Below are 72089 nucleotides of genomic sequence, written 5' to 3'. Positions count from 1 at the left end.
CAATGAAATATTTTATTGCTAGTTATATTTTGTGTTTATAACTACTCTACCTCCTGCTACTATCTCTGTCTAGAGTCCAGTGTACATTTTAATAGCAAAACGGTATACAACTACCTAAAGAATCAGGTAAATCTAAACTATAAAGGAAACTGAATTCTCCTCATGTGACATTTTCTCTGTTTTGAAATGAGGGCCAAAAAATAAGATCATTAAACTCTCTTTGTCTTTGTATTTACACCTGCTCTGTGGAACTAGCAATTGCAAATGATGTTCAGATAACGGAAAGTTGATCGATGTAATTGATAAATCTGATTTTCACCACTTTTACAGTTATAAACCTCATCTTAACATCCCGATAAATAAATTAAATCTCCATCTTTTCATCTTTCAACTGCATACTGACTAAATATTTGATCATATGCTCGTCCATGCAAGATAAAAGTGGAATTTTTGAACCACCTCCCAACTAAATGGCACACAAAACCCTTCAGATAAGTTTGGTCATAAACTTCCAATTCTTTTAAGTGTTAATGTGCAGCATGTAGACATGTATTGGAATGTGGATTACCATTTTTTCATGCACTTAAAATGTACTTGTTTGACATTTTGGGATGCATTTATTTTTATATTCTTAAGTGTTTATCTGGGGTCTCAACCACGCTCTCACAACAGGAGCACACCTTGATCTTACATGTGTGGTTTGAAAAATATACAGACCACATTTCACACAAATTGTTTGCTCTCATACTGAAGTAAAAACAACACAGACTTGTGAAGATACCAATCCAGACAGCCAACGTTTCCGCAGAAAGACTTATAGTACAAACAGGACAGCGTTGAAAAACCACCCTCAATTTCCCGAAAGTGGATCTAAACAGGTTTTACACATTTGAACAAACAAATGTGAGGTTTTGAGTCCGTAGTCTGTGGAACATTTGTGGCTTCCAAAGGTTGAACCCACCAAAGCTATTATATTTAAAAACCTGTAGAAAAGTTCAGCACAAACACGATCATCAAGTATGCTGACAATAGCCTGGTCACTGACAACAATGAGACTGCCTACAGGGAGGAGATAAAACAACTTGAAGACTGGTGCAGAACCAACAACCTATGTCTCAACATCAGCAAAACCAAAGAGCTGATCGTTGACTTCAGGAGACAAGGAAAAGTCCGCTCCCCCATCTACATTGCTCTACATGAGCACTCAACACCTCCGGTCTCATCAAGAAGGCACAACAGCGGCTGTACTTCCTGAGAAGGCTGAAGAAAATACGCCTGTATCCAAGAATCCTCACCAACTTCTACAGATGTATGGTGGAGAGCATACTGACCAGCTGCATCACAGTCTGGTACGGCAACTGCACCACATCCGACCGTAAGGCCCGGCAGCGGGTGGTCAAAACTGCCCAACACATCATCGGCAGCGCCTAACCATCCATCCTTGAAATCTACAACACCAGGAGTCTGAAAAAAGCCACCAAAATTATGTCTGACCCAACTCACCCCAGTCATAACTTGTTTGTCCCCCTACCATCTGGTAGAATATTTCGGACGCTTCAGTCGCACACAAGACTCCAAATTAGCTTCTTCCCCAGAGCTGTCAAGCTGGTGACACCCCCACTCCCTCCCATCATACTATGATCTCTCCTCAATTCTTCCTGTACCCACGATGACTGTACTCCTACACCACTACATACACGACAACTGAATGTAAGGCAAAATTGCACTTAAAACTGTACTAGTTGTACTATTTATGAATCGCCATATTATTTTTGCACTGTTCGCCGTATTACCATCGCACTGTTTTTGAGCTGTTTGTATACTTTTCTCTGTTTGTGTATTTGAACAGTTTTTTACAATTTTGCACTGGCACCATACTGTTGTTTACACTGTTATTGTTGTTGTATTTTTGTCTATTGTCTTGTCTGCCGTACTATTTATATACAACACCTGAGAGACTAATGAGAAACACTTTTCACAATACTATGCACCCGTGTAAGTATAATGACAATTAAAGTTGATTTGAATTTCCACTGTACTGTAAAATGTGAATGTACTTGTGTCTTATGTATTCTGTAATGTCTACATGTTCTGCACACCTGTACTGTGAGCACATATTGTGACATGTGTTTTTGTGTCTTCCCATCTTTTGTATATTGTCCAATGTAATTATGTTAGTAATGTTAATGCTCCTTTAGCACCTGTATGATTTTTGTGTTGAGCAGGTTCCAAATGTGCCAAGGCAAATGTGCCTATGTCCCTCTGCCAGACATCCAGGTGCTAACAGTCAACATCCATCTTAAGGGAGAATTATTAATGGATCTGCATTGTCCCGGGAAAGATCCTTATCCAAAAGATAAAATCATCTCCCTCTCTTGCTTTCATGCAAAGACCTCTAGGTCATACTCTGGCTGAACACAGAGAAGGGCCTCTTTTTTGCTACATTTCTATGACAGGCAACAGGCTGTTTGGTCCAGGCACCCAAAGATTTTTAGAAATACTTAACATCACTTAATTGTAAGTGAACAAATAGGCCTTGCCCCCACAATTTTTACACCTTGGAAATTGGCACAGGGAAAGTTCAGGTGGTACTGATCCAGTCTGGACCAGACTTGAGGCAGAGGGGAAGCAGAAAAGGAAACAAAAGACTCTGACTTGAACAGATATAGGACTCTCTTCCTCCCACGGGCCTCTATGCATGATGGACAGAGCAGGAGAAGCTGCTTTCTGTAAGACCACAGGAGAGAGGAAAGGCCTTAGTGCCAGAACTGAGGCCCTGTGCTGGAACTTCGATTTCCTGGGGTCAGAACAAAGGAACGGGGCTTCAGAGTCATGTAATAATTGCCGTATTATTTTGCACTGTTCGCACTGGTTTTGTCCTGTTTGTAGACTTTTCTCTGTGTATCTGCACAGTGTTTGACAATTGTGCACTGGTACCACACTGTTGTTTACACTGTTATTGTTATTGTATTTCTGTCTATTGTTTTGTCTGCTGTTCAATATATACAGTATACATACTGCACCTGAGAGACTAATGAGGAATACTTTTCATTATAATACACACCTGTGTAAGTATAATGACAAAGTTGAATTGAATTGACAAGTGAGAAGGGAACTGTCTCCAGGTAATCTGGGTCTACTGTCAGTTGGTGCCCATGACAACCAGTGCAGAGAGACTTGTGGATGGAGAAGAGGTTGGCTGCCACTCCAATGATAGCTCGAACCACAGACCAGCAGCCAGAGTGACTACAACAGTCTTATACTGAATTAACAAGGATATTTAATAATTCAATCAAGCTATATAGGAAATAAGTAAATGTAATATTAGTGTAAACCACCCAGTGTGTCGTTTACATGATTGTCTTTCTGGATGGAGATGTCCTGGGAGAGTTCATATTTGAACACTGTCAGCTGCATGTGCACCTTGAATCCAAGGTATAAGTATGAGACACAGCTTGCTGATGTGAAGATGTAGCAGAGATGCTTAATATACAGTATACTGTATGATCCCTTGTAGCGATACTGTGTGCACACCATGATTGGATTGAAATAGGCTTCTGAAAGTAAAAACTGTGCCAAGCACTATATCTTGTTATTATGTTTCTTTAGATAAATGGATAAAAAGATCCAGTTTTCAAGGAGCCTCTTTGTCTTTAACAAAATAATTAGAATTATACATCATTATATTACAATTAGAATGTTTATGAACAACTGAGAATGTAAATGGACGCACTCCATCCATGGTCTTTCAACTCTGAGCTGTATCTCAAGTGAGATGCAGAAACGTCACAAATCAATGGTCTTCAAGAAAAGAAAATCACAAATTGCATATTTACCCTCACACCCTTTTTCCAGTTAACTCGTAAGGAACTCTGAGTCACTCCTGTTTAACTGGAAAAAGGAACAAGTTCATTTGAACTCTGAGTCGCACCTCCAGTGAGATACAGAAATGTTCCAAATCAGTGGTCTTCAGAAAAACAATATTTCACAAATTGCAAGGTTACGCTCACACCCTTTTTCCAGGTAACCAGAAAGAAAAAATGTTTGTGATTGACATCCAACTTAATAGATAAAATCAAAATCACTCATGCGTGAATTTCTTAATGTCTTTGGGGCTGAATAATAGCTTTTTTTTAAATCCTACAAAGCACTGATTCACTCAGAGTTACAGCAGCTGCACCTGATACTCTCTGAAGTGTAGTAGCCGAATTTGCCACTGATCCAGGCACATTACAATAACTGTCTGTTTGGTACAGTCTTCCACTGAGGGAAAATAGACATTGTTTAAAAATAGAACATAATGGATAAATATTTCTAATGAAAATAATAACAAAAATATACATGCTGTTTGTAATTTTATATGGCCAGTGTTGTTCCAGAACCATCTCAATAACTGAGATTAACACACTCTGTCCTATGTATCAAACTGCTGCTGTAAAATCATTCTTGTTTGATTCCCAATGCAACCCTGTTCCATTTTGCTCTTTCATCTATCAAATAAAAAAGCAATACCTGTAGGTCTGGGGATTGAAATTGCAATCACTGTTGTTCCTTGGGGAATAAATTCCCACCCAGATGTGGAGTTTCCAGTTTTTAATCAAGTTCTTAATTGTCAGGGTAGTTTCATGAAGTAATATGAAGGAAGTACCTTAGTCAAAGGTACAAGTTCAGAGCCCTGATCAGTCCTCTGACTATTGTCTAGTTCCTACTGCAGGTGTGCTCAATAGGTATTACCTGTAACAGTTAATGGCAAGAAACAAAATACTTATAATTGTGAAAATTACTTCAGATTTCATACAGGTTACCACAGATACAGTTTGTGCCGTCAGCTGTTTCTCCAAAACTGCATCAGACAAGCTTCCTCCTCTTGTCATTCTGTTTGGGGAAAGGAAAGTGAGGATTATTTGAAATATTATGTTTCTTTAGATACTGTAAATGGATAACAAGATCCAGTTTTGAAGGGGTGTAACAAAATAATTAGAATTAGATGTATATATCATAATTAGAGTATTATGAAAACATTGAGAATATAAATGGACCCACTTCATCCATGGTCTTTCAATTCTGAGCTGTATCTCAAGTGAGACGCAGAAATGTCACAAATTAATGTTTTCTTCAAGAAAAAACAAATTGCAGATTTAATCTCAGATCTCTTTTCCAGTCAACCGGGAATGAACTAGTCCATTTTAACTCTGAGTTGTACGTCCAGTGAGATGCAGAAATGATCCAAATCAATGTTCTTCAGAAAAACAATATTTCACAAATTGCAAGTTTATGCTCACACCCTTTTTCCAGGTAACCAGGAAAGAAAAAATGTGTCTGAGACTGACATTCAACTTAATAGATAAAAACAAAATCACTAACGCATGAATTTCTAACTGTCTTGTATAACAATATGATGGTGGCACTGAACCAGGCACATTTGGATAACCGTCTGGGATGGGTACAGTCAAGCTGTTGAAGCTCACCAGGTGAAACTTTGAGCTTTGTATTTCCAATTTTCAGCATTGAATTTAACTTTGCTCACTTCTTTCCTGTCCATGCACACCGATGCAGCTCCCAGCTCAAAGGACTTTATTCTATGCTATATTCATGCTGTGACCTAAGTTGACATGGAAAAAGGCTCAGTAGCTGAAAACCCCTGTTTTCTGTTTTATGGAATTAAACTTTCTTTTTTACACTGCAGACATAATTTGATGTACAGTAGCTTCCCACCTGAATTTAAGCTCCAATGGTGTTTTACTGTTGCCATTCAAGCATTTGCACATAACTGTGATATACAAATCAACTGGTTTTAAGTCCAAAGCCCATGTTAATATTGTTTTCCATCGTGTGAGACCCAAAGTTGCCACATTTATTCAACTCTTATGTTATTGCACGGTGATAGCCTTTTTATTACAAATTTTAAATGCTGAACTTCATGCTCTTGTCCACTTTCGCTCTGTAGGTCAGTAAACACCAGTAAATATTACAATTAACAATCACACCCTCCACATTCTTCTTAACCCAAGCAAGCACATCAAGATCCTAGAGGTTCAACAACATGAACGTCTGGGATACTGTATGTTGCAAACTGTATGCTTTTTTGAACAGAAACTCTCAGGCGGACTGTGCAGCCCCTTCTTCCCTCTTGCATATGCATTCATGGTGCTCCTGTACTTACAAGTCAAACATCAAATTGTAACATTAACATTGCTTAGCCAGGATATTACAATGAAATATTTTATTGCAAGTTATATTTTGTGTTTATAACTACTCTACCTCCTGCTACTATCTCTGTTTAGAGTCCAGTGTACATTTTAATAGCAAAACGGTATACAATTACCTAAAGAATCAGCTCTAAACTATAAAGGAAACTGAATTCTCCTCATGTGACATTTTCTCTGTTTTGAAATGAGGGCCAAAAAATAAGATCATTAAACTCTCTTTGTCTTTGTAATTACACCTGCTCTGTGGAACTAGCAATTGCAAATGATGTTCAGATAATGGAAAGTTGATCGATGTAATTGATAAATCTGATTTTCACCACTTTTACAGTTATAAACCTCATCTTAACATCCCGATAAATAAATTAAATCTCCATCTTTTCATCTTTCAACTGCATACTGACTAAATATTTGATCATATGCTCGTCCATGCAAGATAAAAGTGGAATTTTTGAACCACCTCCCAACTAAATGGCACACAAAACCCTTCAGATAAGTTTGGTCATAAACTTCCAATTCTTTTAAGTGTTAATGTGCAGCATGTAGACATGTATGGGAATGTGGATTACCATTTTTTCATGCACTTAAAATGTACTTGTTTGACATTTTGGGATGCATTTATTTTTATATTCTTAAGTGTTTATCTGGGGTCTCAACCACGCTCTCACAACAGGAGCACACCTTGTTCTTACATGTGTGGTTTGAAAAATATACAGACCACATTTCACACAAATTGTTTGCTCTCATACTGAAGTAAAAACAACACAGACTTGTGAAGATACCAATCCAGACAGCCAACGTTTCCGCAGAAAGACTTATAGTACAAACAGGACAGCGTTGAAAAACCACCCTCAATTTCCCGAAAGTGGATCTAAACAGGTTTTACACATTTGAACAAACAAATGTGAGGTTTTGTGTCCGTAGTCTGTGGAACATTTGTGGCTTCCAAAGGTTGAACCCACCAAAGCTATTATATTTAAAAACCTGTAGAAAAGTTCAGCACAAACACGATCATCAAGTATGCTGACAATAGCCTGATCACTGACAACAATGAGACTGCCTACAGGGAGGAGATAAAACAACTTGAAGACTGGTGCAGAACCAACAACCTATGTCTCAACATCAGCAAAACCAAAGAGCTGATCGTTGACTTCAGGAGACAAGGAAAAGTCCGCTCCCCCATCTACATTGCTCTACATGAGCACTCAACACCTCCAGTCTCATCAAGAAGGTACTTCCTGAGAAGGCTGAAGAAAATACGCCTGCATCCAAGAATCCTCACCAACTTCTACAGATGTATGGTGGAGAGCAAACTGACCAGCTGCATCACAGTCTGGTACGGCAACTGCACCACATCCGACCGTAAGGCCCGGCAGCGGGTGGTCAAAACTGCCCAACACATCATCGGCAGTGCCTTACCATCCATCCTTGAAATCTACAACACCAGGAGTCTGAAAAAAGCCACCAAAATTATGTCTGAACCCACTCACCCCAGTCATAACTTGTTTGTCCCCCTACCATCTGGTAGAATATTTCGGACGCTTCAGTCACACACAAGACTCCAAATTAGCTTCTTCCCCAGAGCTGTCAAGCTGGTGACACCCCCACTCCCTCCCATCATACTATGATCTCTCCTCAATTCTTCCTGTACCCACGATGACTGTACTCCTACACCACTACATACACGACAACTGAATGTAAGGCAAAATTGCACTTAAAACTGTACTAGTTGTACTATTTATGAATCACCATATTATTTTTGCACTGTTCGCCGTATTACCATCGCACTGTTTTTGAGCTGTTTGTATACTTTTCTCTGTTTGTGTATTTGAACAGTTTTTTACAATTTTGCACTGGCACTTCATCCATGGTCTTTCAACTCTGAGCTGTATCTCAAGTGAGATGCAGAAACGTCACAAATCAATGGTCTTCAAGAAAAGAAAATCACAAATTGCATATTTACCCTCACACCCTTTTTCCAGTTAACTCGTAAGGAACTCTGAGTCACTCCTGTTTAACTGGAAAAAGGAACAAGTTCATTTGAACTCTGAGTCGCACCTCCAGTGAGATACAGAAATGTTCCAACTCAGTGGTCTTCAGAAAAACAATATTTCACAAATTGCAAGGTTACGCTCACACCCTTTTTCTAGGTAACCAGGAAAGAAAAAATGCGTCTGTGTTTGACATCCAACTTAATAGATAAAATCAAAATCACAAAAGCATGACTTTCTTAATGTATTAGTGGCTGAATAAAAAAAATGTTTATTAAAATTTAAGCTTTTGTTTTTTTTAAATCCTACAAAGCACTGATTCACTCAGAGTTAGCTGCACCTGATACTGTCTGAAGTGAACTAGCTGAATGTGCCACTGATGCAAACACATTACAATAACTGTCTGTTAGATACAGTCCACCTTAGTCCACTACTTGAGGCTCATCAGGTGAACGTTTGAGCTTCTCATTTCTGTTTTTCAGCACTGAATTAACCTTTATTTGTATAGAACCTGCGTCAATACCATACCCTTGATTATTCAAGCTTGAGTACTTAAATCACTCTACTATGGGTTTAAAGTTACAGAGCTGGTGAACAAAAAGGAAATATCAATGCAATGAAAGATAATGCAGAATTTCTTGCAGTATTATCAACATCTAACAATAACTTTTTCAGATTGAAATTTAAGTCTTGGCACGTTCAGAGATTTATTTCAAAAAACACAGTTAAACTAAAACTGAAACTATGCAATCTGTGTGGTTTATGAATTTTGTTCTGTTACCACACTCTGTGAAGACATCCAGATTGTAAAATGTAATCAGATGTCTGGATGTTAAAAACAGAACCAATTGTATTTCTGTTGTCCTGAGAGCATTCTTGACAACTCCACTCCAGAGTGAGTGTTCCAGTGTATCCATACCCTGTGAATGCTTTCCCCAGTCTCTCCCCTACACAGCAAGTCTGTTTTTGGAGTACAAACCACCTCATACATTTGTAAGCAGTGTTTGAAACTCCTCTCTGGTGCCTGAGATGCTGGAGGTGTGATTCAAACCTGAGAGGTATTCTGACCCCTTTATATTTCCTCTAATACCAGGCCTCCTCGGTCCCTAACAGCCCCATATTAACACCTCAGCTCTCAGACACCTTCGGACTACAATAGACCCACTTTAACTTGCGCTTGGACATGTCCAGGTAAATCTCCTGCCCTGGCAAACTTCAACCAAGGACTTCCATCTGAATATTATTTTCACATACATTCATGCATATATAGTCCTTACTTACATCATTAGTTGCATCATTATAGACCTTATCCAATGCATAAATATTAGGTACTATCCTGTACTACATGCACTTAACACACAAAAGCATTTAGTACAAAAAAGTTCAAATGTAATAAAAAATAAAAAGTGAAACATTAATCTAAGCAGATGTGAGAAAAATAAGAATCTCTGTAATCTTTTACTTGAGCCCAGATCGTAAGAATGCGAACAAGCTTGTTTTCATGAACAAAAGGTGGGAATTACTAAATCTTGTACAAACAAAACTCACATGGAAGGAAACTGTATTCAGTGAGACATTCCACGTTTTTCCCAGGTGAAGCTGGTACCATTGAATAATAAGCTTTATTCATTTTTATTTAGGTGTATATTAACATTAAACATTTTAAAAACCTAAAGGTAATTCTATTGAATTAATGTACAGATGCAGCCATTCAAAGTGCGCAGCACAGACATGTACCGGAGGTAATTGGCTACGGCCTCCCACATCGTGACGTGCGTTGACGCAAAATACCGTGGTACATGATTGGTTGACCGACAGGGGCACTCGTGGTGCGTTGGTCAGTTGTAGAAAGATTTAAATGTCTTTACTGTGGCCGTTTTAGTATTGAATATTTATATGGAATTTTACCACTGAAGGGAAATCTTAGTAGCTGAGCATAAAAAGAATAGGAGCATACTGTAACGAGTGTGAAGGCCATAAACGATATTAATTTTGGAACATAAACATACAGTATATGGTTGGTCTCGGTACTTTAAAAAAAACAGTATTCCACACAACAGTACACAACAGTATTCCAGTTCTCCCCAAACATTTTAAGCATCGAAGTCTTTAACTAACGTGATACCGGAGTCAACAAGCATACTTTTAGAATTTGATTAAAAGGGAATATAGTATGGAATTAAATTTCTAAAGAAATTAATAACGATATAATTATATTCATGTACCGCAAGACAAGAATTGTACACGCTGTACGATATCTGTTGATAATGTTTTGTAGGGCTTTTTCAACACATCTCATGTGACCTTGTTGGTGGTGCTGTGGGTAAGGTTCCGGACTCCCATGTCACACGCTGGGTGTTCGAATCCTGCTGGAGTCATGACTGCTTCTTTTAACAAACATTTCTTTGAAAAAATAAAACGTTTCCCTGGTTCGGAGATTAAATAAAACTTCACTTGCACCAAACAAATTTATATTTCTAAATATCACAATATGATCGAATTTGTCATTTTAATAACAATGAATAGTCACCTATGCGTTACAATATAAAAATTTATATTGATTTAAATCACGTTTTGATTTAAATCACAAACGCGTGTTTAAATATATGTATGTTTTTTTATTCACAATCAGACAAATGCAACATAAATTGATATCTTTGTCTTCTAAGTATCTTAATAAACTTTCAGCATAGTTTTCTCCCCGTTTAGATTGGGTCCTATCCGAACCCAAAAGTATTACAATATGTATCTTTATAGCAGGTGGAGTACAGCTTTTTAGTATAGATTACACTTTTCTAAAATGTATTTAAAAAATAAAAACGATTACAATCTAATCTTTCCACATTTGATCCCAAGATCCCAAGAAAAATAAATCTAAAAGGGGAGAAAGCTATGCTGAAAGTTTATTAAGATACTTAGAAGACAAAGATATCAATTTATGTTGCATTTGTCTGATTGTGAATCAAAAAACACATATATTTAAACACGTGTTTGCAATTTAAATCAAAACGCGATTTAAATCAATATAAATGTTTATATTGTAACGCATAGGTGACTATTCATTGTTATTAAAATGACTTAAATTAGATCATGTTGTGATATTTAGAAATATAAATTTGTTTGGTGCAAGTGAAGTTTTATTTAATCTCTGAGCCAGGGAAAAGTTTTATTTTTTCAAAGAAATGTTTGTTAAAAAAAAGTCACAGCTCTAGCTGGATTTGAACACCCAACTTGTGATGTGTGAGTCAGGAAGCTAACCCACAGCACCACTGGCAAAGTCACATGAGGAGCATTGAAAAAGCCCTACAGAAACATTATCAACAGACATCGTACAGCGTGTACTATTCTTGTGTTGCAGTACATGAATATAATTATATCGTTATTAATTTCTTTAGATACGCGATTCCATATTATATTGCCTTTTAATCAAATTCTAAAAGTATGCTTGTTGACTCCGGTATCACGTTGGTTAAAGACTTCGATGCTTAAAATGTGTAGGGAGAAATGGAATACTGGTGTGTATTTTTTCTTTAAAGTACCGAGACAAGCCATATCCTGTATGTTTATGTTCCAAAATTAATATCGTTTATGGCCTTCACACGATTTACAGTATGCTCCTATTCTTTTTATGGTCAGCTACTAAGATTTCCCTTCAGTGGTAGAATTCCATATAAATATTCAATACTAAAACGGGCACATTAAAGTCATTTAAATCTTTCTACAACCGATCAACGGACCACGAGTGCCCCTGTCGGTCAACCAATCACGTACCGCGGTATTTTGCATCATCGCGCGTCACAATGCGCGAGGCCGTAGCCAATTACCTCTGGTACGTGTCTGTGCCGCGCACTTTGAATGGCTGCATCTGTAATAAATATAGCACTGAGCACTTACCATTTCAGTGAGAGGGGTGAGCCTGTTTAGTTGAGCAAAGCAGACTTCATTGGTTGAGCCTTGATACAATTCACAAATTTGACAACAGAGTCTAACAGATTTTAAATCCTCAGGCATTTTCTTGACGGGCAAGGCCTAGCGGTGGATGCTGCAGTGCGTCCACTTCATATCTGGAGCAACCTCTCTAATTCGTGCAACTACACAGCTGTGTCTGCCTGTTATCGCTCTAGCACCATCTGTACAAACGCCGACACATTTTTTCCAGTCGATGCCATTCTCTTTGAGAAATTCATTCAGAAGCTGAAATATGTGCTCTCCTGCAGTTCCTGTTGGTACAAGAAACAAAACGTCCTCATGGGACATGCCATCAAACTCGTATCTAACATAAAACGAGCAATTGGCCAACTAAACGACATCTACAGACTCATCTAATTGCAGTGAATAGCATCTGCTCATCTTAACGCACTCTATCAGCATACTTTATGCCATATCAATAATTCTACGAGTGACTGTGTCATTCAAAAGTGGCAGCAGGTCGAGTTGTTTAGCAGCTTGTTCTCTACATATAATACATGTCAGCTCTTTTACCAACGGTAAACAAAGTTCTTCACAAATAGTGTGGGGCATATCTGCTTTAGCAATCCTCAAGCTTGCATTTTCCCCCATTTCCATTTCAGGAGTCCATCTCAGAAGTTAAAATAAGTTTTTATTTCATGCGCATGGGAGCGAAACACAAAGACGTTTGGTGTATTTTTTTTCAAATTAATCTAGAACAGTCCTTAAATATTTTTCTATCTATCATGCTTTTCTGTGCTCGCAAGATTGCCAGTGTTCCAAAACCATGCACATTCTCCTACCTCCCTATTTGCTGAAGATAACTTATTTTAAATACAATTGGTCACTTACATTCATAGCACGCATTACTATACAATGTTATAGAATTCCATAGTAGCTCTTGTGTCCACTCAAGTATTAGCGTGTGCTGTATCATAGTATGTAGGCTGCATATTTGACACATAAATTAATTTTATTAAAATGCAAAATATGAAAACCCGTCTCAGGTTTTCAGTGCACACAACAAATTTCCACGGTCATCTGGCATAGCAACTGGGGGTGCTCCGTGTACCAGCAGTGGTACGCGTACCACAGTTTGAGAACCAAGGTTCTAGAGAATACAAAGGTGTTTCAAGGTTGTTTGAGAACTGCAGTATGTGGTTTTCCAGGTTTGCAGGTGTGGTCAGAGGTGAGCTCTGTCACTCCTTTGTTTCCTCTTCTGCAACACCACACACTTCAACACACCAGCTCTTATTGTGTGGAAACTGAGAGGCGCCTGGGTCAATAGTGTGTCGTTCAATCAGTGTTGATTGGCAGCTGCCCCAATATATGTGCTTAAAGACTTTGATAGAGGGAGGAAACTATGGGAGCACATTGCTCACATAAAGGAAAAAAAATCATATAATGTAGCATTTTGTAAATTCCAAAATAATTATCTTCTAACTGTGAGATAGTAAAGTATCTCATTATTACAAGATAGTCAATTATCTCATAATTATAACATACCAATGATAATTTGAGTGTATGGATAGCCTATTACATTGTACACTGACAGCACCTAGAAGCTACCGAGAGCTCACCTGGAAGGTAAAGGATAGTGTTTTTTACAGTGTCAAATTTTGCAGAAACTGCATGGAGTTACTTTCAACTAGGGTTTAGTCAGAATGAAATGTTACAATTTTGATTATGACTACAGTGGAGACAGTGATGACCTGTTCTGTCTCCCTCTTGTGGTCAATATTCATAACTGCAGTTTTTGTTGTGATTCTATTTGATGATCAACATATCTGAATGAACAACATCCAGATCCCCAGTGACTCACATGACATTTAGATACCAATTCTTCTGCTTTAACAGAAGCAGAAGCAGTCTTTAGATCTTTAGTGGATTGTATTATATTTGAAATAATAATAATGAATAAATATCACAATATAGAAAAAAAGGAAATTTAGTTATGAAAACAATGATAGATTTTAATATGATATGATATGTTAATAGACTGTATTTGTAATTTTCTGTTTCATAGCCTATTAAGTTTAATACTTACATAAATGTACACATTTTTCCTATGTCTTCATAACTCAATATTTATAAATGATTAAGAAACTCAAAAATGTCATAGCCTTTTAGGTTTAATAACATAAGAGTATCTACACATTCCTTCTGTGTGTTTAGTACACAATACATACAGTATATAAATAATGTACAAACCCATCTCTGTTGAGTTCAATTGTTGCAGCTCAGTACCTGTTCTCAGTCTCAGACCTCTGCGGATCCTGCTGAGCTCCTGTAGAGATTTTTGTACAGATGTGTATCACTGTGAAAGGGTAGCTATATCTCTACTGACAGTAATAATCTCCTGCATCTTCAGCTTTGGTTCCAGTGATTGTCAGTGGAAAGGCTGTTCCAGACCCACTGTCAGCGAATCGATCAGGAACCCCAGACTGATGGGTTGTTCCATGATAAACCAGGAGCTGTGGAGCCTGACCAGGTTTCTGCAGGTACCAGCTCAGATAGCTGGATAAAGGGCTGAAACATCTGATGAAAGCTGTTGACATCAATGCCTGCCCAACAGCAGCAGTCGTTGCCACTATGGACTACGGAGAGCATCAGGAGATGTATAGAGCAGTCCAAAAAGGGAGGTAAAAAAAAATATATATCTGCACACAAAAAAGACAGCATATCTGTTTGCTTGTAATTGTCCATTTGGGATGAAGAAGTAAGAACAGCAACAATATGTTTCTCTGTGGAGACTTTTCAAACTCTCCACAGAATGGCCAAGCCAGAATGTTGCACTGGGTGAGTATCTGTTCAATGTTTACATTAGAAATTTCATTAATACAGCTAACTACAGATGTAGCCATTCAGAATGTGTTAGAGGGGCTGCTCTTTACCGTGGCATGTGATTCACTGGCCCAAGATGATCGACAGGTGGCACTTGTGGTGTGTTAGATGTTAGTGAAAATGATTGCTTCTTTTAATCTCTCAAAAGTGCATGTTTAAATCTGCTTAATATGGAATATTAATAAGGAATTTTACTTTAACTAAAGGGGCATTTTTGTAGCTGAGCATAAAAATAACAAGAGCATAACATCTCTGAATATCATGTACATATAAACAAAATTATATAATATACTGTAGTATATGGTATATACTGTATTTGACCGATAGTGGTAGCTTAAAGAAATTTACAACAGTATTGCACTTTCTTCATCAACATTTTATGCATCAAACTCTTTAATTCGGTCACTTACTGTGGTTGTTTTGAAAAGGTTCTGACATGCTCATTCTGACTACAATATATTAAGTTTATATACAAAAAAATATATTTTTTATATAAAAACTGTCATGTGCATCCCATTTGAATTGTCACACACAAATCAACAACAACAACAAAAAAAAACATCAGTTGTCACCAGCCTCCTGGGAGTGGTCATGTGACCATTTGCTGCATCACTTCCTGTTACCAAGGTGCTGTGCAGAAGGCCTGTCATAAAAAGCTATAATGTTTTAACCTGTTCTATGAATACTTGCTGTCGTTATTTCAATAAAAAATGTACTTTTTAGAATCTGCTTAATATAAAATGGAATCACACATCAAAAGACATTAATAACAATATTAATTTAGGATCTAAATACAATATATTTATATAGCTGGTAGTATTACTGTATTCCACATTCTTTGTAAAACTCTGCATCGACTTATTGACTTGTGATTACTTTGGAAACATTCTGACCTGTCTGCTTCAGCTGTCTTTCCAAGTGGTGTGTTGGACCAATGGGTTTGGAGAGCTCCTCTTCCCCCTAGAAGTCTGTGTTTGATTCTTGCTTAGGGTACAAGTTTTTCTTTTAACAAACAAACAAACAAACTCCCTTTTTAAAAAGAAAATCCTAAATATTGTGTACACTATACTGACTCACAAAGAGTCATTTGTTCAATGTTAAATGATATTAATAAAAACATGAATGAGCAAAGGTAAAAAGTGTCAAAAGTGGGAGAATAAAACAGTTCAACTGGTTTAATTCAGTTCAATTCAAAATACTTTTATTCTTCCATTGGGGCAATTTAAAACAAGCCTTTACAACAAGCATTAAAATGAAATTATATGTATTATAATTATAATTGAGAATAACAAAGTGGTATTAAAAAGACCACTGAAACTGAACTATAATAACATATCTGATCATTATTAACAATAATAATTTATTATTAATAATAAAGAATAATTTCAAAGTTCTTGTATTTTTTTCAGGGTTATTTGTTTTCTCCAGTTTTCATAACCTACGCTTTCTTATTTCAACGCTTATTTATGAGACACAATGCTACAGATGTAAAACGGGGTGGAGCAGTGGCTCTGTGGCTAAGGATCGGCACCTGTGGCTAGAAAGTTGCTGGTTTGTGTCCTGCAGCTGGCAGAGGAATCCTACTCCATTGGGCCCCTGAGCAAGGCCCTTAACCCCAACTGCTCCAGGGGCGCTGTACAATGGCAGACCCTGTGCTCTGACCCCAGGCTCTCTCCCTATCTGTGTGTGTTGGTGTGTCTCATGGAGAGCAAGCTTGGGTATGTAAAAAGACAATTCCTAATGCAAGAAATTGTAAAAGGTTAATAAAGTGATATTATTATTATTATTATTAACTTTGCAAACAAATGACATAGAGCCTTCAAACCACAGGCATTTTAAAGATCATGGTTTTTGAAAATGTTCACAACTTTTACAATATCAGGTACCTTGTTGCATTTTTATAAACCTTTATTTGAATAAAGCGGACCCCAGGTGTAGCGAGTTCATAACGCAAAAATTACTATTCAAAAGCTACTGCATGTATGCAAAACACCTGACCATATAAAGCAGAATAACACAATCTCTGTTTGTGTTTAATTTGAGAAACTTTCTGTATTTTGTTTTTACTCAGATAACAATAAACTACATATGAAATTCTTTTGACGGAAGAAGGATGTTCTGTGCTCAATAGCTACATTTTTTTGCATTAGTGGAAGTGTTCTGAAGTCTCTCAAAAATGTAAAAAATGTAACATACTGTAATACTGTACAGCAGGATGGGCAACTGATGCTTTTATTTTTTTAAAGAAAATCAAAAATAAAATACAATGACATGTCCCTTTCTAACTCAGACATTGCATGACTTTAAGAGCTATAAAAAACACTTTTTATGTGACAGGTGATTTTTCTTCTTCTTCAGCCTAGAATCTTTGTGTATGATGTAAGTTTTTTTTTCTAATTTTTAAACACTTTAATTTTGTAAACACAACACGCATTTCGCATGGGAAAAATCCCGTTCTCCTGTCTTCTTGTGGTGTGAAGCAAATCAGCAGGTCACTGAGAAAATAGCGCACCGCCCACTGAGCTCCGTCAGAGAAGAGGCGGCACTGAAAGAGAGAGGAGGCACGGAGCTCAGCAAGACAGAATGGGCCATCTGCAGGCTTGAGCACTTACAGCACCGAGCGCATCTGCCTAAAATTATTCAAGCAATGTAAATAATTTCTTTTAACTTCAACATTTTTAATTGGCATTTTTCACCAGTTATTTTTTTTTAGACTGTCGTTAAACAAATCAGGTGCTTATTGTACTTCCTCGTGACATTACACATGGCAAAATTATACATTTTAATCAATTTTAAGATTTTTAATACATTTTATAAAAGTTTCATTTTTACAAATACCACAAGTGATTCTTGATTGTATTTCTGAATGTTATGTCACAATATTTAATAGACATCTAAATAAGAAAGGCAGGTGTTCGTATAACGTATTAGTAATCAACTTTTAAAATGAACAATATTACTGTGATAAATTGTTGCCCTTAAAAATAATTTACAGGACTTTGTTCAAATTACATTTAATCTGACTCTCAGAAAATAAGTAAAATTCCAAATTTAACAATAAAGAAAAATGAGGGTAAAATATAATAGGTTAAAATATAATTTGAAATATTTTTCTAACTAAACAATCATTAATAACAATGTTGACCAATTTTACTGTTTATAAAATATAATTGCATTACCTAAAGAATAGGCTGGCACACTGGTTAGCATGCTTTTTGTATCTTTTTTCAGAAATAACCCAGGAGCACCAGATGTCTCAGTGGTTTTCAAAATTAATTTATGCAAATCATGGGTTTCCTCAGGTGATCTGATTTCCTCTCATAGTCCAGACATACTGGCTGTCACGGATGTCCAAAGGGACTAACCGTTGGGAGCAGGAGAGCGGAAAAAGACCCATATGCGTAGCGGCAAGACGGGAAAAAGGCCCGGGCTCATTAGTGCAAAGAGTTCAGGAATGCCGTATAGAAACCTATGCCCTCAGGGAGCGGACGTGGGGCGCCCTGGTGCTAGGCGGGTCTCAGGACATCCGAACGTCAATGCTGAGCGAGGACAGAGTGCAAGACCTGGAAATATATAGCCCAAGGGAAAGAGAGGGACAGGAAGGACAGCAGACCGGAAACTAGGGACAGGACAGAGAAGGAGCGCCCTCTGGCTGTGTGATACTGTGTATTTACATTTTCAGAAGATTTTTAATAAAGTTCAATATAAAATATTAATTCTCAAATTACAGGCAAAGAGAATGTGTGTTTTTATTGAGAATTATTCAATAAATAGAAAAAGGAGATAAGATATGAGTTAAACTAAAGGTGATTTAATTATTAGAGTACCACAGAGATCTGTACTAGGACCACTGCTCTACTTAATTTATACCAATGATCTCTTCATACCAAATAAGTTGGATTAGCAAACACTGGAATCATCAAACAAAATGATAAAACATTAGATAGAAATAAATGGACAAACACCTGGCAGATTATGTTTGTTTGTTGTTATGTTTGGCAGATACTGTCAGAGAATGATTGAGCCAGATGGACAACAGACAAGAGAAAGAAAGGGACAAAATAAAAGATGAGCAAGAGAGTGAGGAGCAGGATTAAACATGTCAGACAAGGAAATGAGAGGGGAAGCTTTTCTTACAAGATCAAGTATCTTATATTTCTCATCACAGTTTTATTACTGGGCAAGGTGAGACACACTGAGATGAGGAGGACTTTAGAAAGATGTGTCTGAATGTGATGCCCTGTCTTGAACTAAATCCCACTTGCTCCCAATCAAAATCATGATCCCACCTGCAATATTGATCCACATCATCTAAAAGGGAAACTGCAGTCCCAAATTCTTAGACTGGGTTTTAAATATCTGTAACAAAATAAACTGATAGTATCTCAAAATGTCTAATTTAAAATTAATTACACAATCATGAACTCTGTGGAAGTACTGCATGGTTGCCATGTTGTCGAAGGCAGATGAGAATCAGCTGGTCTCACCAAGGGCAAGAGCAAGATTTTGTGCAAATTGCGCCATAAACCCTGCCCTTCCTGCTCACTAGTTGCTGCAAGTGAACAAGAAATGAAAATAAAAATGAGTGTGTTTTAGTTGGTTGTCAGGTTTCTTTTTTTGCAAAACTTAAAAGAAACTAAATCATGTTGTCTTGTATGTATCGGTTTCATGAAATTATTTAGAATTAACATAGTAGCAAAATTGACTTGGCCTAGAGCATGCCTCAATCTGAATCACAGACAATGATGGCAATATGGCACTACACATACATTGACACTTCATCTGTTTTGTGATGTAAATTGGAGATTATAATGATACATGTTATCTTGTACATGGTAGTTTCCTTATGATTTGAAATGCACTCATCATTGCAGATTCATTATAATCCAAAAATGTAAAAAGAGCAACGCAGTTCCCCTTTAATATACAGATCTAGCCATTCAAAATGCGCCAAGTACGCTGCGTCAAAACACAGTGGGCATGGCGCATCATTCCGCATGCAAACTGAAATATGATAATTGTATCTGGAAGCACCTTGTAAAACTGCCAGGTGGAGCTAAAAAAGCTTAAAATCTCATGTATAGCATTTGAGCTGGCGCCAGAAAATGCCCAATTGCGAATCTCAGTCACTGCTGAGGGACAATCTTTTTCGAGTTAAGAATTTAAGTTGTATACTCTTTAGATTTTTAATAATTTTAAACTGTGTATTACAGCATGTTAATCATTAACAAAAAGTTTGTATATTTTATGAAAGCAAGATTGCTCAGTTGGACAAAAGTACACAACCTTCCACCTTCATCGTAAATATTTTAATATTTAATTATTTAACTTGGTAATTTACATGGGTTCTAGTTTTAACGTGTTTGTTCTAAAATTATTAAGTTTATATTCTGTACTTCATAAAAGTTATAACGTTTTATCCTTTTCTAAGAATTAGTAGTAAGAACACCACTTGATGTTACTGTAAAAAAAAGTTGTACTGATTTAATTCCACTTGGTAGTAGTATTAATATGGAGTCGTGTAACTAAGTAGCTAAAATATTGTGAAAACATATTTTGGGCATTTTGACATTTGTTTTTTTTTAAGCTTAATGGAAATCTTTCAGTTAAACAAGGGAGGGGGGAATGATTTTTTTTTACAACTGCAGTAGAACAGTGGAGAACAGCCTATCATCATGACGGGCAAACGATTTTTTTTATTTTTAAAAATTAAATAAAAAATAAGATAAAATGACGTGTTCCTGCCTAACTCAAACATTGTGTGACTTTAAAAAGTTGTAAGAAATGGTTTAGATAGTTAAAAACCACTTTTTAAGTAAATGTTTGATGTTTGTTTATTAAAAAATATATCTATTATTGTCCTTATAGAGGTAATAGGCAATGGACTGTCATGTAGTGTGCTGCACCCAGGTGGTTCAAAGCTCAATCAGAGAATTACTTTTTTTCTTACATAGCCAAATATATAAAAATAGTCCACTGTTATAGCTTGTTGTTGGCTGTGGCGTGTGTGTATCTGGATGAATTATTATAAGTGATAGTTTTGTGATTTAGGTTTTCTTCAAGCAATTCTTTAAGTCTTTAAGGAGGAGGAAAGAGGGCTGTTCTGTCACCGTGCTGCAACGAGCTTGTACCATCTGTATGCCTGCCGTTTGTTACAATATGAATAATGAAGGACCATGGACAAGCTGTAAACTGAAGAGTTAGAGAAAACACGTTGAATCTTGTTTTCAGCTTGGAATTTAACCTTTACAGCGATACTTTTGGCTATATTTTTTACATAGCCGGACTAGTAAAAACGGATTGGATTAATAACTGGAGTAAGATATTTCATATGTACTTTGAAACCATCCGGCTTTGGAACAGTGGGCGGTGATACCCAGCTGGGAGGGGGGGGGGGTATTTTGATTTCCTGCGTGAACCGTATTCGCTACAATACTATAATGAGTCCCTGAGGTATACCGTTCAAATTTCGGAATTATAAAAAATAAACCTTTGTTGCGTTTGCACGAGAGACAAAACTACCTTTTGAGAAGTCGTGTACTGCTTGCAAATTTTGTCTGTACTGTAGCTTTATTCAACTGAGCAGAAAGTCACCTTGCTCTTACAAGCGTCTCTGTTAAGCAGAATTTGTGTTAACACATCACACCCTTTGAAGGAGTTTTAAACAACTTCGTCTGTCAGTGAAAAAAATGATCGCGGGCACTTTTCCTCCCCTTGGTGCAAGGTGACAATGTGGGAAACTGGTTTTTTATTTTACTGGGAGTGTGAACATTGAGTGAGCACTGGGGCGTACAGTGAGACTAACACAGTGAGATTACTGAGATGGATAATTTTAGTAAATATGTTGACAAATATCTGAATTTTTGCTAGATCAAATTGTATCCAGCTGTGAATCATCAACGTGACCTTGCCCTTTGTAGTGGTTTGACGGGTTTACTGAGACAATTATTAATTGTAACAGTAATCACGAGGTTGTTCATTGTAGCTTTTAGAAAATCAATCGTCAGAACAACTAACAACGCACACACACGGGTTCAATACACGAGATACATTTATTAATATAAATTGTGCACCAAACATATACTAGTCTGCCTGGATACAACCGGCAGACCTTACTGTGAGGGTTATCAATATACAGGGTATATAATCTCGAAGAGATGCAAACACAAAGAGATACACAACAGAGAATATATATCAATATATATCGTTCGGTTACCAAATCGCTAATCAGTGTTAATACCCACTGTTACTCTAAACTCGGAAGTAAATACATTACTCATGAATTAAATTGATAACAACTTGTGTTGAGGTACAATTGAATTCTCGAGACGCAATGTAGAACATGGGGTTTACTTATCCACTGTGTATGGATTTGGAATCTCCCGGCACGAACACCAAACCAGCTGACAGGCTCTGTTGCAGCCTCTGTTGCAGCGGTTGTCCAATGGGCTTTGTGTCGGCGTCCTCTGGCTACCGGCCAACCAGTCAAGGTGCAGCTCGGAGTAGGACGGGCGGAGGAATTTGACTGCGGCGCGCAGGGCAGTCGTTGCTCCGAGGGGATCTACCAGCAGTCCGGCTGGCTAGTAGAAAGTCTCTATGCACAGAGTGTGACCGCGAGTCCTCACAAGTCACTCTTTTGCCTGGGAAGAAGCTGGTTCGTTCCCGGTCCAGCGCTGCTTCTGAATAAGCTATTCAGGTTGTCGACGAGTGTCAAACTGTAGGCTGCCGTTGATCAAGCGGAGCATTCACGTTGGTAGAATTCTGAGTACGTAAGGGATCCTCGGCCTCGCGCTTAGAACAAAGTCCAAGTCCTTTTGCAGACAACAGCAGTTGTCACCTGATTGTCTCTGAGGATGCGAGAAAATGGCCAAGGAGAGCCCCGATCTGAGCTTGCGCTCCCTTTTTGACCAAGACCCAGATGTGTGCTGATTGGTTGAGAGTTTGGCGGGCATTGGAGACCCACGTGGTATTACCACGCCCTGCCAGTCCCTGATTGGTTGGTCAAGATGAGATATAAGTCACTTACTCTTGACACTTAGGAATGCAGTCCAGATGTCCATTCGGCACTCCCTAGACTGATAGGCGCCAATGGATGACCATTGATCATGATAGCCAGGCTTAGCTAAGTGCATCCCCGTCTGGGAGCTTGTTCCTTATCAGAAGAAAACATCTTAAATCAGCCTGCATGAATACTTTCTCTGTGGCTGCACCACAGAGATGGAGGGTGAGATGGGGCCTCCTTTAGGACAGCATACCAACGCTTAATTCTGTCTTATTAACAAGCATTGCACCTTCTTAAATTGTGGGAAAGAGGTTTAGTGGGCAGTGTAGTGAACATAGAGTGTTTTAATACACTGTACAGTATAACAGTATAAAGCAAGTATGTACAGTATATATTTAATGTTTGTAATCACTATTCTTACATTTTGTATACAGTTTGCTTCTGTGTTACCTGGTATGTTAGCTGGTGGGCAGACGCTCGAGGTGAAAATTCATCCACAAGGTGTGTGCCTTTAAAGCAAAGAAGACCGCACCAAACTTTTTTGGCTCTGTATGTTGCTCAAGACATTTCTCTTTGACACATGAATGGCACAACTACAGGGGAAGATGTAGCTAAAATGCTTATTATTCATTTTGAGGAAAGAGGAAATGACACCAATGAAATATTTTCTGTGACGACCTCTGCTATGGTATTAAAACATTACCTTTTATTGCTAATATAACTCAAAGTATTATGAATATAAGAAATTGCTACAATGTTAATAAATTAAACACATAGAAAATAATTTGTAATGTGAAGTCATTTTGAGGGTTTGAGACATATAGAACGGAACCCTGACTTTAAACCACTTAAATGAGGAATGGTTATTCAGGAGCTTAAGTTTATACTCTCGGCTAATATAAATGCATTGTAGCATTTGAAATCCATTAACATCACTGTAAATGAACAATTATCCAATTCAGGGTCACTGTTACCCAGAGCCTATTCCAGGAAGCACTGGACACAAGGCAGCACTGAAACCTGGAAAGGATACCAGTCTATCAAAGGGCACACACTCACACCAGTGCCAGCTTTCCCAGAAGTCTATTAACCTGCCACTACATTTGTGGACTGTGGGAGAAAACTGGAACACCACATAAACACGGAGAGAACATACAAACTCCACACAGACAGCACCCCAGAATCAAAAGAGATTCAAAGATGAGAGATAAACAAATTGATAAATATTGCAAACCTAACTCACTTCCATAGCTACATTCTTTCAGATGTATATAAAATATTAGAAAAAAGGAGGAATATAAGAGATAAGGGTAAGATTCAAATGGAAAGGGAGGCTGGCACTCCCATAGCAACTGAGGAATCTCAAATCTGCATAAATCCAATAATTCACGTTACTGGAGAGAATCACTAAAAAACTGGTTAAAGCTAAACAGACCTAGTGTTCTAATCTGCAAGGACTCTATGAATTTTAAAGAAAAGTACCTTTAGAATTACAAATCAACAACATATACTGTACAGTATATATTTTAAAAAATGGGAAAGGTTGTGTTTTCAGCCTCTCAGTAACCATATGTTTACAAAGAGCCCAAAGACAAGAACTTGTATAACATTAGACAAAAAATCATTTTTGTTTTGTATTTTCTAGGCGTTACGTTTTAAGCATGTGAAAATCGGAATGCTGTGTGTCTTAACATATCTAAATAAAACAATAATAATACATCTCCAAAATAAATCACCAGTGTTCACTTACTTCAGTGTGGTTAATTTACAGTTGGGATTCCTCAGAGCTGCAGACAGCAGTTTCACTCCTGAATCCACCAGGTAATTGACGCTCAGATCCAGCTCTCTCAGACTGGAGTGTTGAGACTGAAGAGCAGAGGCCAGATCTTCGCAACATCTCTCTGTTAGTTCACAGCTCCTCATCCCGCAGACAAAAAGACAGGAGCACAGCTGAATATCTGCACAGCTCATCTACATCTTTCTTCACTCCAACACCCAGCTCAGCAGTACTATACAACATCATGTCATTATCCATCTCAGAGTGTCCATGGATGAGGACGATGAAGATAACAGCTGCTTCAAATTTTGGGTTCCAGAAGGAAGAAGAAAGATGAGAAGAAACTGTCAGGAAGGGAGACAGTGGGAAACAGGGAGACACACGGAGCTACAATGGTTGGAATAGGGAAATAGAATGAGTGAGACTTTGACTTTTAATCATAATAGAAATTGCTTCACATTTTATGGTGTCTTGTTAAAGTTATAGCTTTGGTTGTTATTCTTCACATGGTTGAATTAATACAAAATGTAAATTAACAACACTGGAGAAAGAGAACTGGAGATTTTGATTGTTATTTGTAGATGTGTTGAGGAAAACAACATTATCTTTTGAAGAAAATAAACAATTTAAACAAAAACAAGCAAGGTTATAACTATACCAACACATAATCAAAATGTGAAGCAATAAACAATCTTAATCAAACTTTGGCAGAGGAATCGACCATGTGACTGTATCCACTTTGTACAAGTCAGGAAACTGAACTTCAGTACAAAACAGCAGGTCAAGAGAGAGCGAGTCCATACGAACCAGAATTCTGCCTCAGACTTTGTCTGCCACAGGGGAAATCTTTAGACTTGGGTTCCATCTGTACATTTCACATCAATACCATTAATATTAATACAGTTGGACTCCATTGTCAATAGAGTACTGTACATTAGTTCTGTTAAAATTAATATTATAATGTGTGAGAGAGAGTCAATTATGTTTGAGAAAACAAATCAACTTTATTATATAAAAAAAACACAGGGAGACAGAGGTGCACATTTGTATTCTATTTGGGAGGGGAAAGACAAAGAAAAGAACCCCCCCCCCACCGACAAACTAACTGACTAAAAAAACAACTAGATAGGCTAGAACCGGAAAGGTGGTCATGTCTAACAATGAGGCTGTACCAAAACAAAGTCTTCTGTGTCCTACTCATATCTACACTAACTAACCAAACCAAAAGCATAAAAGAAAAGCACACATCATGTTTTTCCCCCATCCCTATAACACACGACTCAACTAACCTCATTCACCATCTCTGATCTCTCAGTATTCCCCCTTTTGCAGTCTCATTTTCCCCTTTTAAATGCTTCTTCCTCATTTGCTTAACATATTAATTGGCAGCACCCAGAGAAAAAGGAGAAAACAATTAGGGAAAAAAAGAACTCTCCAACTGAGGACCATAACAACCATTGATATAGATTCCAGGTTAGTTAGAAAACTAACCATGTTTCTCCGTGATACTGTGACATCACGGTGGTAGTGACCCCCCATGAACAGGCGTGTCCACCACTCCAGACACACCCCTCACAGCCTGCTGGAGAATGTTTTCACATTTCTTGCAAGTACTCTCCATTGGGAGTGGTGATGTACTCGGCTCCTCATCATGGTACCAGAGTATGGGGCACACATCCTCAGAGACCTCTGGGTCCCTGGCTCACAGACTCTCAGACCCGGAGTCTCCAGCTCACTCACTCTACTGTCCTCTCTATCTGATCTCCTCCAAGATCATAATGTACAGATGCAGCCATTCAAAATGGGTGGGGTATTTCGCGGCATACCCCGGTGGACGTGTCGCGGTATCACGCAGTATCACGGGGTTAATCGCGTCATTTGACGTCATGCCGGAAAGTATCCGGCATCACCTTGAAAAACCGCCAGGGGGAGCTTAACCTCTCATGTACAGCATTTGAGCTTGAAAGGAACTTGAATGACTTTGGACAAGCTGTATACTCAAAGTATAATTTCTTTAGCACATTTGTACAAGCACTTGGAATCTGTCCAAGCCCTACTTTGTCAGGCATTTTCTTTTACTTCAACGGGCATAAAAACTCCCTTGCTTTTAACAGGGCGTTTCATAATTTCTAACTACGAAAATGATTTAAAATGAGACACTTATCATTCAACTAGAGCTCAAAATATCACAAGGATCCTCAAGAGCACAACAAAGACTGTATTAAAAGATACTTGTATGAGATACATGAGAATCCAGGCTTTTTTATCAATGCTTTCTTTTCCGTATACCAGATATTATGGAACCACTTCAGAAGGGTGTCAGCCAGTCAGATTCCAGGAATCGGTACTTTAAAGGAAAAATACACACCGGTATTCCATTTCTCCCTAAACATTTTAAGCATCGAAGTATTTAACTAACATGTGAAATAGCGTGTGAAAAAGTGGTAGTTTTAAGCTTTTCTGCTAATATAATATGGAAACGCGTATCTAAAGAAATTAATAACGATATGATTATATTCGTGTACTGCAACAGGGCTGTGTAGGGCTGTTTCGCCTCTTTCTTCATGCGACTTCCCTTGTAGCCTACTGGTCTACGTGCCCAATTACGAACTCACGGGTTGTGTGTTCAAAACCAGCTGGTGCTGGACTTTTCTTTTAACAAACATTTCTTCGAAAAAATAGAATAGCAATATTATGGACAATCAATTGACTTTTATATTTCAAAATATCACAACATGATCGATTCTAAGTCATTTTTGATAACAATGGATAGTCACCTTCTTCCCTTCTGACAACGGTCCCTGCTTCTGCTTCCTGCTTCTATTGTGTGTGTGTGTAATAGAGTAAATTTTTATAGAGAAATGGAGGCTGGACAGTATGCATTACAATATAAACATTTATATTGATTTAAATCGTGTTTTGATTTCAATCGCAAACGCGTGTTTAATTATATGTGTTTTTTTAATCATAATCAGACTAATGCAACATAAATTGATACAGTATCTTTGTCTTCTAAGTATCTAAATAAACTTTCAGCATAGCTTTCTACCCGTTTAGATTTATTTTTCTTGGGATTTTGGGATCAAACGTGGAAGGATTAGATTGTAATCGTTTTTATTTTTCAAATACGTTTTAGAAAAGTGTAATCTATACCTGTCCAGACTGTACGCCTTCCTAAACCCCGCCCTGACCACTTTCACTCCTCTCCTGCTCTTCCCCGTGCACCCCAGCCGGGTGCTCTTCGGCCTCTGCCCGGGACGAATGTATATTTTGATATTTACACCCAGCGCGGCACCGAGGGAGCGTCTGCATTTATAACTTAGTTTTTAAAGTTAGTCAAGCAATATGAAGCATCTCCTTTTACTTTTAAGTCCCTTAAATACATTGAGCACAGCTTTCTCACCACTTAGATTACTTTTTGATACCATCCTTACACAAAGCAGAAACGTCTTGTATTTTCCGATGACATACAGTACAAGTGGAAAGATTACAGATTTTAATCGTCTTTAATTTTGTTACGTTATACGTTTTAGGAACATTTCATCTAAACAAACACCACAAAACTATTCTCGATTGTATTTCTGAATGTTATGTTACACCTACAGTAGTTCACTGCTTTAAATACATCGAATTAAGAAAGTTAGGTGTAGCACTTTAGATCTTTTTTTCTGAACCAGGGAAAATCTGATCATGTTTCTCTATAACAATAATAAAAAACTTTATTTTACATATCACCTTTAAAAGTGGCATCTCAAAGCAATACAGTAGATGGAAAAACAGTTAAAAGAGACCAAAGTAAATACCAGACAAACGCAAATGCGTTTTTAATAAAATGCTTTTATTCATTCAGCAGAGAGTGAGAGGGACATCCAGCAGAGAGAGACACACACACCGGTTTCCATTGACAAAAGTAATTGTTTTTTTTCAATTCCTCTTGTCTAACAGGAATGTTTTGTTTGTGGACAGACTGTTAGACTAGAGGAAAAGAGCGCCTCCTTCTACGAAGCATTTCGTTGATCCGATCACGAATTCTTTTCCAGTCACACGAAGTAAGGGTTGAGAATCTCCGATTCACCATGCTACTAATGGTTTCCCGGAGATTGCAAGGCAAGGCACTTTTGCCTCTGGACCCATCGAAATTTACAGACGTGGTCCACCCCCAGTAAATTTCAAAAGTCACAAGATTTCGAAACACGAGAGCGGCATAGCGGTCGGCTCTTGCGTAGGTGTAACATACTATATAATTATATCTTATTAATTTCTTTAGATACGCGATTCTTTTAATACAGTCTTTGCTGTGCTCTTGAGGGTCCTTGTGATATTTCGAGCTCTGGTTGAATGATAAGTGTCGCAGTTTAAAGTGTCGCAGTTTATGGGTTGCAATTTAGAAAAAGTCAAAAACCGCACTCAAAATGCAATTTAGAGCTTTCTGGCAAGAGGAGACACCCAAATTAATAATGTAACATGGCACTGTCTGTGCATGAACAAAGTTATACTGAGATTTCCTTAGATACGCGATAAAAAAAAAATTAAAAAAATTTTGAATCCCCGGCGGAACACATTCCATAAGAATCAGCGCTTTTACAGTATATATCGCCTTTAAAGGTGGCTTCTCAAAATGCTTTACAGGATAAAGACAACAAGAACAGCAACAACAACAATATTGTATTTCATTGCACTTTGAAAACCAAGTAATAACTTAACTATATGTGCAAACGTTTCATATGTTGCTGTTGTGAATGTCTGTGGAGGGTATCTTATTTGCCTTACGTCCTGGTTATCTCGCTCGCCCTCCCCCCCTCTCTCCCTCAATTCAATTCAATTCAAGGTGTTTTATTAGCATGACAGATGGGTACAATCAGTGTTGGGTATTTACTTTGCTTTGAGATTCCACTTTTAAAGGTGATATATAAAATTTAACTAAAATAAATTGATATCTTTGTCTTCTAAGTATCTTAATAAACTTTCAGCATAGCTTTCTCCCTGTTTAGATTTATTTTTCTTAACTAGTATACTTTAGGTCTTTTTTTCTGAACCGGGGAAAATCTGATCATGTTTCTCTATAACAATAATAAAAAAACATTATTTTACATATCACCTTTCTGTGATATCACCTTAAGGACGCGCAAAGAAATTTAAAATAGTCTTCTTTAGGTGTGAGGGTAGGAGTGGATCGCAGCAGGCATAATCGGCAAATTAGGAAAACAAAGAACTGGACAGGCGAGACGTTTATCCAGAGAGCGAGTGATCAGAAAAAGGAACAGCTGTTACACCCAGGTTTTACGCTCTCTCTCTGCTGAATGAATGAAAGCATTTTATTAAAAACGCGTTTGCGTTTGTCTGGGTATTTACTTTGTAATCTGTGGTTTACATCTACTGTATTGCTTTGAGATGCCACTTTTAAAGGTGATATGTAAAATAAAGTTTTTTATTATTGTGTAGCGGCGAGGCTTATTAATAAGACAGAATTAAGTGTTGCGGTGCTTTCCTAAATGAGGCCCCATCTCTCTCTTCATCTCTATGGTGCAGCCACAGAGAAACTATTCATGCAGGCTGATTTAAAGATGTTTTCTTTTGATAAGGGACAGCTCCCAAATGGGGATGCACTTAGCTAAGCCTGGCTATCATGATCAATGGTCATCCATTGGCGCCTATCTGTCTAGGGAGTGCCAGATGGACATCTGGACTGCATTCCTAGGTGTCAGGAGTAAGTGACTCATATCTCACCTTGATCAACCAATCAGGGACTGGTAGGGCAGAGTAACCCACGTGGGACTCTGATGCCCATGAAACTTTCAGCCAATGAACGAGCTGAAGTTCCTCCAGGTAAAAACAGGCAACACAGAGGGCCTGTGGTGAGAATTCTGTGAACTTTTTCGAAGGGAATTCTAAAGGAGAATTCCAGGGCAGGACAGCCCAGGAGCAGAAGGCTCCCAAGGGCAGGACATTCTCGCAGCGCGCCTCCTGACCATCCTGAGACTCAGCCCGGACAACCACGGAACAGCCAGTGTGTCCGAGTGCCAGAACTTTCCTTTGTTCTAAGAGTCTAGAGCGGAGGTTGCCAGAGAGTAACCAGAGGATCCACCCGAGGTTAGCACCAGCAGCAGGCCTCGTGAACAGGTCGGAACTGTGGAAAGCTGAATCACTATTCAGAACTAGCTCTTCATCAGGAACGAACCGGTACTCTTCCTGACTTGCTGGGACTCACAGTCATCTTTTCTCCTGTGCGCAAACTTTGCTAGTTAAAGCCAACACTAACTAGCCGGTCAGTGAGCATCAGCAGCGCACCGTCGCAAGCCGCACAGCACAGCCTGGCACCGAGCCAGAGAGCGCAGATTGGACAGCAGCAGCCTGCAATTGTTTCTTTGTGCCCGCAGGAGATCTGAATCCCCAGAGATTGGATGAGTATTCAACTTCACTGCATTACTGCTCAAGAATTCAATTGTTATCCCAACCAGTTGATATCAATTTAATTCCTAAGAGTTATGTACTTGTTTTGAGTATCTAATGTAGAAGTTATAACCAAGTTCATTTACGAAACGGTCTAAATGAATGATATACTGAACGTATGTCTTCTTGATATGTGTAACACTTCGTAACTGATTGAATATATATCTTTTGTATTCTGATAACCCTCTCGATAAGATCTGTTAGGTTTATATGCATATTTTATGTATTAATAAATGTATCCTCGTGTATTAGTACCTGTGTGTGTGCGTTGTTTGAGTTATGTCGCATGGTTGGATTCTAAAGCCATCAAAAGAATTAACTTTGTGATTTACTGCTACAATTAATAATTGTCACAGTAAATGCCCAAACCCTACAGAACTGGTGCCTTCAGAGAGCCACTACATTTACATTTTGGCAATGGCAACGTTACAATTGTTATAGAGAAACATGATCAGATTTTCCCTGGTTCAGAAAAAAGACGATTAAAATCTGTAATCTTTCCACTTGTATGTCATCGGAAAATACAAGAAGTTTCTGCTTTGTGCTAAGACATTAACGAGTACAACCCCCCTCTCTGCGGGAGTGCTGGCTGTGACAAATTAAACCGGTTTCACAGGTATTTTCAAAGTAGGAAGTACAGTACTTACTAGTTAAGAAAGCTAGGATCCTCAATGAAATCGCTTTAACATGCTAATGCATTGGTGTAACAGTCTGGGCGTCGCAAGCTTCTAATGTCAACTCGACTCATTATTATATCTTTCTATATATAATATATATATATATATTATTTCAGGAAGCTTTCTGGAGGTCTGGCTTTTTTTCTGGAAAACCATAACTCTGGTCTTGTCCAGATTGACTGTCAGCGCTCAGGTCTGACAGTGCTGCTCCATAAAGCTTCCTGAAATCGTCGGATTATGAACGAATAAAAGCATCTTATTAAAAACACGTTTGCGTTTGTTTGGGAGCTATATTATGTATTTTTCATATGTAAGATATAATGATGTTAAGGGAGAAATGGAAGACTGATAATGGAATGGAATGGAATGAATGATAAGTGTCGCAGTTTAAATAATTTTCGTAGTTAGAAATTATGAAACGCTCTGTTAAAAGCAAGAGAGTTTTTATGTCCGTTGCAGTAAAAGAAAATGCCTGACAAAGTAGGGCTTGGACAGATTCCAAGTGCATTTTTGCAATTTACATTGCATTGTCCAATGTGCTGCTATAATACAGTTTAGAATACAGTAAGTCTAAACTGTATCAGCTTTATTTATGGGTTGCAATTTAGAAAAAGTCAAAAACCGCACTCAAAATGCAATTTAGAGCTTTCTGGCAAGAGGAGACACCCAAATTAATAATGTAACATGCCACTGTTTGTGCATGAACAAAGTTATACTGCTATTTTCCGTAGATACGCGATTAAAAAAAATAAATTTTTTGAATCCCCGGCGGAACACATTCCTTAAGAATCAGCGCTTTTATATATCGCCTTTAAACACATATATTTAAACACGCGTTTACGATTTAAATCAAAACGCGATTCAAATCAATATAAATGTTTATTTTGTAACGCATAGGTGACTATTCATTGTTATTAAAAAGACTTAAATTCGATCATGTTGTGATATTTAGAAATATAAATTTGTTTGGTGCGAGTGAGGTTTTATTTAATCTCTGACCAAGGGAAACGTTTCATTTTTTCAAAGAAATGTTTGTTAAAAAAAAAGGTCATAGTTCCAGTGGGATTCAATCACAGACCGTGGGACAAGGGATTTAGGAACCTAACCCACAGCACCACCGGCAAGGTCACATGCAGAGTGCTAAAAAAGCACTACAGAAACATTAGACAATGTACAGCGTGTACTATTCTTGTGTTGCGGTACATGAATATAATTATATCGTTATTAATTTCTTTAGACACGTGATTCCATATTATATTCCCTTTTAATCAAATTCTAAAAGTATGCTTGTTGACTCCGGTATCTCTTTAGTTAAAGACTTCAATGATTAAAATGTTTAGGGAGAAATGGAATACTGGTGTGTATTTTTTCTTTAAAGTACCAAGACCAGCCATATACTGTATGTTTATGTTCCAAAATTAATATCGTTTATGACAGTATGCTCCTATTCTTTTTATGCTCAGCTACTAAGATTTCCCTTCAGTGGTAAAATTCCATATGAATTTTCAATACTACAATGGGCACAGTAAAGACTTTTACTGTAAATCTTTCTACGACAGACCAACGGAGCACGAGTGCCCCTGTCGGTCAACCAATCACGTACCGCGGTACCGCGTGTCATCTTGCGTCAAAATGCGCGACGCCGTAGCCAATTACCTCCGGTACGTGTCTGTACCGCGCACTTTGAATGGCTGCATCTGTATATAGAATAACTGATTTATGAGCAATCTAATTTCTTGTTCGTTTAAAACAGTGAAATGTCAGCTGCAAAAGATCGCACCAGAAACAGCACTCATAGACGTTCAGGAAGGCTGAATGAAGTCATGTCAAGTACAATAATTCGGTGATCAATAATAACAGTTGTAGGACAAGAAACAAAAGATAGTGAAAACTTAAGCTTTTTAAGGCTAAAACTCAAATTCATTCTACAAATTAATGCAAATGAAAATTCAGGACGTTAAAGTGCTAGAGGTGTAAAAAATACAAAAATGCACATGGGCAAAAAGTTTTAGAAATGGAGCAGGTGTTGCTTTGAAATAAGCAAACAGAAAAAAAGCCATGACTATAGTGCAGAAGAGGGATGCAGGAAGACTTGCTTAGATATACAAAAAAATCACAAAAAGGTGTATGTTACAAAAAAATGTACATGAACATGTACATCAATTTCCCTTTGCGATCAATAAAGTCTTATCTATAAACATGAAACACAGTGAGGAATCAGAAAATTATCATGCATAAAAAACAGCAATTCTGTCAGTGAGCCCTAAATGAATTACTAGCAACCATGGTTTCACGGAGGGCTTCTCAGATAGTTGGGCATTCAGGTAGATTGGCAGGTGAAAGGATTTGTAAACATATTTTGTTAAAGCAAGTCAGTTTTTTCCGCAACACATAAAAGACATTTTTCCAAGAAAGTTTAGCCTTTGTCACTAATGAAACCACTAAATAAAGACATAAATATAGAAATCTTAAGATTTTTTTTATTCAATGTTGGTAGCAGGATGAACTGTCAGGTTGAGCTACAGTAAGTGTATATTTTGTCGCAGAGTTGCTGCAAGATGTTAACAGTGAAAAAAGGTATTTAGAAATGAGTTATTTCAAGAAGAAAATTTTCAGAATAATTGCAAATCTAGCAGGATAGAGAAAGCACAGAAAACAGGCAGTTAGATTGATCAGATTAGTATGAAAAGTCATTTAGCAAAGGGAATGAGAAGAGTGACAAACTAGTATACTTTAGATATTTTTTTCTGAACCAGGGAAAATCTGATCATGTTTCTCTATAACAATAATAAAAAACTTTATTTTATATATCACCTTTAAAAGTGCCATCTCAAAGCAATACAGTAGATGTAAAAACACATAAAAGGACCACAGATTACAAAGTAAATACATATAAGAAAGACAAGCAGTTAGAGGTGCTACCAAAATTAGAAAATGAAGCAGATACAGACACTAAGTCTTCTGAAAAGGTTCTGAGGTTAGATTTAAATGCACTCAGGGTACGTGACTGATATCACTGGGAATACAAATTGAGAGCTCTGGGGTGCAGCTAGAGAAGACCCTGTCACCCACAAAATGTAGATGTTCTTGAGGACAGCTAGAAGACCAGAGTCAGACGGACAAAGGTGGGGAGTAGACAGATAATAAGCCATATACTGTAGGTACTGAATGAGGATAAGGATTTTGAAGTTGACTCAAAACCTGATAGGTAACCTGTGCAAGGACTTGAAAACAGGCCTAATGCATCCCTGATAGGATTCTCGCTGTCATATTCTGAACATATTGAAGATTGCTCAGTGTGGATTTAATTTCCCCAGTGAACAGGATGTGCATTTATTAATTCTAGAAAAAAAAGCCTTTCTTGATTTCTCTAGTTCTTAGTTTCTCTAGTTCCCTTTAAAATAAACTATTATTCCACAATGCAGAGTATTACATGGCCAGTATTTACACATGATATTTGTGATTTAAAGAAATTAACACAAGCAGCTTTTGGAGATTTAAGTGTTGGCTGAGTTATTGCAGGATAAAAGACTAGAGATGTTGGTAAGAAGAAGATAATTTGGGGAAAGCTGAGGAATACACTGATAACAAGAACACTTCCTAATGGGGTTAGGCATACTTTTGATGAAGATGATGAAGTTAACAGACTGTATGTTTACATAGATACTGAAATGAGGATTGTATTTTAGATTTTGTTTAGTTGCTGGCATTGAACTGTGTGTTGGATGCACATGAATTGAAGGAATGGGCAAACTTAGCTGATGCGGATCCACAGAGCCAGCATATTAAGATGTTTATAATTAGAGGCAATTTGTTTAAATAACTAGGTATGGATACTGATGTGCAAGAGAGGTGGAAAGGCTGTTTCCTTAAGCCAGCACTATAAAATATTTTATTCTCAGTGAGATGCTGCCATTTCATAGTGGGTTTCTAACACTGTGTATAGTTCCATCCACACAGTGCCTTTACTTCCATCCATTTCTAATCTCTTTATCCAGTACAAAGGATTTGGAGCCTATCCCAGTAAGCAACGGACACAAGGCAGAATACACCCTGGACATAGCGCCAGTCCATCACAGGACAGACAGACACAAACACACACACACACCAGGGCCAGTTTTCCCATAAACCAATTAACTTACCAGTATGTTTTGGAGTGCGAGAGGGAGTCATATCAAACATATGGAGAAAAACCATGTAACCCAGAGAGAACATGTAAACTCCACACACACAGGATGGCAGGAATTGAACCTAGGACCCCAGTGCTGCAAAATAGCAATGGTAACCACTTCGCCACCATTATAAATGGATGGATATCTTAGTTATCTTTCTAGTTCACAGGTTTGCATGCATAATTTAATTTTGAAAGCCACTGAGACATCAGGTACTACTGTTGTATTTATGAAAAAGAAACAAAACAAAAAACATACTAACAACTGTGCCATCCTACTCCTTAGTTAATACATTTTATTATTCATAAACAGTTAACATTGTTAGCAAAATATTTTGAATTATATTTAACCCTATTTTTTCTTTAGTTTTGTATTTAACTTATTATATGATAGTCAGACTTAATGTATATTTGAACAATGAAAATATATTTTTACAAGATGCGGGGGAAAGTGCAACAACTTATTACAGTGCTAAATTTAATATTATTGATTTGTAATAGTTTATGCTAACACCTAACTTTCTTAATTAGATGTATTTAAAACAGTGAACTAAGTGTAACATACTATTCAGAAATACAATCAAGAATAGTTTTGTGGTGTTTGTATGGATGAAACGTTTCTAAAATGTATAACGTAACAAAATTAAAGACGATTAAAATCTGTAATCTTTCCACTTGTAATGTCATTAGACAGAACAACAAGTTTCTGCTTTGTCTAAGGATGGTATCAAAAAGTAGTCTAAGTGGTGAGAAAGCTGTGCTTAATGATAATTAAGTGACTTAAAAGTAAAGAGATGCTTCATATTGCTTGATTAATTTTAAAAACTAAGTTATAAATGCAAACGCGATTGGTGCCATAAGCGCTCCAGGCAGCAGAACGTTCGTTCTGTACTGCTGAGCTCCGCGCCTCCTCCCTCTCTCGGTGCCACGCCCCTCTCTGATGGAGCGCAGTGGGCGGTACGCTATTTTCAGAGCCTCTGATTGGGAAAAAAAGACCTGCTGATCAGTTTCACACAACAGGAAGAGAAAATAATGGGATTTTTCTCTTCGAAACGTGTGCTGTCTTTATGAAATTTATGTATTTTAAATGTTTAATTAAGAAGTAAAAACCTTATAGCGTACACAAAGATTCTGAGCTGATCACGAGGAAGAAAAATCACCCATTTTTCGCACATAAAAACTGTTTTTTAACTCTCGAAACCTGTTTTTTATAGGTTTTAAAGTCGTGTAATGTCTAAGTTAAGCAGGAACACATCATTATATCTCATTTTTTATTTCTTTTTAAAAAATTTTAAAAATTGTTTGCCCAGCCTACTTTCAGGAAGCTAATTAGAGACCTGACCAATTATGGTAAGGATAATGACCTTCTTCTTAATGCTTCTAAGACAAAAGAATTGATCTTGGATTTAAGGAAAAATATCAATCCCCACCAATCAGTTTACATCAACGGTACTGATATTGAACAGGTTGACTCCATCAAGTTTCTTGGCCTACATATTAAAAACACGCTGAGCTGGACAGCAGTGTCTGTACTTTCTGAGGTGCCTAAAGAGGAGTGGCATCCACTGGTTAGTTTCTATCATGGTGCCATTGAGAGCATTTTGACTGGAGGTATTACAGTGCGGTTCGGCGGTGCTACCCAGAATGACAAACACATCCTTCAGAGAATGATTAGAACAGCTGAACGCATTACTGGAACAGAACTTCCTTGGTTGGAGAATCTCCATACTGCCCGCTGCAGGAGCAAGGCTCACGCTATCATCAAAGACATACTCCACCCTAGCTAAAGTCTGTTTACCTGGCAAGACACTAAACATAACCTTGGTGTTGTAGGCCAGAAAGCATTAAGACCCGAAGAAACAGGTTTACTGTATGAACAGTTTCTTCCCAAGAACAGTGCGCCTGATTACCAAGGACATGCAGACCGGCATAACATATAGAAGGCCCATATCTACCTCAGCCCTGTAGACACTATGTCTTTTATCATGTGTAACGTAGGAGGCATTCTTCTTATGTGAATTTTTGTTTGCATAATAGTGTGTACAGGTTGTGAATAGTCTTTTTACAGTTTGTGTATATAATGTACAATATTTATATTATGTTGTTCTAAATTTTTCAGTGGAATATTCAGTTTAGAAATTGATAAATATCTACTTCACAACCACTAATTATTTGCAAAATAAACGGATTTTGTGCAACGGTTTGGCAGAATTATGCCAAATTCATAGGTATTCATAGGTACAGATGAAGCCATTCAAAATTAGTGGGGTACGCTGTGGTAAAACGCGATGGGCATGTCACAACACAACGCGTCATATCGTGTCATACCGTATAATACCACAGTTACTGTATGATAATAGTATCCCAGATCACTGCCAGGTGGAGCTAATAAAGCTTAACCTCTCATGTAAAGCATTTGAGCTGTAACTAGAAAATGCATGGTTTCAAATCCTAGTCACTGCTGAAGGACAATCTTTTTCCAATTAAGAATTTAAGTTTGTATACTCTTTAGACTTTTAATAATTTTAAAGTCTGTATTACAGCATGTAAATCATTAAACATTAAAAAGTCGGTATATTTTATAAAAGCAAGATAGCTCAGTTGGACAAAAGTACACAACCTACCACCTTTATCATAAATATTTTAATTATGCATCAAAGTCTTTATGGAACATATTACTAATAGTATTAATAATGAATGACCCTGGACAGGCTGTAAGCTCAAAGTATTATTGTGATCCACTTTCTTCGTAACCGTCTTTGTAAACGAAAATACTTAATTTTTTCATTGACAAAAAGTAACACCACAGCATTTCGTTGATCCGATCCAATAAATTCAACAAAATGCTTCGAAGAGGCGCTCTTTTTCTCTAGTTTAACAGTCTGTGCAGAAACAAAACAATCTGGTTAATCAAGAGAGTGTGGCGTTACTTTTTGTCAATGAAAAAATTAAGTATTTTCATGTCAAATTAGTTGTCCTTTTTTTGGTTGGGTAAACATGAATAGCATGAAGCAATACGGGGTCATTGTTATGATTTCTCTATTATTATCAAAACCTTCAAATCATTAGATTTTGCTTATTTTGGAAACATTTGGACATGTTCTTTGTAACTGCATTGCTGTCGATATTGTAGCAATAGACAAAATGAAATGCTTGGAGTTTGTAATGTAGGGATTTCTATATTTATGTCTTTATTTAGTGGTTACATTAGTAACAAAGGCTAAACGTTCAGCTTCAGTAACGCGTACGCCATATGGCAGACATTACATACATGTTTGGCTGACATAACGTTTAAATAAACAAAAAACAAGTCATTTATTGCTTTATCATGTTGGCTAGCTAATGTCCTCTCTTTGCTAGTTAATGTTACTTCACTTTGTCGGGCATGATTTTTTAGCCAAAAAACAGGCTGTTAACAGGCTGTTTCATGTTCTTCCTAAGATTGTTAAGCGCAATGTCAAAATGTTTCAATATGAAAGGATTCATATGAAAGGCAGTGACATCATCGCACTGGCAAGCCGCCTCGCACAACCTGTAATGTCGGCCGTATGAGTTAGAATATATTTAGATCTTTAAATTAAAATCGTTATTAATTTCTTTAGCCTCACAACATTGTCCAATAATACTGTTCTTGTGTCTAATTTTTAGTTAAGCAGGATTTGAGATACAGACCATAAAAAAAACAGAATTCACTTTTTTCTGTCTCTTTCTCACCCGCTGCGATTCTGGTGTTAATAAAACATGTTTACAAATGCAGAAATATTTTATGCATCAAAGCCTTTACTGAAGATATTACTAATAGCATTAATAATGAATGACCTTGGACAAGCTGTAAACTCAAAGTATTACGCTGGTCCACATTCTTTGTAACCGTCATTTTAAACGAAAATACTTTATTTTTTCATTAAAATAAAGTAACACCACAGCATTTCATTGATCTAACTATCAAGGACAGGACATTAGCTAGCCAGTATGATAAAGGAATAAATGACTTTTTTTTGTTTATTTCTTTAGCACATTTATTTGAACATTTCCATCGATTGTACAAGCACTGAAAAACTGTCCAATCCCTAGTTCGGCGGGCATTTTCTCTTACTATAACAGACATAAAAACTCCCTTGCTTTTAACAGAGCGTTTCATAATTTCTAACAACGAAAATGATTTAAACTGCGACACTTTTATCATTCAACGAGAGCTGGGAAGAAAAAACTTTCAGAGAAAATGTTTCAGGTGTGAAGAACATAGATCCCCAATGCAATTTCAACCAAACCTGTTCCCACAAACCCTGCCCCCACTGCAATTAGAATATACACAAAGCACTGAAATCTTTCGAGCTGATGATCAGGTGTTTCCGTCAACACCTTCCAGCAGCACTCCCGTGCCCAGACGAAAGAGAGACACAAGACAAGCCCACCAAGAGTGCGAGTGAGCCAGAGCGCGAGCCCGAGAGAGAGAGAGGGAGAGAGAGAGCGAGAGAGGATTTTAGATGAAAGGCAGCAATCTCAATCAAGCCCAAATCATAATTGAACCCATTCAGAGCCTACATTACATTTTAGCATTTCATTTTGAGCAGAAGACCCTCACACCTGAAGAAGGCTTGTGTTTTCTCTCTTCTCTTTTAAGCATGTGTACAATGCTGTACCACAGTTTAAAATAACTAAAAGTTTAAACAGTATCAACTAAACTCCATTAATATAAGTATCGAGTGGTATTAAATAAATACAGATTTTTAGTATAGATTACACTGTTCTAAAATGTATTTAAAAAATAAAAACAATTACAATCTAATCTTTCCACATTTGATCCCAAAATCCGAAGAAAAATAAATCTAAACGTGGAGAAAGCTATGCTGAAAGTTTATTAAGATACTTAGAACACAAAGATAACGATTTACGTTGCATTTTTCTGATTGTAAATCAAATACAGTCTTATATGATAGCCGATGACTTGTTTGAGCCATTTCAGTCTGGTTTCCACTTAAATCATAGCACTGAGACTGCTCTTTTCAGGGTTTTGAATGATTTACACAGACCGGCACCAGTGGGAGCATGCCCAGAGCGTAAAAGAAAATGCCTGACGAACTAGGGATTGGACAGTTTCCAAGTGCTTGTACAAACGATGGAAATGTTCAAAAAAATGTGCAAAAGAAATAAACAAAAAAATAATTTATTCCTTTATCATATTGGCTAGCTAATGTCCTCTCTTTGCTAGTTACTTGTGGCTGTTTCTGCGTAGCATAGCAACGAGTGACTATATTCTCAGGCAGGGGAACGTAAACAGCTTAATTTTCGTGTTAAATAAATGTTTTAAATTAAAATTCATTCTATACAGCAATCACATATTTGGGGACCATTTCATAAAACTTTGATGCTTAAAATGTTTAGGAAGAAATGGAAGACTGGTGTGCATTTTTTCTTTAAACTACCAAGACCAGCCATATACAGTACAGTTTACTTACAGTAATATGTTTATGTTCTCGTTTATGACCTTCAGATGCGTTATGCTCCTCTTCTTTTTATGCTCAGCTACTAACATTTCCCTTTAGTGGTAAAATTTCATATAAATATTCAATACTAAGTGGATTAAAATGTGCACAGTAAAGAGATTAAATGATTAAATCTTTTCACTACCAACCAATGCACCACGAGTGCCCCAGTCGGTCATTTTGGCCAGCCAATCACGTACCGCGGTAGGGCGCGGTGGCGCACGCGTAGTTGCCCCGCAGTACGGGTTTGTACCATGCATTTTGAATGGCTGCATCTGTACATATAAATATTCAATACTAAGCAAATTAAAACATGCACAGCAAAGAGATGAAATTATTCAATCTTTTCACAAATGACCAATGCACCATGAGTGCCCCTGTCGGTCATTCTGGCCAGCCAATCACGTACCGCGGTACAAAGCAGTGACTTGTGGGTAATTGCGTGTGGTACGGGTTTGTACCGTGCATTTTGAATGGTTGCATCGGTACATTTCTTTGCTGAAATTTAATAATAACAAAATTTTTTTGTTATTATTTTTGTTATTATATTTTATAAATATGCTGCCTGCCAGTCAGTTAAGAACAGAATCAGTTAAGGACAGTACCACTGATAGACAAAAAAGTTTGCCAGCAATTTAAATAATTTTGTGTTGCTACAGTATCAAAAGCAGCTTTAAGAAGCATAAGGATATCTACTGTATACTATAGCTCCTGAGTCTGAGGCAATAAATAAATCATTCAAAACCCTGAAAAGAGCAGTCTCAGTGCTATGATTTAAGTGGAAACCAGACTGAAATGGCTCAAACAAGTCATCGGCTATCATATAAGACTGTATTTGATGTGCAACCACACATCTAAGGTTTTTTCTATCTAACTCCTGAGATAGAAATGGTCAATCATTTTGTCAGAATCCAAGCCTGGTGTTTTCCTATAGGAGTAATTGACACAGTCTTTAAGGCATTAAGGAATGTATACACTGTGATTTACCTAAAACATGATACACTGGAAAAATCTACTGTATGTTGTACATAGCACTGATTTATAAGAAAACAATGACATCCTCTTTTTCTAAATGGTTTATGACTTTACTTTAAATTTAAAGGATCCATTGCCCACTATCAGTGCCTCTACAGGGAGCAATGTGCACACTGTAAACAACAAAAAGGCTAGGAACCTCATTTTGCAATGAACAGCTCTTGTTTAAAGTGATATTATACATGTCATGAAATGGAGAAGTATTTGAATGTATTTCATGCCAGTTCATGCCTCTCCTTAGTGCTGCCATTAGTCTATCACTTGTTTTTGTGTGTATGTGTGCCTCCTGCAGTTTTGTATACTAACAATGGCTGACAGTGTTACAGTATATTATCTTTTTTTAACAGATCCACTAAAAGAGGTCACCAGGAAACATTCCTTACTAGCAAAAAACAACATGGATAAGGTATCTGAGTATTAACTGAATTAATGCATATAAGACAATCTTAAAAACATCATTACTAAAGAAAGAAGAGACTAAACAATGGTTTGTGCATGATGCATGGTATGTAGCATTAGTCCAAGTCATAAACAAGGGGCGAATGTGTAGCCAGAACTGTGTGGGTATAACTATAAAAAATGCAAATTATAATTTTTGAAATAGCACACTAAAAAAATATTTAAATTGGGAAAAACATAGAAAAACTCAGTCAAAATTAAATGCTGTAAATTTGTCTAATATAACCAGCCAAAACACATTCAATAAAACACTTAAATGTATAGATTTAAAATATTAATGGCAATGAAATATAATTTATATGCTTTGAAATTGTTCTTCTAAATTACATTTTCATTTAATCATTTACTTCAGTATTATCAGCAGTGAACCGACTTATAAACATAATTTGATTTCAGCTTCTATTGTAGCGTTAAAATAACAAGTTATCTTTGTTCTCTGGCACAACAAAGTAATTTTCTGGTGACAAGCTTCAGAAAAACATTGTAAGTGCCAAGCTTCTGTATTTTACAGACTTGGGAAAATGAGAGCAAGGGCAAGCCTGATTGATGACCTGTTGCTGCTTTGTTTGTGCTGCTGAATTCTGGATCACCTTTCATTTCTTGAGAGAATTTAAGTATAGCCACATAAAAACAGTAACATACTGAATCACAAAAATACTATAGACAATATAGAGAGCATTGGAAATGGAATAATAATTGTGGAAGTGCTTTTTGAAAAATGGAATTTTGAAGTGGCAAGAAGATGTAGTTCTGTGATTTCAGAAATGTATCCCAAATGTATCCCAATGGGGCAGAAACAGTAGTACAGAAAACGGAGGGATATAGTGCTTACAGGTCTTTTACGATTTCTTGTTTTCAATTATCTTACAGACAAGCATGAGGGAAGCAAAAGACAATACTGGAAAGTAAGTGCTTTTTAATCTGTGTACTAAGATACAGTATAAGAAACGTTTCTGTGTATAATTACAAAAAACAATTACACCTCTTTTCAATCATATGTTCTGAATTATTTTTTCCTCTTTTTTTCTCATGAGGATGTGATGAGTATAAATGTACTGATTAACTGATTCTAAGCTGTAAGATTAGTGAGGTGTTTCCTCCTTGGTTGATATCCATGCGCATTTCCAAATCCCTTATTTCCAGTAAATCTATAGTTTATAGTTAGATTAGAAAGATTATAGAAAGATTATCCCCACAGGCTTGGGCATTGGCTAGGATTCAAAACCAGACACAAGGCTATCCCAATGAATAACTAATGCCTCACATTGAAGAGGTTACAGTATGCAATCACAAGTTATTTTCAGAGAAATTCAAAACTACTGACATCTTTTTTAAAACATTTAAATTTAAATACAATATATTTTTAGAGCCAATATATATATAATATACAGATAAAAACATTCAGAACATGCATTAGAACCCATTGACGTGTTAGAGTAGCTTCCCTTTTCTTTGCTGTACCACAGTGTAGCTCTTTTGTGTGATACACTGACCAAAAACACTTGTGGAGCATTTGTGTTGGTGAACAACAAGAGATCCTAAAGTCCTGAGCAGATCACACCTCAACAGTTGACCCCCTCCTCTTCTTGGGCGTCTAGCAGTATCCTTTAACCTACCAGCTGATGTCCAATAAGGCAGAAAATAAGGTGCTATATCCCAGGATATTACGAAAAGATAAATACTGACTTTAACAATGTGCCTGTTACTTGAAAACAAGAAAAATAAATACTTTTAAATGAGTAACATTAATATTAGCAATATTTTTGAAAGTTTAAAGTGGTTACAACTGTATTAGTCCCTATTCATCTGCTTGAAATTAATAAGAATACACAAAGAAATTAACAAACACATTAACACTCAAGTAACAGTGAGATCCAGTCAGCAAAGCAAATTAGAAATTCTCCCAGATTCTTTCTAATATGTCTCCTTTTGCATTTTTAGGAACAGAAAGCGCCAAGGTTGCACATTCTTCATGTTCGTTTTATTTCCTTCCACAGGACATATGTACGGGTTTCACAGACTCTCTGTGAGGGGGAGACTAAGGCTGTTAAGCAGAGAAAAATCCAAATCCAGAAGGCCCTGAGTAATCTGAAAATTCCTTGTAAATTGGTATGGTTTTTATTATTTTTTATTATTTGTGTTGCAGAAATACATATTCAGTGTAGTTTGCAAAATACAAGTACAGTAAGTTACTGTAAGCATCATACAAAAAACTGCATTGTTACATCCCAGTGTGTGGTCTATGTGTGTTTTTGTTATGTTCCACACTGCTGATCCTTGATTGTTCTCCCTCCTCCGTTGACCCACCATTAAACCACTGTTCCGTATGACATAATCATCAATCAGCTTCTCAGCCAATCAGAGTGCATCTTATTCAGCATATAACATGGAGGTTTTCTGAAGGAAGAGGCCTTTCGTTTGACTTCGGTCCCGTTTTGCTTTGCTTTGCTTTGCTTTGCTTTGCTTTGCTTCAACTTTTGTGTTCTTTTGTACCCTGTTCCTGTTGATTACTCTTGTTTTCCCTTATTTGTATTCCTAGTTCACTTGTGTTTTTGTGTGAACTTTTGTGTATAAGGTTAGTTTAGGTTGTTGGGTACATTCTACACACTTAGTTGATTTTGTATTAGTACACTAGTTTAGTACGGGTGAGTGGCATTTGTCTTGTATGGTTGTTGGGTAGTCAGTGGAAGTTAGCTAGGGTGTAGGAGACGCCGAAGACCGTGTGTTTCGGGTTTTCTTTTGTAGTCAGGTTAGCTTTCCCTCATTTTCTTAGCCAGCTCCATTTTGTTTGTTATTTTCTTTTCTTTGGCACCACTCTAGTTCCTTACCCCTGTGTGTTATCGTGTCTTGTCAGTCACTTATTCAACTTAAAATCATCACTTCTGCATCCACCTTTGTTATCACGCTTCCTAGTGTCTCACCAGAACCCACCTGCATTCAAAAAATATCCTAAATGTTACACCCCTTTACCCCTAGACACTTGGGGTTGTAACAGCATCAAAATCACAAAGTTATTATCAGGAAAATAAAGACATTTTATTTTGTAGCAGGTGCATTGTCATGTTAGTGAAAAAATATGACATAAGAAATTTTCATTATGCTAGTTAACATTTGTCGTAGGGGTTTATTGTTGCTGTGAATGCTACAGGCATGTTACTCCTTTCCAGATTACATGGATGCAGTTAATAGATGAGAGGGTGGGGAATGGACAGGCTTTGGGGAAAATGGAGAGTACATAAAGTCTAATAAAAGAGGCAGAGCAGAAAGGGAAAAAGTGTATGGGAAGACAAATGAAACTAAGATTTTGCAGGCTTCTGCACTGTCTGAGATAAGGATCAGGGCTCTGAATTGGGTGCAAAACAGGCACCTTACAGGTCTTAATAGGGAAGGGACTTGAAGTATGAAATGAAGTAGAATAAGTAAATGGAAGAAGAGATCATTCAGTTTGAACCATGAAATTGTAGGTTGAGTTGGAATGAATAAATAGCGCTGGTGGAGAGGGTGACAGCCAAGATGGAGTTACAATATTTCATGCTGTTTTAATGATCCTTAGTGGTGATATTACAAATATCATAACAGGTTGCACTTTTGTTGCTGGTAAGTAGGTTCTTGCACTGTTGTTATTTACGTTAGATGCTTTCATGAGAGAAACATAATAGGAGAATGTTAAATTTAAATAATTCTGAATCTTCTTCTCTTTAAGGGACACACTTGAGTGGAGTAGGGTACACGATACACAGTTGTGATATCTCAGTAACTTTGCAATTAATTTACACTATTTAATAGCCTAATAATTATCTGTCAGACTAACACACTGTTTTTTATCATGCTCTTTCTCTTGCTTCTCTCTTCCTCAATCAGGACTGTGTCCCCTCTATCGCCGTGCTGGGCTCAGGGGGGGGTCTGCGCGCTATGGTGGCTTTCATGGGGACTTTAACTGAGCTGGGGGCTCAGAACCTGCTGGACACCATCATGTACCTGTGTGGAGTGTCAGGATCTACCTGGTGAGTCTGAGAGACTGGGCTCTGGGGTCCAGGTTTGTGCCAGGTGGATCTGTGGAATCAATATGAATTCTGAAGGTTCGCATAAAGCAGCAGAACTTCTAATTCTGCTCCAATTCTGTAAGATATAAGGATTGAGCTCCGACTTTTCTCCTGGTCTCTACTCTTGTTTATGTATGAATGCAGGTGTTTGACATCTTTGTACCGCAACCAGACCTGGTCCTCTGAATTAGAGAAGGCAGAGAAAAAGATGGTGCAAAGACTCACAACTGGCTCGTTTGACTGTCTAAAAGCATTGGCAAGAATTATGGAGGCAGAAAAGGATGAGAACTTTTCCATCACAGATGTATTTGCATCTACAATTGTGCACGACATGGTGAAGCAGGTCAGCAGTCCTTCCTGCCTGGGTTTCTACCATCTTTGTCATCATGTACTTGTGTATTTCTGAAAGTCTTTCTCTCTCTTCATTGATGCTTCTGAGTAAAGTGTACAGTTTAATGTGGTAAATTGTAATTACTAAAGGTTTTATTTCCCTACAATATATCTTTGCTCAAAATTGAAATTCACTTTTTATTTTTACTTAATTTTCATTAGTGCACACCATTGATGTGTACAATAAAATAGGAAAGGATATAGAAACAAATTAAAGGACATTCTGGGATATTTTATTATGATTTGATGCTATAGCAGAAGTTTCATGCTTAAGGTGATGTGACCTTACTATTCAAGACAAGTAACTCTAAAGGGAGAACACAATGAATCTAGATTTTTTTTAATTAATAGAGTTGAAAACTAACCTTTAGATAATCTCTAATTGTATACAGCTATGTGAGCCCCACTGAAGATCTCAGAGACCCTCCAAACCTGGTGGGAGTACTTGGGGAATACCATTGCTGGGTCTTCACTACATTATATTTTTTCCAGGTGGATGAAGAACATTTTTCTAAGGAAACCGATGATGAAATGAACAACCCTTACCCCATCTTGGCAGTTGTGGACAAGGAGCAGAGACAGAAGGATGAATACGATAGAGGTAAGATACATGATGATGGATGAACATAAATCTTATTTAAAATCCTGCAGAAAGGCCATATACGGTATTACATATTTTATAGTAAATGTTAAATGTTCACAGACCGCATCGCTAGCACCTAATCTGATCTGAAAAATTATGACCAACCAGCTGCTACTGGTAAAGGTAAGGAAATGATCATTAGAGCTAAACTATTAGGCTATTAACAATTCAAAATAATTTATATTTTAAGAAACTGCCAATATGTATTTAAAAAAAATGAAGGATTGTTTAACTTCTTTGATAATTGAACCCATGGACCTTGCTTTCTGTGTAAACTATTATTTGCTCTATGAAATAATATATGAAGTCAACAGCCCTGGCAGATTATACCAACAAATCATAAGAGTTTTCTGAAGTCTGAACTTTTCTGAAGAAAAATATTATTTTTTATTCTAGTGTTATTTACCCATGTTTTCCCTTCAACCAAATAGTGTTCCTCAATTAGTTTGCGATTAAAACTATTTTCTGTTCTCTTCAAAAATAACTTAAACTAAAAACCAATAAATCCTTCTGTCTCCTGGTAAAACTCAATAATTCCTTCCTTGTTTCTCTCACGCTACACAATATAAAAGATAACAGTGTGCCTTCTGTCACGATCGTTACTCCTCCTCTTAAGGGCGCTCCAGCCCTTCCTCGTTCTGTCCCATTCCCCACACCTGTTTCTTATTCGAGCTCCTCTTTAGTTCCACCTTTAAAGCCAGACGCAGGCGATTGCCCGGGGCTTCTCATTGAATCCCGTTTCATGAGAGCCCAGGGTCCTGCCGCGTCTGGCTCCGTTATGGTTTTAGTTTCCTGTTCCTGATTCCTTGTCCCGCCGGTCCCGACCCGGTTCTGGTTTTTAACTACTTTGGATGGATCCCCTGGTCTTGGACTTTGCCTTCCGTTTTGGATTTCCCTTTTGGATTTATGCTTGGATTGTTTGCCCCGGACTCACTTCCCCCGGACACCAGCGCACCTTGGACACGCCCCCCTGTCTGCTGACCGACTCCTGCATGATATTTTTCCCTATTGTTTCTTCACCTTTCGGATCGTGTCATCCACATAGGGCCCAGAAAGAACTGTTCCTGACAGAATGAGAAGCCAACACTCGGGCCCCGCGGACAGCACATTGGCAATATGGACTCCAATCCAATTTATTTTTTGTTTTGTTTAGGGCTTCGGAGCCGCCCTGGAAAGGAGGGGGGTACTGTCACGATCGTTACTCCTCCTCTTAAGGGCGCTCCAGCCCTTCCTCGTTCTGTCCCATTCCCCACACCTGTTTTTATTCCAGCCCCTCTTTAGTTCCACCTTTAAAGCCAGACGCAGGCGATTGCTCAGGGCTTCTCATTGAATCCCGTTTCGTGAGAGCCCGGGGTCCTGCCGCGTCTGGCTCCGTTATGGTTTTAGTTTCCTGTTCCTGATTCCTTGTCCCGCCAGTCCCGACCCGGTTCTGGTTTTTAACTAATTTGGATGGATCCCCTGGTCTTGGACTTTGCCTTCCGTTTTGGATTTCCCTTTTGGATTTATGCTTGGATTGTTTGCCCCGGACTCACTTCCCCTGGACACCAGCTCACCTTGGACACCCCCCTGTCTCCTGACCGACTCCTGCATGATATTTTTCCCTATTGTTTCTTCACCTTTCGGATTGTGTCGTCCGCATAGGGCCCGGAAAGAACTGTTGCTGACACCATCTCCTCCTTAAATACCTGAGGCAGATGATTTCCTCCATTGTGTCCAAACTCCTTAATTTCTTTTTCTTTTCCATTCAACCAAGGGCTGTTTGGGAATTAGAGATTCATATCCTTCAAACTAGCCATGCATACTACCATATACTTTAATTTTATAAAGGGTATAAACAATTTTTATGGACCTCCAACCAGGATGTTACAGTTCTCATTTTCAGTACATTTTTCATATACTCAACAACTACAACAAAAGTTGGACAAGGTATTACATTAAAACAACAAGAATATTAATTTTATCTATTAACTAACAATAATAATACCATTTAATATTAGAAAAATAGACACACAAGAGTGGCCTCAGTGCCTTCAAAATGGGTTTAGAGAATAGCAGGGATTTAGGGATGAAAGAGTTTTTCTAGTTCTGGTACCCTTTCTCACTTCACTCTTCTTCTGCTCTTCCTCCTTTTCTCCGTGTCTCTTCCCTTCACAGGGGTCTGGTGTGAGATTACCCGCCATGAAGTGGGGTACTCTGGGTATGGAGCCTTTGTGGAAACACCATTCTTTGGGAGCCGTTTTGCAGGAGGGAATGTGGAGGAGCTCAGAGATGAGATGGACATCCTGTACTTGCAAGGTCTTTCTTCATCTTTGTTGTTACACTATAGATGAAGAAAAAACTCCACTTGGATGCCAAAGCCTTTGATACACACAAAAGATTTTTAGGCCAATGGAGGAACTTTACCATATATTACTATTGGACTTCAGTTTATTGTGTTGGGCTTTTACATAATGTTTGGTAATGGTGATAAGATATTCCATGTGTTACATTTGCATTAGGAAATTAGGGAAATTAATAATTTTATAGGGATGGCTGTTCCCAGGTACTCCTAAGTTATCTTGAATGGAAGAGGTGCCCATGGTGACTCCACTAACCGCTGACCACATAATCTATGTAAACTTTTGGTTCACAGAGAAGGGTTTCTCAACTCCCATTGCAGAAAAACAACAGAAACAAAACTCATCCTGAAACTAGGTTCACACCTCCCCCTTTCTCTCAATGACTGACTTGTTTTCAAGTAATCTTCTCTATTCTCATGCTGGTTTTGACTTCACACCTTTCTTCACCCCTCTCCACTTTGCGTTTTCTGAGTGGCCTCTCTGCCTCTCTGCCCCCCCTTCCTCCTCTCCTCTCCCAGCTTTTGTTCTTCTGTGCTATTTAATCTTTGCTGTCTGCCCTGTCTTTCTCACACCTGAAGAAGAATTCACAGCCGGAACATTGTGTTTTCTCTCTTCTCTTTTCAGCATGGAATAAACCTATTACTTGTTCCTTTGCAATTTAGGTTAAAACAACTATCCTTTTTCTGTCTCAGAAACGGCCTTGTTCATAATACCAGCCTTGTACTAACTGCTGGTAAAAAGAAAATGGCTTTGAGTGAGTGAGGATTTCCACTTTTACTTATTGGGTTAAAACAGGGACCATCAGCACGGTCTGTTTGGCATGTAGGCTTCTATATATCAGGAACCATATATGTGCAGATTTTCCAGCTCCGCTACAAGAAGTGATCTATTACACACAGGTAGTGAATTAAATAGTCTGATTGTTTCCATGCTGTGATTAAGTGACCTCAAACCATTTTCATTGCTCTCTCTCTGTTTTTTACTATTTCCTCAGGACTATGTGGCAGTTGCTTCGCTGACTTCCAGTACATTATAGGTATAATTTTAATATCTTGTAAGTAATGAATGTGCTGTATGCTCTCCCAATCTGCATCTACAGATGCACCCATTCAGAATGTGCAAGGTATGACAAAAGTACAGTGCAACAGCTTTTTAGTTTTCCAAATAATCTAATATAGGACTGCAGCACTCTGTAGAATCCTTAATATACTGTGGGTCTGCATGTGTTCTTCACAGTTCATCGTATTTTAATAATAAAAATCAAATGTGTATTAACCCATTAGTGCTTTCCTGAGCTATTCATACTGTACAATAATATTAATTCGTAACATATTTTTTCTATTTAATGCAATGTAATTGTGAATAAGTAGTAATGTATTATTTATTATTAATACTGTGTATAATGAGATAATTTTATTTTAGATTTTGTCTTAACTATATTATATATTGGTTTTAAAAACTTTGTATTAAAAGCAAATAAGCATAGAAAACAGGAGCAGTTGGACAATGACTTTAACTATGCTTAATTAAAAGTATTTTAAGACTGAGGCAATAAGTGAGCCAGACAGTAGGTAAGAGAGAGAAAGAGAAAGGGCAGTGGCTGGGAATTGAACCCAGGTCAGAGGCATAGCAGGTGAGAACTCCACCACTTAACCAAAACATCACCTTGCTTTACAAACTAAATTAAAAATTACAAGTGTTTCATTTTCCATTACATTGCAAATAAGCCTTATATATAGTATATAAATATAGATTGTATAACCAACACACAATTAAAATGTACTGGAACAAGTAATAGGTTTATTCCATGCTGAAAAAAAGAAGAAAGAGAACACAACGTTTTGGCCGTGGAGCCTTCTTCAGGTGACACCTGAAGAAGGCTCCATGGCCGAAACATTGTTCTCTTTCTTCTTTTTTTCATCATGGAATCAACCTATTACTTGTTCCTTTGCAGCCTACGCATGCTGACGCAGCTACCCACCTGAACTATTAAAATGTACTGTTATGTACTGTACTTAGAAAACCTTAAACTGTTTAAGCATTTGTCTGATTTTTTATGTTGCAGAATGGATTTGCAATCAGTTGTTAAAAGGGAACACCGAAGAGACTAAACAAAAGAAAGATATGAAGGCCATTCAGGGTGAGTTTTTGAACCTGGGAAGTATAGAACAATTTGAAGAATTACAGCCAAACTAAAAGGTCATCCTCACCTAAATTAACACAAGATACATTTATTAAACATAAATTGTGCACAAAACATATACCAGTCTGCCTGAATACAGGCAGCAGACCTTACTGTGAGGGTTATCAAAATACAAGGTATATAATCCCGAAGAGATGCAAACACAAAGAGATACACAACAGAGAATATATTTCAATATATCGTTCGGCTATACCATATCTAATCAGTGTCATTACCCACTGTTAGACTAGACTCGGAAGTAAATACATTACTCATGAATTAAATTGATAACAACTTGTGTTGAGGTAACAATTAAATTCTCAAGACGCAACATAGAACATGGGGTTTACTTATCCACTGTGTATGGATTTGGATTTCCTGGCACAAACACCAAAACCAGCTGACAGGCTCTGTTGCAAACTCTGTCCCAGCAGTCATCCAATGGGCGTCATCTCGGCGTCCTCTGGCTACCAGCCACGGACGGAGGAATCTAACTGCGGCGCGCAGTGCAGTCGTTGCTCCCAGGGGTCTACTAGTAGTCTGGCTGACTGGTAGAAAGTCTCTATGCACAATGTGTGACCGCGGGTCCTCGCAGGTCATTCTATTGCACGGGAAGAAAACTGGTTCGTTCCCGGTCCAGCGCTGCTTCTGAATAAGCTATTCAGGTTGTCTATGAGGGTCCAATTGTAGGCTGCCATAATCAAGCGGAGCATTCACGTTGGTCGTTGCAGAATTCTGAGTACGTCCGGGATCCTCGGCCTCGCGCTTAGAACAAAGTCCAAGTCCCAGTGCAGACAACACCGGTTGTCACGTGATTGTCTCTGAGGGTGCGCGAAAATGGCCAAGGAGAGCCCTGACCTGAGCTTGTGCTACCTTTTTGACCAAGACACAGATGTGTGATGATTGGTTGAGAGTTTGGCGGGCATTGGAGACCCACGTGGTGTTACCACGCCCTGCCAGTCCCTGATTGGTTGACCAAAGTGAGAGATGAGTCACTTACTCCTGACACTTAGGAATGCAGTCCAGATTTTCTCTGGAACTCCCTAGACAGATAGGTGCCAGGGATGACCATTGATCATTAGCTAAGTGCATCCCCATTTGGGAGTTGTTCCTTATCAAAAGAAAACACCTTAAATCGGCCTGCATGAATAACTTCTCTGTGGCTGCACCACAGAGATGAAGAGAGAGATGGGGCCTCATTTAGGAAAGCACAGCAACACTTAATTCTGTCTTATTAACAAGCATTGCCACTACAATGTAATGAGATAAACTTTAAATTGCAGATGAACATCATTATTTATTGGATGTGAAGGTACTTCTTAAAAATTCTGAGTGAGTCAGATTTCACTGTGGATTAAATAAATAGGTTGTTTCTGCAGACCATTGGATTTGAGGTGCTGTATTGAAGATTAGAATGAGAGTCAGTAGGATTTTTTTGGATAGTGTTGTTCATGAGGAGCTTGAGAATGTGATGGAAATGTCTAAGTATAATATACTCTTAGCTATTTCCCTTGCAAAAATATTGAGACCTTTGCACAGATTTCACGGTTTGTTGATTTTAAGCTTGCACCCACAAAACTTTGAAGTAGCAATTAATATCGTAATACTCTGCTTCACAAATTAAAAGCAATAAATGAAAAGAAATAAGTAAATAGTTAATTTTAAAGAAAATAGAAAAGTTTCAGTTTACAGAAAAATTCCACCAGAGCCTCACAACATTGTCCAATAATACTATTCTTGTGTCTAATTTTTAGTTAAGCAAGATTTGAGCCCAAAAAAAGATTCACTTTTTTTCTACAGATGCAGCCATTCAAAATGCGTGAGGTATTTCGCGGCATACCCCGGTGGGCGTGTCACAGTATCACGCGGTATGACGCAGTTAACGTGGTGTCACGTGGTTAACTATCCGGCGTCGCCTTGTAAAACCGCCAGGGGGAGCTTAACCTCTCATGTACAGCATTTGAGCCTTTAATTTTGAACTGTGTATTACAGCATGTTAATCATCAGTCATTAAAATGTTGGTATATTTTATGAAAGCAAGATTGCTCAGTTGGACAAAAGTACACAACCTACCTTTATCAGAAATATCAAAGCCTTTACTGAAGATATTACTAATAGTATTAATAATGGATGACTTTGGACAAGCTGTATACTCAAAGTATAATTTCTTTAGCACATTTGTACAAGCACTTGGAATCTGTCCAAGCCATACTTTGTCAGGCATTTTGTTTTACTTCAACGGGCATAAAAACTTCCTTGCTTTTAACAGGGCGTTTCATAATTTCTAGCTACGAAAATGATTTAAAATGCGACACCTATCATTCAACTAGAGCTTAAAATATCACAAGGAAAAATACACACCGGTATTCCATTTCTCCCTAAACATTGTAAGCTTCGAAGTCTTTAACTAACGTGATACCGGAGTCAACAAGCATACTTTTAGAATTTGATTAAAAGGGAATATAATATGGAATCGCGTATCTCAAGAATTTAATAACGGTATGATTATATCCGTGTACTGCGGCAGGGCTGTGTAGGGCTGTTTCGCCTGCTTGATCATGCGAGCTCTCATGTAGCCTACTGGTCTAGGTGCATGACTACCAACTGGCAGGTTGTGTGTTCGAATCCAGCTGGTGCTGGACTTTTCTTTTAACAAACATTTCTTCGAAAAAATAGGTAAGCGATATTATGGACAATCAGTTGACTTTTATATTTCAAAATATCGCAACATGATCGATATTTGTGATATTTTGAACATATCTTCCCTTCTGACAGCGGTTCCTGCTTCTATTGTGTGTGTGTGTGCAACAGTAAATTTTTATAGAGAAATGGAGGCTGGACAGTATGCGTTACAATATAAACATTTATATTGATTTAAATCGTGTTCTGATTTAAATCGCAAACGCGTGTTTAATTATGTGTTTTTAATCATAATCAGGCTAATGCATTTCTACATTTTCTGTATAAACCAGCTTAGAGGTTCATACAGAAAGACAGCTTGTGTTTAAATTGAGTGTAAGGTCATTTATGCTTCTAAAGTCATGGTCAGTATTATTGTACTGTGCTGTACTGTGTCACATTATTTTATAGCGTTTTTATTGCGTTATTAAATCCGGTGGCGCTGTGTTAGTTTCCTGACTCACATTATTTAAACTACCACACTGATCATTCATCTCTAAATAAACTTTATTTTATATAGCGTTTTAAGCGATTAGGTAATTAGATTGCTCATAAACCTAATCGCTTTTTCTACATAAACACAGCGTGATTGCTCTCTGAAAATGCTTTTCCTTTATTTTTAAAGTAGGCTCAGATTTCAACTATAGATCGTATTATTATAAACTTTCTTGGAAAAATGTATTTTATGTAAACCATGTTTGCTATTAATTCATTTAGGGCTAAAATACATTCATTGTCTTCCAATCGAGTCAAGTTGACATTGGAAGCCTGCCACACCCGGACTGTTAAACCAACGCATTAGCACGTCAAAGCCCATTGAGCCAGTATTGGCTTTAGTATCCCCCCCTTCTCCCCTCAATTCAATTCAATTCAAGGTGTTTTATTTGCATGACAGATGGGTACAAGCAGTGTTGGGTATGTATATTGTAACGCTTACAGCAGACAGGCACTGTGTAGGAGCCGACGCACCAGAGCAGCGCCTGCATTTATAACTTAGTTTTTAAAATTAGTCAAGCAATACGAAGCATCTCCTTTTACTTAGTGCCTGAGCATACTGCAACGCATGTGAAGCCCATAAACGATATTAATTTTGGAACTTAAACATACAGTATATGGCTGGTCTCGGTACTTTAAAGAAAACATACACACCAGTATTCCATTTCTCCCTAAACATTTTAAGCATCGAAGTCTTTAACTAACGCGATACCGGAGTCAACAAGCATACTTTTAGAATTTGATTAAAAGGGAATATAATATGGAATCGCGTATCTCCAGAATTTAAAGACCAGACAATCGCAAACTCGTTTTCAATAAAATTATTTTATTCATTCAGCAGTTTGTGAGAGGGACATCCAGCAGGGAGAGACACACACACCGGTTTTCATTGACAACATTGTTTTTTTTTCAATTCCTCTTGTCTAACAGGAATGTTTTGTTTGTGGACAGACTGTTAGACAAGAGGAAAAGACCGCCTCCTCCTACGAAGCATTTCGTTGATCCGATCACGAATTCTTTTCCAGTCGTACGCAGCAAGGGTTGAGAATCTCCGATTCACCATCGTACTAATGGTTTCCCGGAGATTGCAAGGCAAGGCACTTTTGCCTCTGGACCCATCGAAATTTACAGACGTGGTCCACCCCCAGTAAATTTCAAAAGTCACAAGATTTCGGAACACGAGGGCGGCGTAGCGGTCGGCTCTTGCTTTCCCGTCTATGCCGATGCACTGCAAGTACAACCCCCCCTCCATCTCCTGGGTGATGGGTAGCAGTTGGACATCTGGGAGAATTATTCGTCCCACTGGCATCTGTGAATTCCGCTGTGCTTCCTGGGGGGAGATAGCCGGCGGGGACAGCATCAACAGAGTCCTGCGCGGTGGTGAACTGAGAGGCCGGGATGGAGTGTCCTGAGGCGGTGTGTGCTCTGCGGGGGGCAGAGCTTCAGCCAGGCATTGCAACCTGCGCGGCGGAGAGAGGCACTTTTCAGGAGACAGCTGCTCAACTGTTTGACTGCTGGAACATACTGTCTCCTTCCTCTGCATTTTCAGGAGTGTCTCTAGCCTCCCAGTCCTCCCCAGTAATGCATCGTACTGCTCCCGCTGCTGCCGAAATGTCTCCATACAGGTGCTGCTTCTACAGGTTGGCACCCTGGCCAGTGGCCGAGAGCAGAGACCCACGGCCTGTGGCAAAATAACATAATTCATGTAAGAAATAAAGTCACACAGTAGTATTCATCAGTCGCGGAACAGAAGTCAAAATAAACTTTTCTTTTTTTCCGTCTTACCGCTTTCTTTTTTACTGTCCTTGTGGTAGATCGTTTCGCCCGTGCGGTGTTTTCTTGAAGAACAGGCTACTAAGAAATAATGATAATTGAATTTAAAATTCAAAACGGCAATAATACCTTGTAATATGCGCTGTAATCGCGTATTTCAGATGAAGTCTGCTGTATTTGCTTACCCTTCGCTCTTTGGAAGCTGGGGCGGCAGAAGCACCTCGTCTCTTCCCGTAAAAGGTCTTGGTCTCCATACTGTACTATGGTCGCTGTAGTGCAGGTTCGCAGTTTTTTTTTTTGCGATGGGAGCTCACCCAATCCCTTGGTGTCTTTTATGCTATATTCACCTGTACGGCTAGAGTGTGTTCATTGTCTTCCAATGAAAGGCGGGTGCCTTTTGCCGAAGTCGGGAGACATTGGGGGCTTGCCACACCCGGACTGTTAAACCAACGCATTAGCACGTCAAAGCGCATTGAGGACCCGGGCGCAATAGTTGTTTTGTCCCTTGATTTACTGATCTGCATTAATTAAATCTTGTCAGTCAGGTCTTTTTTTCTCTATTTCAATTGTCGTTTACACATGCACGACTTTAAAAGCTAGCATGACAGGTTTCGATTCACATTAGCTGGCGAGCCTTGTTAAAAAAAACAATGACAATGTAACATGCCACTGTTTGTTCATGAACAAAGTTATACTGAGATTTCCTTAGATACGTGATTAAAAAATAAATAAAAATTTGAATCTCCTGCGGAACACATTCCATAAGAATCAGCGGTTCTACAACATATATCGCCTTTAAAGGTGGCTTCTCAAAACGCTTTACGGGATAAAAACAACCAGAACAGCAGCAACAACAATATTGTATTTCATTGCACTTTGAAAACCAAGTAATAACTTAACTCAGTACGTGCAAACGTTTTGTATGTTGCTGTCTTGAATGCCTGCGTACCCATAAGTATCTTATTTGCCTTGAGGCCTGTCTACAGTATATTTGTCCCCCTATCTCCCTCAATTCAATTCAACTCAAGGTGTTTTATTTGCATGGCAGATGGGTACAATTCTTGTTGGGAATGTATACTTTGATATTTACACCCGGCGCGTCACCGAGGGAGCGTCTGCATTTATAACTTAGTTTTTAAAATTAGTCAAGCAATATGAAGCATCTCCTTTAGCTTTTAAGTCCCTTACGGTTTTTTCGTATTATATTCCCTATTAATCAAACTCTAAGAGTATGTATCGGCTTGTCAGTCAGGTCTTTTTTTCTCTTTTTCAATTGTCGTTTACACATGCACGACTTTAAAAGCTAGCAAGACAGGTTTCGATTCACATTAGCTGGCGAGCCTTGTTAAAAAAAAACAATGACAATGTAACATGCCACTGTTTGTTCATGAACAAAGTTATACTGAGACTTCCTTAGATACGCGATTAAAAAATAAATAAAAATTTGAATCTCCTGCGGAACACATTCCATAAGAATCAGCGGTTCTACAACATATATCGCCTTTAAAGGTGGCTTCTCAAAACGCTTTACGGGATAAAAACAACCAGAACAGCAGCAACAACAATATTGTATTTCATTGCACTTTGAAAATTGCATTTGAGCACGGTTTTTGACTTTCTTAAAATTGCATTTTGGGCGCGGACAGCACATACAAGGGTTAATGAACTGCGCCAAGAAATTTAAAATAGTTTTCTTTAGGTGTGAGGGTAGGAGTGGACCGCAGCAGGCATAATCAGCAAACCAGGAAAACAAAGAACAGGACAGGTGAGATGTGTAGCCAGAAAGCGAGTGATCAGAAAAAGGAAATGGATTTGTCAACTGATTGACCATAATATCGCTTACCTATTTTTTCGAAGAAATGTTTGTTAAAATAAAAGTCCAGCACCAACTGGATTCGAACACACAACCTGCCAGTTGGTAGTCACGCACCTAGACCAGTCGGCTACAAGAGAGCTCGCATGATCAGGCAGGCGAAACAGCCCTACACAGCCCTGCCGCAGTACACGGATATAATCATACCGTTATTAAATTCTTGAGATACGCGATTCCATATTATATTCCCTTTTAATCAAATTCTAAAAGTATGCTTGTTGACTCCGGTATCACGTTAGTTAAAGACTTCGAAGCTTACAATGTTTAGGGAGAAATGGAATACCGGTGTGTATTTTTTTCTTTAAAGTACCAAGACCAGCTATATACTGTATGTTTATGTTCCAAAATTAATATCGTTTATGGCCTTCACACGCGTTACAGTATGCTCCTATTCTTTTTATGCTCAGCTACTAAGATTTCCCTTCAGTGGTAAAATTCAATATCTACAACGGGCACAGTAAAGACGTTTACAGTAAGTCTTTCTACGACAGACCAACGGACCACGAGTGCCCCTGTCGGTCAACCAATCACGCACCGCGGTATCCCGTGTCATCATACCTGTGGTATCTGTACCGCGGTGTCTGTACCGCGCACTTTGAATGGCTGCATCTGTATGTCTTTCTAACACACTGCGATTCAGGCACAGAATGGTTAAAAAGAGGTCAGACAGACAGGGAGGAGGGGTGAAACTGTTACCTGTACTGGATAAAGTGGTTGGAAAATAGGTGGATTTACATCAATAAAAAGCTTTCCAATTTTAATGCGATATAGAAGATATTATTCATAATAAATTACCGGTCTGTAAACAGTCTGTAACCATCTGTGGACGGTCTGTAAACTGAAAATATATAGAGCAGCCATGTTGTTTATTGCCTCTTTTTTCACTTGGAAGAACATTCCAATGTTAATGCGACACTGAAGATATTATTAATAACCTTTTAAATCTGAAGCTGTTAACTCTACTTCACACCTGCATATCAAGATCATGGTTTCAAAATAAAAAAAACCCATCAAACCATAGGTTGGATGACAACGTCCTGATTGTTTCACAAGGATGTGAAATGTGACAATTTGTTGGAGTTACCATCAGGAGTAAAACGCCAATTTCCCACTGCATTCTGGGGAATGTTGTTTGGACAAGAAACCTACATCTTGTCTCCATCTATCACTCTCTCACAATTCATCATGCATGAATGAGTCAAATTAAACTAAAACATGTTTACAAAGAAAGTGGAATTCAGTAGTACTACCAGCTATGTAAATACATATATTTAGATCCTTAAATTAAAATCGTTATTAATTTCTTTAGATACGTGTTTCCATATTATATTCCCTATTAATCAAATTCTAAAAGTATGCTTTTGTTTACTGCGATAATGAGCGCAAGTATTCATGGAAAATGGTAATCACTTAACTCACTTAACTTTGAATGTTTTGTGATATTTAGAAATACCAACAAATTCAATATAGTGTCGATAATATTTATTATCAGTAATAACGACAGTAGTAGCAGTTTGAAATTATTTGTTGTTATCAATAAATGACTTAGCTTCAAACATATTGTGATATTTAGAAATATAAAAAATGTCAATATAGTGACATTTGCTATTTTAGTTTTTCAAAGAAACGTTTATTTGTTTCTTTGAAGCAGAATATATCCAAAGAAGGTGTACTACTTTCTTTAGTAGCACATGAATATAATTACATCATTATTAATTTCTTTAGATTCGCGATTCCATATTATATTCCCTGTTAATCAAATTTGAAAAGTATGCTTTTGTTTACTGCTATAACGAGTGTATTCGCAGAAAAGGTTAAAACATAACTTTTTACAAAGTATATAAACTTAATACAGTCAGAAAGAGCACGTAAAAACGTTTCCAAAATAAACACATGAATGGAATACTGGTGTGTATTTTTTCTTTAAACTACTAATACCAGCCATATACAGTTTACATAATATGTTTATGTTCCTAAATTAATATTGTTTATGAGCATGTTAAAGGCATGGTGAGATTCTCAAAACTTACTTTATATGATTGGAAAAGAATACGTGATCGGATTGACAAAATGCTGTTGTGTTATTTTTTGTCCACTACTATTGCACCATACACCATACCATACCATAGAGGCCATTAATCTAAATGTATAACTTGTCAAAATAATACTGTGTGCCTGAAATAATTTGTATTTGTAAAGCAAATTATTATGATGGCTTTACTATAAATTATTTTTTTATTTTTCTTTGCAGTTTTTGCTGAAATTTGACTTTTCACCCATGAAAGTTCTCAGTGTGAGCATTCAAGTTTGGATTTTAAATGTTCAATTTCATAATGCGTATATATCAATTTTAATTCAGTAAAATGAAAATGGGATTTCTAGGTACTAATTTTACAAAAAAATATGGATAATAAAATTTTAAAAACTCATACAGAAAAGAAAACAATAGTTATTTACAGATTTTTTTCTCTTGGCTATTATGTACACTGTCAAACATTTATGTGAAGCAAAACAGGTAAATACTGTATACAGTATATAAATCCAACAGCATTACAGTATGAACCAGTCTCAGTGAAGTCTGTAAGTAATGTTTTCTTTTTTTTAACTTGACTCTCCAAGCGAAATGTATTTCCTATGCAGTATGATCATTTATCTCCTCTTTGTCACTCTCAGATTTCAGTATTTCAGTTTCATTTAGAAATTATGGAATTTTGGTAAGTCATCATGGAATTATTTTTCCCTGAGAACAGAAACACATGGTATGCAATGAAACTAAGCAGCAATTAAACCAACATTGTAGCAATTATGTTTAGCAATTGTAGGAATTTTTAACCTCTTAATCCAATACAAGGTATCAGAGAAGCCAGAACCTATCCTGGCAAGCAACAGGCTCAAGTCAGGATATACCCTGGAAAGGTATATTGCATTGCAGGAAAAACATACTCACATAAGCACCTGTTTTTCCCAGAAGCCAGATGGGTCCCCGGCACTGAGAGGTAGCAATGTTAACCACCATTGCCACCCTTTTATATATAGCAATTATGTTCTATAAGATATGTTCTACAAATCACATTTAGAATACTGTGTTTCATAAAAAGAATGCAATAAATTTACGCAGTTTGAAATACTGCAATAACAAATCTTACTTATCAGCATCTTTAATCAAAGGATGTTCATATTCACATTACTGATGTCAATGTGAAAAGCTGGGAACCAAGCTTTTATCATTGAATTCAACTTATTGTATTTCCTTAAGGATTAAATCACGTGTACAGGTAAAAACCAGGTTCTAATGCTGTACTTCCTTTCTATCCCTTCAGATTCACTTGAAAAAATGGACCTAACACCTGATTTGTTCAAGAAAATCTTCGCTCTCATTTTAAGCTGGACATGGGGAACCAAGTACAACTTCCTGTATAAATACCCTGACACAGGTTAGAATATGAACAGCAGTGAAATACATGAAATGGTGATCAAATATTATATAGAAATATAGTATAATGTGTTAATAAAGCAGCATGCGCCGACCAGTTCTCAACATTGGCTTTTCTGATGTTCCTATAGTTATAGTTATAGTACAAGAGTGTTCAGTTGGAGATCAAAAAGACATGCTTATAATTTTTTTAATACTGATGTGAATCATCCTGAAACAACATTGTATAAACAGTGTAATAGAATACATGAAAATGATATTGTTTCTTAAGAAAAGATAAAACACACCTGTTATAAATTACATGATTATTATGAACACAAGTACCAAAGCAATGGCATCAATATTTTTGCCTTTTATTTCCTGTCCAGCAAAAACTCTCCCTGAATATCTGGTCAATAATGAGAAGATCTACTTGGAAGATGCTGCTATTGCCAATGATTGTGGCTACCCATTGGTTTTGAGGAATGACAGGAGAGTTAAGCTCATTCTGTCATTTGATTTTTCTAATGAAGACCCATTTTTGGTAAGACGCTGTATTAGAAATCACAATATTTAGCAGTTCAGTATAGTGAAGTCTTATACAGTATATAGGCTTACATGCTTTGCATCAAATCATCTTCTCCCTTAGCCAAGAATGAGATAAACTTATACAGTATGCAACACAATATATTAAAAGTTACCAACCACTTCTCACCTCTTTCAGTGTTGTGCAGTCGTGTATTTCTTAAATGGTTTTATTTTTTTCATGTTCAGAAGTGCAAGAGAAATTATGGCCTTATACAGTGTGACCGAGCATACTTTGATGAAATCATTACTAAACTAAAACAGTACAGACCTTTTGCTATCCTAGCTGGATAAAGCTGTTGATCTTCTCTCTGTGCCTTTTCCTCTCTTCTCTTTCCTTAACTCTTGACATACCCCCATCCCCTTCACAAACCTCTCTGCTGCACTCCTCTCTCTACTCCCATCCCAGACTGTCACTAAGGCAGCTAAATACTGTGAGAAGAACAACATTCCCTTCCCACCCATTCCACCAGTGACTAAGGAGGAGAAGGAGTGTCCCTTAAGCTGCTACATTTACAGTGCTGATAAAACCCCCACAGTCATGCACTTCCCTCTGTTCAACAAGGACTCCTGTGAAAGTAAGTGAATCAGACCCTAATCAAACCACTTACCTTGTCATCAGGTTTTCACCTCAGACACCTGGATATTCTGTACATCAGTTGTCAGTAGAAACATCTAATAGGTAATTATGTAATCCAGTGCAAAGAGACCAACAGAAGTAATGTGATCATGGGAAAAAATTATCTATCCAACCATCAATTTTTAATAACTTTACCCATCGTGGAGCTGGAGCCTAACCTTGCAGGCACAGGACATAAGGTGTGACTATACCTTTGAAAATGCTAGTCCAATGCTGGGCAGACACGCATTGTATTCAGGGGTAATTCAGAAGTGTCAGTTAACCTGTATAAGAATTGGCTTCTGAAGGTATCCAGTATAGCTTGTTAAAATAATTTGTGGAAACACCAGCATGTAAAGCAACACAGTGGTCTATTTGTGATGAGACTATCTTTGATTCAGACACAGGCAAGCAAAAGCTTAAACAGTTTTTGTCTTGAAAAGACAATGTATTTATTGTGATCATAATGATGTGAAGTTATTATCTTATATTTATAACTCTGTAACATTATTCTATAACATGTTTTTGTTCCAGTTTGAGTCAGAGATGCCAGTGCCTGAATTTGTCTTTTTGATTATTGTAATACAAAGCTGCTAGTATGACTAAACAAATGATCAAGTAATAGGTTTATTCCATGCTGTAAAAAAAAAGAAAGAAAACGCAACGTTTCGGCCGTGGAGCCTTCTTCAGGTGTGGGTGACATCTGAAGAAGGTTCCACGGCCGAAACGTTGTTTACTTTCTTCTTTTATTCAGCATGGAATAAACCAATTACTTGTTCCTTTATAGCCTATGCATGCAGACGCAGCTACCCACCTAAACAAATTATCTGTTATTAAAATGCAGAAGCATATCTCTCCTGCTTTAGCTTCCTCACAATAGATTTGTGTGGATTTTATAATAAAATTGAAAATACTGCTGCTCACCTTTTAGCTCTTTCTTTGGCTCCTGACTACATGGGTTTACTGTTACTTGTCTTTGGACTCTGGTCTCTATTTCAAAATTAGGTCCTATCCTGAGAGATTATGCTTAGTGTTTTGTCCCTCCGAGACTACAAAATGATCCCAGCCTTTATATGAGGTTACAGATCAATCGAAACTTTTACATCTGGTCTTCAAACATACCTTTTTATACTAATTTTCTAATTCTTTTAACAACTTGTACTGTTTAATCTTATTTTGATGTTTCTAATGTGTTTTGCTTTTGGTTTGACATATTTAAAGCACTTTAAATTGTCAAGACAAGAATGATTATTCCATCATCATTTTGTCTTCTTTCAGGCAAGGAAAAAATTGTTCAAATGAAGAAGATCTACAGTACATTCAACCTGTCATACAATGAAAACGAGCTTGATGATCTTCTGAATTTAGCTAAGAAGAATGTCAGTCTCAACAAAGATAAGATTATCACTGAGATAAAGAAGGCTGTGGGTGCAGAAAGAAAGAAGTGAAACCAATAAAACCTACACAATGAAAGATTTGACATTTTAGAGAACATTTTTAATCTGAGGGTTTTTTTGTTCAATCAGTAGTTTTATAGACATGGATGCAGTAAGATTGTTCATTGTTTATGATTTAGGCTTCTTATTTGCATATTTTTTAAAACAGCATTTGTGGAGTTGTATTGACAGATACAGATTAAATACACCTTTATATAGAATGTGAAATTAATGATAAACTGATGACCAACATATTAGGAGAGATATAATATTTCCCTTGATGCTCCTGATTATATATTTCGAGATACGTGTTGATTTTATCTGAAACCTCTGATGCAGTTTGTTTTTGTTTTCAAACATAACATCACTTCATTAGCTCTATACAATTTCTTGCATTAGGAATTAGTCGTTTCTTTTCCTTTTCAAAAAGTATTCTGAATCTGATTATTTTTAAATCTGAAAAGATGCTTTTTGTTAGCCAATGCACCTCTCTGTTCATCATATCTGGTTTAGAAGATTAAAGAATCCTAAATCTATAGTATAGAATTATAAAAAGGTTTTGAAAAAGTGAAGCAACAAAAAGTAGACTTTGAGGGAATTTGTAAATGGAGTTCATGGAATTTATGGGACAAAGACAACTCCCACCAATCATCTGTTCACTAGTGTATAAATACTTTATACTTTCCTGTATAATATACCCCCACTGTCAACATCATTGCAGCCTTCTTTCTGTTTGTTTTATAAGACAGGTTGTATCATCTTTCATGATAGTCGGGCTGTTATTCCTCAAGACAACTGGTTTAAAGCAAAACATGTCCCTAAAGTTCTATTTCCTTTAACTCCTTATTGGGATATATGATGAATTAGAAACATTTTCTAGAACCCCAATTTAAGAAGATTCATGAATGGCTGGGTGTTAAAATAAGTATTTTATTTGTTGGATCATAATACATTCCTGTGTCTTCATAATATGATTGTTACATCATATCATAATACTGCCTATTCTTTAGAAAACTAGAAATATGTACCATATGATTCAGTAGAATACTAAATTGGCAGTGAACTGTAAAAAAGAAGATAAATTGGCTGACAATGCACACAGATTGGGTTTTAAAGAACCTGCTGCCTTATCTACAGTATTACAGCTCTTTTCATTTTCAATCCAAGCAAAATACAACATCTTTGTTTCCACACAGTACTTCTAAAGGAGATCCATGGTTAATAGAGAGGAATACAAACATGATACAGTACATACATGAAGCCTGTCAGGGAATGTCAGAAAGTGTTAGAAAATTGTACTCTTCCTTGAATTTGCTACCAGATAAAGAACTCTCCACATCTGCTAACAAGTAAGAGCACTCTGCAATTCTGTCTCTTTCACGTGTTTAACTGTTATGCAATCTTCATTTATTAAGGGTATTGTACGTAGAAAATTGATTTTTATATGCATTACAAAATTGAATTAGCTTTGTTTTGGAACACATTTGAACATAATTTACCTAAGAAAATGTTTTCTGTTTAAGATTTGGTGAAAAGGAGAAATATAGAGATTGGCATGATGCAAGAATTTCATTTCAAATATTATTTTGCAGATTTGCTAATAAGCTTTATTATGTGTAAGCTTTGACTTTTGCTGAGCATGTAATAAAGGCCATCTCTCAAAGCTGACTGTATCTCTTAATATCTGTGTCAATGTAAGATGCTCATGTCAGGCTTGGCGATGCTCTAGACAAGAAAATAATTTCAAGGTTCTATGATGAGTCTGTTGCAGCTGATTCCCTTTGGATTCGTCTAGAAATCAATAGAGAACACAGGAAAAGCTGTAAGATTAGTCTATAAAAATAACCTATATAGGTAAGAGTAGTCCCCTTGTGAGACCAAGGTAGTCTGATAGATGGCACAGAAAAGGGTCAGAGATAAAGATAAGTGCTTTCCCGTTGACTCAGGGTTAAACATAGGAAAGGTTTATCTACTGTACCACCAGTTCACTCACTCTCTGAGCACGTAATGGACTATTGGGACAGGTGGGGATATAAGGAGGAACTCTGTTAAGGTTAAGACAAAAAGGAAATACAGACCAGTAGGTAATGGACCATGTGATTGAGACTGTTATGAATTACATCCTCAATCGATCGAACAATGTAGAGCAGTAGTGCTGAGTGTTACAAAAAATATAAACTATTAATATAAAAAAGGAATCAGATCTTTAAAGAGCTACAGGTGCAGCCACTCAGAATGCCCAGGGTGTTGCTACAGTTCACCTTTTTATTTTTTTCAAATAATCTAATGCAGTCCTGCACTACTCTTTAAAACAGATGGCACATGAATTCTTCATGTGCCTTGTGTCCAACATGAAGTTAATCTTATTTTAATAATAAAATGTCAATGTCTTAAAAGCATCCATTAGTACTTTTCTGCACTAGACATACTATACAGTAACACTAACAGACTGTTTTATTTTTTTATTAAATACTATATACACAATTATTAAAAATAAAGAAAAAAATATTAAAATATATTTATTTAAAGGCAAATAAAAAATAAAACAGAGTCCAGTAGTGACTTACAGTCATGCACTGTACAGTAAATTGCACAATATATTGCAAGACTGCTCTATACAGATGCAGCCATTCAAAACGAGTGGGGTATGCTGCAGTACAACGTGGTGAGCGTGTCACATCTAAATGCGTCATACTGCATCATACAGTATCATACAGTATGCAAATTAGATTATGTTAATAGTATCCGGAATCACCTTGTGAAACTGCCAGGTGGAGCTAATAAAGCTTAACCTCTTATGTAAAGCATTTAAGCTGTCATCAGAAAACACCCAGTTTCGAATCCCAATTACTGCTGAGGGACAATCTTTATTCAATTAAGAATTTAAGTTGTATACTCTTTAGACTTTTAACTTTAAACTGTGTATTACAGAATGTTAATCATTATACATTAAAAAGTTGGTATCTTTTATGAAAGCAAGATTGCTCAGTTGGACAAAAGTACACAACCTACCACATTTATCATAAATATTTTAATTATGCAGAATTTTTTATGCATCAAAGTCTTTACCGAAGATATTACTAATAGTATTAATAATGACCGACCTTGGACAAGCTGTAAACTCAAAGTATTTCCCTGGTCCACATTCTTTGTAACTGTCTTTGTAAATGAAAAGACTTTATTGTTTCATTAACAAAAAGTAACAGCACAGTATTTCGTTGATCCGATCACGCATTTGTTTCCAATCATACAAAATAACTCTTGAGAATCTCAGATTCACCATGCCTTTCACATACTCATAAAAAATATTAATTTAGGAACATAAACATATTACTGTATGTAAACTGTACTGTATATGGTTGGTCTTGGTAGTTTAAAGAAAAAAATACACACCAGTATTCCATTTCTCCCTAAACATTTTAAGCATCAAACATGATGTCTTACATGTGGTTATTTCGGAAATGTTTTTACGTGCTCCTTCTGACCATATTACTGTACGTTTATATACTTTGTGAAAAATGATCATTCTAACCTTTTCTGTGAATACGCTCGTTATCGGAGTAAATAAAAGCATACTTTTATAATTTGATTAATAGGAAATATAATATGGAATCGCATATCTAAAGTAATTAATAACGATATAATTATATTCATGTACTGTTGCACAAACAGTAGTATAAGACTTTCCATTCACGTGTACTTCTGTTTCACTCTTTAGTGCATAACTGTGTCTGTGGCTTGATGGTTTAAGTGACTGACTTCTAAGGCTAAGGTCAGGTGTTCAATTCGAGCTATCACCATGAATTTTCTTTCAACAAATAAACATTTCTTTGAAAAACTAAAATAGCAAATATTATGGACACTATATTGACATTTTTGATATTACTAAATATGACAACACGTTTGAAGCTAAGTCATTTATTAATAACAATGAATAATTTCAAACTGCTACTGATATTATTACTGACAATAAATATTATCGACACTATATTGAATATTTTGGTCTTCTAAATACCACAAAACGTTCAAAGTTAAATGAGTTAAGTGATTACCATTTTCCATGAATACTTGCGCTCGTTATCGCAGTAAAAGAAACTCAGACTTTTCAGAATCTAATTATTTAAGCAATAAGGCACGAGAGGCCGTGCTATATTGTGGATATAGTCACAGTTAAAAGGTGCTGTTAGGCCCGATGTGATGCAGGGGGCCAGCAACCCTCTTAACTGTGACTATATCCACGATATAGTACAAACCTCGAGTGCCTTATTGCTTTTATAAAATGGTCCCCAAATATGCGATTGCTATATAGAATATAAATATAAATTTTAATTTTAAAAATGTAACACGAAAATTAAGCTGTTTACATTTCTCCACCTGTGAATATAGTCCCTCATTGCTACTCAACGCAGAAACACAGCCACAAGTAACTAACTAGCAAAGAGAGGACATTAGCTAGTCAATATGATAAAGGAATAAATTACTTGTTGTTTGTTTATTTCTTCAGCATATTTATTTGAACATTTCTGTCGATCGTACAAGCACTGAAAAACTGTCCAATCCCTAGTGCGTCTGGCATTTTCTTTTTCGCTGCGGGCGTGCTCCCACTGGTGCTGGTCCCAGTGCCTTCTAGGATATAACGCCAGCAATTTGTTGTTAAAATGTTGTTAAAAAGACAGCAGAAAAAGATACGTGTATCAGATACATGAGAATCCAAGCTTTTTTATCTACGCTTTCTTATCTACGCTAAGAAGTAGTCTTTAAAATTTCTTTATCACACAGTAAAAAGTCAAAATTCCTGGATGTGCATTAATCATAGAATATGGCACGGCTTCCAAAGTGTGTCAGCCAATTAGATTTCAGGTCCGGAATTATCCATTTTATAATAGGGAATATAATATGGAATCACGTATCTAAAGAAATCAATAATTATACTAATTTAAGGATCTAAATATCTAAATATATGTATCTGTATAGCTGGTAGTATTACTGTATTCCACTTTCTTTGTAAACACATTTTATTAACACCCGAATCACAGCAGGTGAGAGACAGAAAAAAGTGGATTCTGTTTTTTGTTATGGTCTGTAGCTCAAATCCTGCTTAACTAAAATTAGACACAAGAAGAGTATTATCGGACAATGTTGTGAGGCTCTGGAGGAATTTTTCTGTAAACTGAAGAGTTATAGAGGAGACATGTTGTGTATCGCCTCTTTTTACACTTGTAAAAAAAAACATTCCAATGTTAATGCAACACAGAAGATATTATTAATAATGTAGTGCTTTCAGGCTTGTGGTGCATTAGTCGTTAGTGAAAAGATTTAATCATTTAATCTCTTTACTGTGTATGTTTTAATCTGCTTAGTATTGAATATTTATATGGAATTTTACAACTAAAGGGAAATTTTAGTAGCTGAGCATAAAAAGAAGAGGAGCATAACGCATCTCATGGTCATCTCATGGTCTCACGATATTAATATAGAAACATAAACACATTATGTAAACTGTATATGGCTGGTACTGGTATTTTAAAGAAAAAATACACACCTGTATTCCACTTTCTCTCTAAACATTTAAGTATCAAAGTCTTACATGTAATTATTTTGGAAACATTTTTACATGCTCCTTCTGACCATATTAAATTTATATACTTTGTGGAAAAGTGATAGTCTTTTAACCTTTTCTTTGAATTCGCTCATTATTGGCGTAAACAAAGCAACAGGGAATATAATATGGAATCGCGTATACACTATACACTATACACTATGTTGAAATTTTTATATATTTCTAAATATCACGTTAGAGGCATTTATTAATAACAATGAATAATTTCAAGCTGCTACTACTATCGTTATTGCTGATAATAAATATTATCGACACAATTATTGAATTTGTTGGTAATTCTAAATATCACAAAATGCATTTTAAAGACCTCTACTTGTGAAAATAAAACTATCAGTGAGATAATTCTCTTTTTGTAAACCTCAGGTTTTTCACCCATGAGTAATTACGCACTAACAAGAAACACTGGGGGACCACTGTGTACACACGTTCACAGCACGAGAAATACTGCTCAATATGGCTTCATGTGATAACAACCATAGGAAGCAAAATAGCGCAGTCCCCAATTACCCAGACTGTAAGCATGGGAATAAAGCTTTATTTGGTTTCTGATACCCTTTCTTTATTTCCTGTTTTCATTCAGCAGGAAAATTCATATTCTTTACTCAACAGCTTTTTATAAACAGCACCCAATGATGTTCAAATCACAGAAGACTGACACAGCTATATTCAGTTAGTGTGTGTTGTCAGTTTAGGGTTTTGTAGCATTCCAGTTTCTTTTGTGTTTGTACTTGCAAGAAAAGAGATTACAAACATTAAAAAACATATTTGCTTTATACTGTCCAACTAAGCAATATTGCTTTTATAAAATATACCGACTTTTTCATGTTTAATGTGTAAGATGCTGTAATACAGTTTAAAATGATTAAAAGTCTAAACAGTATCAACTTCTCTATATCTATATCTCTATTAATATAACTATCAAGTAGTATCAAATAAATACAGCTTTAGTATAGA

At 37.1% G+C, this 72089-nt stretch overlaps 1 protein-coding gene across 1 annotated transcript; it reads left to right on the top strand.

Moving 5' to 3' along the window:
- Positions 1–42984: 42984 nt before the first annotated feature.
- LOC148815878 (cytosolic phospholipase A2 gamma-like) lies at positions 42985–65527 on the top strand. The gene is made up of 13 exons (XM_088904679.1): positions 42985–42993; positions 43917–43951; positions 45044–45155; positions 46908–47050; positions 47234–47432; positions 47972–48080; positions 50277–50417; positions 51456–51497; positions 52527–52601; positions 62784–62897; positions 63265–63419; positions 63870–64038; positions 65358–65527. The coding sequence occupies exons 1-13, from the start codon at positions 42985–42987 to the stop codon at positions 65525–65527; spliced, it is 1473 nt and encodes a 490-aa protein (XP_088760805.1).
- The last annotated feature ends 6562 nt before the right edge of the window (positions 65528–72089 follow it).

This window comes from Atractosteus spatula, chromosome 24, assembly GCF_055471065.1.
Source record: "Atractosteus spatula isolate fAtrSpa1 chromosome 24, fAtrSpa1.hap1, whole genome shotgun sequence".
NCBI classification, from domain to species: Eukaryota; Metazoa; Chordata; class Actinopteri; order Semionotiformes; family Lepisosteidae; genus Atractosteus; species Atractosteus spatula.
The sequence above is the reverse complement of the archived record's forward strand: the minus strand, read 5'-3'. Positions and strand labels throughout refer to the sequence as shown.

What these genes read in the sequence shown, in the direction of transcription:
- LOC148815878 (XM_088904679.1), top strand. An exon ending in AGATATGAAGGCCATTCAGG is followed by an intron (nt 52,602 to 62,783) that starts GTGAGTTTTTGA and finishes CTATCCCTTCAG; the next exon opens with ATTCACTTGAAAAAATGGAC. An exon ending in CTAATGAAGACCCATTTTTG is followed by an intron (nt 63,420 to 63,869) that starts GTAAGACGCTGT and finishes CTCCCATCCCAG; the next exon opens with ACTGTCACTAAGGCAGCTAA.